The following is a 50760-nucleotide window of genomic DNA, read 5'->3' as shown; positions in this document are numbered from 1 at the left end:
TCTCTCAGACACGCCTTTAATCCCATCACTCAGGTAGCAGAGGTCGGGAAATCTCTTGAGTTCAAGGCCAGCCTGGTCTACTTACTTAGTGAGTTCAAGCCACACAATACTACTAGTGTTGTCAAGAAAAAGAGAGAGAGAGAGGGAGAGGGAGAGAGAGAAGAAAGGAAAAAGGGAAAAAGGGAAATCCTCTTTTGTGGCTCTTTGGGGCTGGTTAGTCAGTGTCCACCACTGTTGCCTGTGCTGCAGAAGAAAATTAGAATTAGTCTTTCTATCAGTGTATACGCACATCTTACCTTCCCTTACTACCTCCTTAGGTTCCTATTTGTCTTCCTGTAGCTGATTTACATTAGAGTCGTGTCATGTGGATCATTTTGCAGAGCCTTTCATCCCTCAGCCATGTGCCGGTCCGCAGTCCTGGCACGCATAACTGCCTCCTGGAGCTGTAATCGCTAGCCTCTCTCTTCTTTCGACAGGGTTAAGTTAGAAGACAGAGGACTCCCTAAGAGTCTCATAAGCAATGGGGATGACTCCCACTTTCCACTCAGAAAAGCAAAGAAGCGGACTTTGAAGTTGGTGGAGGATGAAGAAACGGACCTGGGTTATAAGTGCTCAAAGAAGCAGTGGAAAAAGCAAGAGGACAGCAGCCACAATGACAAGGCCTTGGACCTGGAGACAAAGCCTGTTCAGGATGAAGTGGGGAGGAAAAGCAAGAGAAAAAGCAAAGTGACGGGCACCCCGGAAGAGGAGGAGGAAGAGGCCAGAAAGAAGTCGCCAAAAAGAAAGGAGAAATGTGAACCTAAGAAGCAGACCAAGGCCTCCAAGTCTCCCAAAACACAGGCGCCCAAGGAGTGGAACTGTGGCTCCCCCAAGGGCTCCCCCAAAGGCTCTCCCAGAAGCAGCCTCACTAAAACCCGGAGGAAAAGCAGCGCAGGGCCAAAAAGGAGCTCAGGCTACCTGTCAGACTCCGATTCCTCTCCAGAGTCGGTCAGCGATGGCCACTGCAGTGTCACGGTGCAGGGGCCCACCTTTTCAGAGAAACTCTCGGCTGAACTGTTGAAAGATGGACCTGCTACAAAAACTGCAACCGCCAGCAGACAGGCCGCAAAGCCCGGCTTTCCCTTCAGCTCCGGCAAGAGCAAGGCCACCAGAACCTCGTCATCCAGTTCAGACTCGAGTTCAGAGTCTGAAGACCAGTTTGTGGTGTCCAAGAACATCTCTGAGGGCGCTTCGGACTTGTTAAAGACAGCTGGCCTCTTTGCAGGGCAAGGGTGTCCAGGGCTCACATTTCAGACGCCGGGTGTCACGGGATGGAAGCCTTCTGACTCAAGCAGAGGCAGACAAGCTTCTGGTCCTCCTTCCAGTGTACCCGTCCCCACCAGTTTGGGAAGAGGCTGGGGACGAGGAGAGGACATCTTGTTTGGGAAGGGACTGAGGGGCCGGGGTGTACGGGGCCGAGGTCGAGGCCGCGGGCATGCTGTCTCCTGTATCTTAAATAGAAGTTCTGAGAGTCAGAAGCAGAAGCAGTTAAATGACATCCTAACAAACTCATCCACCGTGATCCAGGTAAGTATTTACTGTGTGTGAGTTGGCCTCCTGTGTTCCCTGTGGAGTGCATCTCAGCTCTGTGGCATGGCACGGGTTCCACTTTTCTCTCCAGTAACGAAGTCACATGACTGTTTTCCAGAATCCTGTAGAGACACACAAGAAGGACTATAGTCTATTGCCACTGTTGGCAGCTGCCCCTCAAGTTGGCGAAAAGATTGCGTTTAAGGTATATGTTAAGACAGCACCAGCTCTAACAAAGGCAAGATTCCCATCCCCCACATATACACAAAGCTTACTTGGTGAGTCTTGCTAAATAATGGTCTCCAGAAACTGTCTGCCAATGTCAGAAGTTATGGTGGGGCCTCAGGTGGGTGGGAGTGTGCACCTCTGCATGGCCCCTGTTCCTGGGGTAGGAGGGAGCAGCCCCAGGAGGGTGAGGGTCTCACGGGCAGTGTGGACCTGTAGGATATGTCTTCTTTTTTAGCTTCTGGAGCTCACATCGGACTACTCTCCGGATGTCTCTGACTACAAGGTAAGGCTGTCTCTATGAACATCATAAAGTCGGCTGGTTCTGCGGGGTGCACCTGTTGTCCAAGTTATACAGGAGGCTGAGGCAGGAAATGGTTTGAGCCCAGGAGGTCACAGCTAGGCTGGGCAATATAGTGAGCCTGTATCTCTTGAAAAACAGAGAAGATTAAACTGTCATCATGTCAGAAACTTGTCCAGTTTAGCAGCACCCTCCTTTAATCCTGGCACCCAGGAGGCTGAGGCAGGAGAATTTTAAATCTGAAGTGAACTGGGCTTACATAGAGAGATCTGTTTCAAATGTTTTTAAATAGATGGAGTATGGGACTGGAGACATGGCTCAGTGGTTAAGAGCACTGGCTGCTCTTCCAAAGGTCCTGAGTTCAATTCCCAGCAACCACATCATGGCTCACAACCATCTAATTGGATCTGATATCCTCTTCTGGTGTGCAGGCATATATGCAAATAGAGTACTCATATATAAAAAAATAATAAATCTTTTTTAAAAAATGAAGTGTTGGTATATTTGAATAATACTTGCATGGATAATATAGGCACTTTTGGTAAATAATGTCATAAAAGAGGATGAGAGTCCTGTGGACGTTTGCGAGGGTCACTGTGAAGTCTCCCAGTCTTCTGTGGCTGACACCTGAGAAGAAAACAGGGTGAGAATGATGAGCTCACCTGGAGCACAGGGGCTGTTGTGCTGCTGAGGGCCAAACTCAGGGCCTGTCTCAAAACTAAATACATAGCCACATAAAGACAAGATAAATAAGTAAATAAAAAGCCCCTCTGGCCTGTGCCCAGAGAACCAGAGTAGCTGGAAAAGTGGCTTAGCATGAAGAAGTGCTTGCATGCTTTTTTTAAGAAAGGACTAGCGTTAGCCGGGCGGTGATGGCCGCCTTTATAATCCCAGCATTCAGGAGGCAGAGGCAGACGGATCTCTGTGAGTTGGAGGCCAGTGCAGTCTACAAGTCAGGTTCCAGGTCAGCCAGGGCTTTTACACAAAGTAAACTTGTCTTACAAAGCAACAACAAAAAGCTCATTGGTTAGCCTCATTATGTGGCCCCACAGCTGTCTCACCATTGCCACCCATCTGGGCAGGGCAATGGGTCTTCTTTTTAAGTTTTTGTTTGCTTTTTGAGACAGGGTTTCCTTGTGTAGCCCTGACTGTCTTGGAACTTGCTCTGTAGACCAGACTAGCTTTGAATTAGAACTCAGAGATTTGTCTGCCTCTGCCTCCCAAATGCAGGGATTAAAGGTAGCACCACCATGCCCAGTTTAAGTTTTTTTTTAATGAGTTATTTATTTTTATTTTATGTGCACTTGTGTTTGATATATTTCCATCAATGCAAAAGTCCAGATCAGACCAGATTAAAAGCAGATAAATGCAGGTTTATTGGGTGTAGCTCTCAGATGAGGTCACAGGACCGGAGAAGTCATGTACCTGAACTAAGGTAGGGAGGTTTTATAGGTGAGGGTTAATGGCATGCCAGCCAGGTGCTGGGATAGTACCCAGTTATGGTCAGAAAACAAGCCCCCAGGAGGGCACTTGGGTGGGTTGGTCATGTCAGATCGCATCATCTACCAGAAATGGGGAATTGGGCTTTTGTCACCATTCCTTTGTTGAGAAGTTTCTCAGTGCCTGGGAGGTGGGGTGGGGTGGGGTGCTGGGTAAGTAGGGCGGACCGGGTTTCCTAGCAACGTGCCTTCCTGTCCCTGCGGGGCCTGGGCTATACCTATGGCTTAGCGTGACCCCCCGCAGTGCTAGGAACCCAAGCACCACTGTTTCTGTGTCGCTCTCCCAATGAAAGCTGTGATGCTGGTCCTCGCTTGAACACATTGCTTTAGCCTGCCTTCCTCCTTTCACCCCATCAATTTTGGGGACCTGTTATAACTGTTTTCCTTTTGTCAACTGCTGTATGTATCCATCAGTCATGACTAACGTTTATCTATTTTACCTTTAACGATACTTCAGTATATTCAGGTAGAATTGCTTCTTTCTATTCCCCTACATGTTGATTTGTTGAGATAAGTTTATATTACAAAAAAGTAATTTTACCGTCTACTTACTTAGTGTCCTTTAGTACGTTACAGTGCTTTACATGGAGATTTTTGACTTGGTCTTTTATTTTTGGAAGGAAGGAAAAATTCTAAGCCACGACCCAGAGACCCAGCAAGTGGAAATAGAAGTCCTCTCCTCCTTACCAGGTGCGTCTTTAGAAGCAGGTGTGGTGCGTTAGCCTCCATCCCACAGTGCCTTCTGAGCAGTCTTACACCTAGAGCTGGGCCTCCCTTGGCCTCTACTCGCCTGGCCCCAGGATAAGTACCATTCTCTGATCTCCACCACCTGTCAGCACACTGTAGCCCTGGGAACCTGTGCACCTTTTCCTTGGGTGCAGACTTTGGGCTTCTTGTTTTTTGTTTGTTTGTTTGATTGGTTGGGTTTTGTTGTTGTTTGTTTGTTTGTTTGTTTGTTTCTCTGTGTAACAGCCCTAGCTGTCCTGGAACTAGCTCTTGTAGACCAGGCTGGCCTCGAGCTCACAGAAATCCACCTGCCTCTGCTTCCCAAGTGCTGGGATTAGAGGCGTGCGCCACCACCGCCCGGCTGGCTGGTTGTTCTTATCACTGTTATACACTTTGACCGGAGATTATAAGTATTGGTGAATGTGAATTGCAAGAACAGTTACTTTTGGAAACCTAAACTGAATGCTTAGTTAGGGAGGTTACAGAAAAACTGCAATCCAACTGTTTGCATACATCAGCTATAAAAGATCAAAAGGAAACTCAGCAATGGTGCACGCCTCTAATCCCAGCCCTTGGGAGGCAGAGGCAGATGGATCTCCGTGAATTTGAGCCAGCCTCATCTACAAAGTAAGTTCCAGGACAGCCAGAGCTACACAGAGAAACCATGTCTCAAAAACAACAACAAAAGAGAGAGAGAGAGAGAGAGAGAGAGAGAGAGAGAGAGAGAGAGAGAGAGAGAGAGAGAGAGAGAGAGAGAGAGAGAGGAAAAGACAAGAAAAGAAAAAAAGAAAAGAAAAGAAACTTGTCAGAGCTGAGCTGCTGTGTGGTACTAGGAGCTCAGGGGATCTGAGCTTTGAGGGAGCATGCCTGTCCACAAGGCACAGAATGACGTGTGGAAGCTGCAGGAGGCAAGTATCCACCCACACACAAAGAGGTGGACGCTTTAGTTTTCTCTGCCTGCTCTTCTAGATTCGAGTACACGTTATGTGTTTCATAGTTTGTTTTTTTTTAATTTCTTTATACAGTAAAGATGTTTAAAGTTTGGGGGTTTTGTTGTTGTGTTTGTTTTAATTTCAGTTTTTTGGGTTTTGTTTTTGGAGAATTTCATGCATGAGACTGTATTCACATCATTTTTACCCCTCTTCCACTCCCTCTAACTTCTCCTGTGTCCTGTCCCCCCACTCCCAGTTTTTTTTTAAACATGTATTGTGTGTGTGTGTGTGTGTGTTTAGGCATGCACTAGTCAAGACAACTTGCAAGAGTTAATTCTTTCTGTCCACCACGTGGGTCCTGGGGACCACACTCAAGCCCTGGGCTTGTGCAGCAAGCACTTTTGTTTGCCGAGCTCTTTCGCTGCTCCTCCTCCCCGTGTTTTGGCTGGAGTCTCGTAGATCCTTATGTAGAACTTGCTCTGTAGCCAGTGATGACCTTGAACTTCTGAGTCTCCTCCTGAGTGCTAGGATTACAGATGACCACAACCATATCTGGTTTTATGGGGTGCTGGGAATTGAATTCCAGGCTTTATGCATGCTAGATAAAAACAGTGCCAACTGAGCTGCATCCCTGGTGAGATTTTCAATGTTTTTGATGAATTTTTTTTGTTGTTGTTGTTTTGTTTTTTGTTTTCTGAGACAAGATTTCTCTATGTAACATTTCTGTCTGTCCTGGAACTCGCTCTGTAGACCAGGCTGGCCTCAAATTCTGTTTGTATGGTTTTAGCTTGTATGATCATTTTTCTGATCCCATATTATTGTGCAAAGCTGAAACCTGCTCATGTTTCCGAGTTTAGGCATACATGATTTTTTGAAAACATCAACATCCCATACCTTCCCTTGTTAAACAAAGATTATCTTTGGGGATTATTTAGTGGTTGCACATTTTGTATTGGGTGTACTCAGTGGGTTTTTCAAACCTGTGTCATTCTGATGAAGGGACAATTATCTCTGTTAAATGATAAGAAAATTCTGTTGCTGGCACAGGCCGTGTCTTATATAGCAGTATACCACTTTCCTGTATGTCCCCAGCCTTCACACCAGTTTCCCAGTGATTGGAAATCCTCGTGGGGAACATTTTAACCACGGAGATTTGACTTACTGTCCCTCGTGGGGAACATTTTGACCGCGGAGATATGACTTACTGTCCCTCGCGGGGAACATTTTAACCATGGAGATATAACTTACTGTCCCTCGTGGGGAACATTTTGACCGCGGAGATATGACTTCCTGCCCTTCTGCCCTCTGGTTTCAGCTGTGAAAGAGCCTGGGAAGTTCGATCTGGTCTATCACAATGAAAACGGGACGGAGGTGGTGGAGTATGCCGTGACACAGGAGAGGCGGGTAGGCCAGCTGCTCTGATGGGGGAGGGGCGGAGTATGAAAGGTGACATTACAGCTTCCTGAACTGCTTGTGGTAAAACCCTGGAGCATCAGGGCTCTGGGGCATTTAATCTTCCTGTGGAAGAGCAAACAAGTGACAAGTTCCAAAACAAGGTGCTACCACGGACCTCCCAGAGCCCACGTGACAACACACACACCTTGTATAAAAGTGTAGTGCTTACTGAAAATTCCACTTGTGTAGATTCCCATAGGAAAGAGGCATATGTCAGACTTTCTATTACCAAATACCCTGAGAGCCAGTGCTGTAGCTTCAGCTTAACCACGTGACCAGACTCAGCTCAAGAAGAAATATGAACTCAGAAACCTCTGTCATTACAAGTTGTTACTATCCCTCAGGTTCCCCAGTCCTGACCTAAGTGGCATAGATAGCATAAAGAATGACATAACATGGTGATTCTGTCCTCTGATACTCTGTTTTAATGTTTAAATTACACTTATTTATTGTGTGTGCATATGCCACCACATGCATGTGGAGGTCAGAAGGCAACTTTCAATTGTCTGTTCTTGCCTTCCACCATGTGGATCCTGGGGATTGAACTCAGGATGTCAGGCTTGGCAGCAGGCACCTTTACCTACTGAGCCATCTTGCCAGCCCTCACGTACGGGAGAGAGCACATGGTCTGTGTGTTTTCCTCTGTTCAGAGCTAGCAGTCAGTTGCTGGCAGTAGCTTCTTGGCAGCTTGATTATAGTTAAGAATGCCTCCTCTCTGTACTCATATTTGAAATGTTTTGCTTATTTTGCCATTATATATATTTCATTGCTGAAAATTCTTGTTTTGTCTGAACTCTAAGCCTGTAGAGACCCAACCAGACTGTGTTTTAAGATAGAAGAGCCTCTTAGGATATCTTCCTAGAAACACATTCTTAGGGTTTGTGAAAGTATCATCTCCTATACTTTTTTGTTTGGTTATTCTTTTTTGTTTGTTTGTTTGTTTGTTTGGAGACAGAGTTTCTTTGTAGCTTTCGAGCCTGTCCTGAAACTTGCTCTGTAGACCATGCTGGCCTCAAATCACAGAGACCCGCCTGTCTCTGTCTCCCAAGTGCTGGGATTAAAGGCATGTGCCACCACTGTCCAGCTTTATCTCCTACACTTCTATGTTTGCAATATTTTTTTAATAATTTTTGTTGAAATATGTTCCTAGAAAAATTACAAGCAGAAAACCTGTAGTTTTTCTTTTTTGACACTAGATGGCTCTCATCACTCACTCTTACCCAGTGCTTGGGGCATCTCTTGGTAAATTGTGTGATAGTTCCTGTCTTAGGCAGACTAGGGTAAGTTAACTGGAGAGTGGCCCAGAAAGGCGATCAGCCACCTAGTGCTGGCCATTAGGCCCCATCTAGCCCTCAGAGCCACCTGTCTGTTGTTGAAGGCCAGCCTCACCAAAAATGCCCTTTTCCAGAGTGGAGGTGTGGGAATTTAGAACTATAGGAAAGAATATGAAGATGCGAACAAAAATAATAAAACACAGAAACATGTAGGATAGGATCGGGAGGGAATTTTTCAGTGAGTACTGAAAATTCACCCGTGTTTAATTCCCAACTGGTTAATATATCCCTGACCTCAAAAGGTAGGAGTGAAACAAAAGACTGCATTAATATACAAATTGAAACTCACGGGCTACATTCGTTGCTCATTACCTAGACTCCTGCCCTAGACACTCTAGGCAAACCATTTCCTGGGTGGAATCCCAAGTTATTTCCATAAATGGAACTAGAACCTAGTTGGATCCTTAGACTTTTGTTTTATGTAAGGAACCAACTACTTCCCTATTTCAGCACAAGGGCTGGCAGCTAGCCACACTTGTGGACAGTAGTCTTGAGAGAGCAGAACCCTGATTTACATATAGGTGGGATCTTTGCTTGAGTTAGAAGCACAACAACCTCGAATGAACTGAAAACAAGTCCCAAACTCTCTGACCTTTGGGCCTCCACAGTCTATAGGGCAAATCCTTTTGTTTTGTTTTGTTGTTTTTTGTTTTTTGAGATAGGGTTTCTCTGTAGCTTTGGAGCCTGTCTGTCCTGGAACTAGCTCTTGTAGGCCAAGGTGGCCTCAAACTCATAGAGATCCACCTGTCTCTGCCTCCCAAGAGCTGGGATTAAAGGCGTGCACCACCACCACCTGGCTAAGGCAAATCCTTCTGATACCTCGTAGCAGCCTTCTCATCTCCCAGACTCGACTCTAAACCAAAGGCTGAAATATGTTTAATGTAAAACTTAGCTGCATTTCGAGTAACTAAACTCAATTTACTAGTATTGAAATTATTCTTATTATTCAACCATTCTGCACAGAAATTTATTTAACTAACCTCCCATTTATAGCTGCAGATTTCTGTGAGGTCAAAATGAGTTAGTTAAATGGGTGTTTGTGCTTTTCCACAGATCACTGTGCTCTGGAAAGAATTGATTGATCCAAGACTGATTATTGACTCCTCAAGTAGTATCTCAAGTAAATAGAGTGTCTCCACATAACCTCTGACCTCGTCGCCTCGCATTCCATAAGACTTGTCTGTGACCGTGACCATAGCCTGAAGTTTCAAAAAGAAGATTAACTATCATTTGGACTTTCTGTTATCTTCACTTTACCATACTAGAAAAAGAATCTACCTCACCATTTAGAGTAACATGGGTGTTCGTTCGTAGACCTTTTTTCCCTCGGCTAAATTCAGTAGCGCCATTGAAAACGTGAAAACATGCCCTGTGGACAGACCAATATGGCAGTGTGCTTGCTCTCTTCCACCTCTGGCTCACCAGTAGCAATCGTCAGTAGTTTACAGTACACATGCAAGATCGTGCTGTGCATCTTGTGTTTGTTTTTCTTTAGGGTCACATTTGAAATACTAAGGCATGTTTCTTGACCTAATTTTTTCACATGTGAGTCGCTCTGTAAGCGCAGGGTGTCTCACACATTCCGAGCATTTTATGCTCATCATTCTCAAGACCTGGGGGAGGTGGGTTCAGTGCAGAGGATGAGTTAAGGAACCTTTCACACTTTTCCAACGGTAAAATACAGGATCCCCAGGGCCCTGTGCGGAAAGCAGTGGCAAGACAACCGCGTTGTATTGTCTGGACGAGAGCAGGCCTCCTACTGCCAGAGGCTGGCCATGAACCTCAGACCAGGGGGCAGGTGGCTTTGCCACAGGATGCCAGGAGCCTGGCTCAGCATGCTGAAGCGAGGATCTTGAACAGAAATTTCCTTTTCTGTTATCACTCAGCAAAGCTAAAGGCTGAATAAAAACTGTGGGAAATTGCTGGGCGGTGGTGGCGCACGCCTTTAATTCCAGCACTTGGGAGGCAGAGGCAGGTGGATCTCTGTGAGTTCGAGGCCAGCCCACAGAGCAAGTCCCAGGACAGGCTCTTAAAAGCTACAGAGAAACCCTGTCTTGAAAAAACAAAACAAAAACCTGTGAAAATTGCTTTCTTTTAACAAAAACTTCGATCCCTCCTTCAGCTTTGCAGATTTTTAAATAAAATCATATTGAACTCAATTTCCAGGCTGAGTTAGCATGTTTGAGTCCTTCAAGTAGTCTTCTTGGTTTATAATCATTTTCATAACATGGCAGTTTACTTTGCACCTGGGACAAAGACAAGAAGTTTATAAGTTCAGGGATAGCCTGGGCTACATAGCGAGATAGTGTCTCAAAAAGAGTTATCATCATTTGCTTTTTGACTCAAGTCTGTTGTCAGAAGTGTGGCTTAGCCGAGTTCCATATGATCTGGAAGCTGTTGGATCCGTGAAGATGCTGTTCATTTAATCTGCATAATAGAGAATGTCAAAGTGTGTGTTTGCAGATGTGTGAGTTTTATTCTAGAAGGGCAGCTCAGCCCTAAGTGGGGGGCATCGGCTCTGGGGCTCTGCATAGCACACTGTCTTTCCAGGACTTGGAAACAGATTGAGATAAGTAGTAGTGGCTGGGCCCAGAAGTGGTGACCACAGGTGTGTTCAGCGTGTGAATTGCCCTGCTCTCTATACTGGTAAATAGAGTGCACAGAAAGATGATAAAATCCGTTTAGGGTTCATAAGCTGCCTTCTGGAAAACACAAGAGTTTAGAAAAAAGCACTCGGGAGGCAGAGGCAGATGGATCTCTGTGAGTTCGAGGCCAGCCTGATCTACAAGAACTAGTTCCAGGACAGGCTCCAAAGTTAGAGAAACCCTGTCTCGAAAACCTAAAAAAAACAAAAAAACAAAACAAAACAAAAAAAACAACCAAACAAAAAAAAAACCCAAACTTTTGCTTTATTTGTATATACACAGCCATGTGTAGGTCCCCTGTAAAGTGTTGGTGTGTTTCTTTATAAAGGGCTGGAAAAACACATACTGCTTTAGAGACCTGCGCCAATTCTTACCATGTGTCCAGTGCCTTGAGCACCAACTGATCCCCCACACAAACACACAATTTAAATCTTTAACATACATGCAAAATAAATCTTTAAAAAATAAAAAATAATTTTTGACACAGGGTCTAGCTATGTAGCCCCAGCTGGCCTGGAACTCTTGCTTTGTAGACCAAACTGGCCTCAAATTCACAAAGATCTGCTTGCCTCTGCCTCCTAAACTCTGAGATTAAAGATGTGAGCCATCATGCCTGACTGAAAATGAAATCTTTCAAAAATCAAAATAAGGTGGAAAGGAATAGGATAGTGGAGACCTCTGGCTTTTTTTTTTTTTTTTGTCCCCCCTCTTTTTTGACTTTTGAGACAGGGTTTTTCTGTGTAGTTTTGGAGCCTGTCCTAGAACTCACTTTGTAGACCAGGCTTCAGGCTGGCCTCGAACTCAGAGATCCACCTGCCTCTGGGAGAGCAACCAGTGCTCTTAACTACTGAGCCATATCACCAGCTCCTGATTTTTTTTAAATAGGGATGGATGATTGTTTCCATGTATGCTGTGCATTGTGTGCATGTGCTGTACCCACAGAGGCCTGAAGAGGACGCTGTATCTCTTGGGACTGGAGTTACAGGCAGTTGTGAGCTGCCATGCGGGTGCTGGGAATTGAACTCCAAGTTCACTGCAAGAGCAACATGTGCGCTTAACCTCTGAGTTAACGCTCTAGCTCCAAATTCTGAATATTGTTACAGCACCTGGAGTGTAGTGGCGGTGGGAGGAATTTGGAAATAACCAAAAATAGTCCTTTTAGAATAAATCAGTTTTAATAAAACTCCAAAGCTCCAGGGAAGCAGAGAGTCAAACGGGAAAAAACAGGGCCGTCTATCCCCAACCCGGTTCTTTTTAAAGGTACCTTTCTCCCCTGGAGCAGCCACGCCCCTGAAAGCAGGGATTGGCCAGCTGCCCCAACATCTCCCCCTTTTGTCTAAAGAAGGCAGATTCAGAAACCAAATACAACTATATACAATGGGAATAGATCATATAAAATTACAAGAAGCAAACAATATTAGGCGAGGAACATATAACAGAAATTTTACTAAGCATTCTACTTCAGGAAGTCTAAATAATGTAGAAGGTAGCTACAATTATCTAATCTTCAACCCCATCAAAGATCTGAGAAGGGAAGTAATATTACTAAAGCAACCAGGAAGCACAAACGAGAAACTTCCAAAATGTGCAACAGATGACAGAGACAACTGACTACCTGGGCAATCACACAAAGTTTCGTTAGCAATGTTGAGGCAACCAACTTTGGCTAAGGCCTGATATAACCTGACATACCATTTTTCAATGGCAAGGAACCTTTAGTAGAACTATCCTATCCTGTCTTGGCAAGATAAGACAATTCTGTTTTATCCATTTATGGATATTTTGTATCTTAGTCAGTAGTGGAGGTATGGGCTTTTCTTTGCCCAAAGGCCAGTTCTGCCAAGAAGACAAACTCCCAGTGGAGTGTCTTTGGTGCTCAACGTTCTCTCGGGAGTAGAGCATTGTTGCCAGGAGTGATTGTGTCTCATAAGTACAAAACTCTAGGTTAGCTTAAAGGCCATGTTCTACAGCTCTTCAAAGAGGTCGAAGATTATGCTATCTATACTAAATATAATCTGTGTCTAAAAAACATGATTATCCTAAATATAAATATGACATATAATTCTCAACACTTATCTAACTGTATGACTAATAGAATAGACAACTGTGCAATAAATGAAGACAATGATTTCCAAATGTAAACAGGGTCATTACATAAATAGTATCCGAGGTAGAAATGTACATTGCAATATGGTAAACAGTGTCATTACATAAATGATATCAGAGGTACATTGCAATATGGTAAACAATGTCATTACATAAATGATATCAGAGGTACATTGCAATATGGTAAACAATGTCATTACATAAATGATATCAGAGGTAGAGATGTACATTGCAATATGGTATATATCTCAATATAACAATTGTTTCAAATAGAGGTAGGATCATACTCTCATACAGTGTTCAATATATCAATATACAAGAATCAGCACCAATATAGTTTTCAAAAAATAACTCACAAAAATCATTTATTCCTTCAGACCAGTTAATCCCTCCCTTTTTTTGAATAAATATATACATATACATAGTTTATACCCCTGAGTCCATATAATACCTCCCTCAACCCCTCAACCCTATACCAGCCACCAATTAGTGTCCCTAAACCTGAGGGTAAACTTTGTTGGGAGAGGGGGCGTCGTCATCTAAGATTGCTTCCAGCTGACATAGGGGCGACTTTTCCTCTCAGGGGGTCCTGTGAAAAAAAATGATGGTAAAATACCCAGGGTAACATTTCATCTAGGAAGAATGTGTCTAGCCTCTGAGTATTTTGAGGAGATCCGGCCACAATGTTGTCAAAAATGTGCACTATTCAAAAGTCTTTTGTGCATTTGGTACCAAAAAAAGCAGGCCAAATTTTAGCGCTATAAAAACATGACGTCATAATAACCAGTTGGAGTTGATGTTGCGGGGCCCCGTCTTCATCCTGGAAACTGCAAAGATTTTACTGAAGAAAAAATTTGTTTGTTACAGGAAAGATAAGCATTATCTACAGAGACATATACAGACATATACGTGTATATATTCAATGAGAGGTGCATTAAAGACAGACACAGATATGAGGGAAGGCAAAGAAGACAAATATATTAGTATCATTATTAACATTATTATTATTATTATTCTGTCCCATAACATGACTCCTGACCTGAGACAGAAACTCTGAGAAATCTTTTATAAACAAGCTTGGAATTGGAGAGGGACTGGGCCAGAGTCCAACTCCAAGAAACCAGCTCTAAATATTTATAAAGAAATGCATATTGACACACATTCAAAAAATTGTTTTTCATACTCACGGAGCTTACCCAATGTTAATGCTGATCCTTGATGGGTTGCAACCGGTTTCCATCCATCAGTATTCAAGATATCCAGGGTCCCTCAGATCCTTTGAAGGTGAGTGTCTTCCTGTAGAGATAAGAAAAGAACCCTGCCCCCAAACTATAGGTCTCTTACCATCAGTATGTTCACCATCCTTGTGCATGAATTGTTATTTTTCTTTTCCAAGGGGCTTCTCCTCTTCAAACCGAACCTTTATTAACTTTGATGGTATCCACGATTTTTCTTCTCCTGTGGAGACAAGAGCAAAACCCCTTCCCCAACGCAGCACATCCCCTGGCTTCCACTGTGAGGTCAGCACATCCTTGAAATAAACTGGTTGATTTAATTCAGCAGACTTTTCCATTATCCAATGTCTTTCTGCAGCCGTTGTCCCCTTCTCATTAGCGTTGAGAAAATTCAAGGTTAGTAAAGCATTATGTAATCTATTTCTGGGGGTATTTTCCACCCCCTTTTGTTTGTTTAACATATCCTTTATAGTTCTATTTGATCTTTCAATGACTGCTTGACCTTAGGATTGTAGGGTATACCTGTAACATGCTTAATGTTGTAATAAGCATCCTTGGACAGAATTTTCATGGCATGAATTGTGCCATCTTGTATTGAAATTCTGTCCAGTAATCTTTCATAGCCCTTTGATAAAATCTTGTTAATACATTCAATGGTTCGGATCTTCTCAGATAATGTTTCAATTCTTACAGACAGGGATTGCAATTTATGATTCAAATCAGCTGTTCCTGCCTCCATATCCTGCACCTTCTTCTCAAATGATAAAACCATCTCAGAGAAAGATCTGTTATTCCTTTCCTCACGAAATTCAAACTTTTCCTCGAGAACTTCAAACCGTTTACAAATCTCCTGCATATTTTTCTCAATTGACAAAGCCATCTCAGAGGAGGATCTACTATTCTTTTCCTCGAGAGCTGCAAACTTCTCTTCAGACTGTTTATTGGTGTGGCGGAAGTTGTTTCCCAAACCAGTCATGTCCTTCTTTAATTTTTTAACTTCTGCCTGTAAGGACTCTATCAATTTTCTATTTTCCAACCACGTTGTAATGAAAAAAATAAAAATAAAGAAGATACCAAGCCCTGTAGATATCCAGCCAAAGGAAACCACATCTGCATCGCTCCAAAATTCAGTCATCGTGTAATTAAACAAACTATAAAATCCTTTAACAATGATATTATCAGACATTTTCAATCCGAATATTTAATTTCAATCGAAAGAAAAATTACCTGTAATGACCGTTGTCTGCCAGTAGATGGCGCAGTGCACCTAGATCCACGTGGCCGGGGAAATAAAAAATGGCGTCCGGGATCGCGGCAAAGCGAGCGGCGGCTTTTGATGGTGCACAGGGATACGAATCGGGGCCGCGGCGATGGGAATTGCGCTTAAGTGGGCGCTTTCTACAATCTATGAAACGGGCGGGGGGGGGGGGCCCGGGGCTCTCCTGTGACAGACAGAGCTGGAGCGGCTGGGCAGCGGCGGGGTCCGGAGCTCTGGACTGGCACGCGGTGATACCGCGGGGCAGGGCTCTGAACGGGCTTGGAGAAATCAGAGGAGCTGCGTTCTCAGCCTAAGCAAGCGCAGGCAAACAGCTCCTGAGCGGAGCAGAGCGGCAGGCCAGGCGGGCAGCAGCGGAGGAGGCCACGGTGTTCGGCCGCGGGAGGTCTCCGTATGGAGGCGTGGGAATAAAAAGGGGTGCGTGGCCCGGCTCAATCCGCTGAATTAAAATTAAGCCGGGTCAGCCCGCCTGCGAATCGCGAGTAGAAATCTGCCGACCGCCGCAGACTGTGGGCTAAGAGTGGTCCCTGGAGGCTACTGCCCCCGGGGTTCTAAGGAAAAAAAAGGGGGGGAGCCCCACGTGGAGGGCGCCAAGTGTAGCGGGGGTCGGAGGAATTTGGAAATAACCAAAAATAGTCCTTTTAGAATAAATCAGTTTTAATAAAAGGAGAGAGTGGGATACACTTACAAAGCCAAAGCTCCAGCGAAGCAGAGAGTCAAACGGGGAAAAAACAGGGCCGTCTATCCCCAACCCGGTTCTTTTTAAAGGTACCTTTCTCCTCCCCCACCCCACCCCCCCAAAGCAGGGATTGGCCAGCTGCCCCAACACTGGAGAGGTTGAATTCACAGAGCTGGAGAGATGGATGGCTCAGCTTTTAAGAGCATTTATAACTCCAGTTCCAGGGAACCCGATGCCATCTTCTGACCTGCATGGGCACAGAGTATACATGTGGCACTCATACATGCAGGCGGAACAATCATATGCATAAAATAAACCTAAAAATTTTTTAAAAGAAATTCACAATTCAAAGCTTTAAATGGAGAAAGTTCCAGACCAAGATATTTTCCATCAAACATTGACGAAGCACAAGCTCTTTCAGAATAAAGGGCATTCTCAAGTCACCCTTATGAAAATAGCACCTATGACTTAGCTGGCACTGCTTAACGTGTCTAATGTGGTCCTAGACTCCCATGTGTTAAAGGTTTGCATCCACAAGTGGTGCTGCTGAGAGGCGGGAACTTTTGAAGGCCTGCTGTCACTGAGGGAGGGTGCTCTATCCTGACAGGCTCTCTGACTGCCAGGCGTTCCTGACACAATGTGCTTCTACACCACAGATTCAAAGCAAAGGGACCAACTGATCATGAAGTAGAACCCCAAACGAAGGAGTTGAGGTTCACCCTTTCCTGTTATTCTGTTATCTCTTGCGTTTCATCACCATGATGAGATGCTAACCCCACATCTGTAAAAATATTAGCAAATCCCGACTGTGGTTGTAGTTCAATCTAGTGCTTGCCTAAAACATATAGAGCCCTAGGTTACATCCACAGCCCTCATAAACTGGGCGTGGTGATACATGCCTATAATTAGTACTTTTGAGGTGGAGGCAGGAGGATCAGGTATTCAAGGAGAGAGAGTAGGAAGGAGAAGGAGGAAGGAAGAAGAAAAGGAAGGAGGGGGAGAAAGAAGAGAGAGAGAAAAAGAAAGAAAGGATGGAAGAAAGAAAGAAAAAAGAAAGAAAGAAAGAAAAAAGGAAAAGAAAGAAAGAGAAAAAAAAGGGCCTGCAAGATGGTCCATTGGGTATATTTGATGCGGCCACGCCTGACAGCCTGAGTTCTGTCCATGGGATCCACATGGTCAAAGAGGAGAACCTTCTCCCTCAAGTTGTTCTTTGACCTTTGCACGCATGCTGTGGTCTGCTCATGCTGTAACAAGGACACACTCTTGTGAGCATACACACACACGCACACACACACATGTTAAAAATTTAAAGACAAGGGGCTGGAGAGATGGCTCAGTGGTTAAGAGCATTGCCTGCTCTTCCAAAGGTCCTGAGTTCAATTCCCAGCAACCACATGGAGGCTCACAACCATCTGTAATGAGGTCTGCTGCCCTCTTCTGGCTAAATGTATACATAATAAATAAATAAATATTTAAAAAAATTTAAAGACAAAGATTAGCAAATCAAACCCAGCAATATATATATAAAACGATAATACTTCACGCCTTTTGGTTGATCAATTCAATTTGTACGACTCGTCCCACTCACCGGGTAAGGTAGAAAAGGCAGCCCTGTGTTGGCCAAGCAAATGAGAGTTCCTCAATCAAAACATCACAGTTTGGGGATAAAACAAGAGCTTGGTTAGAACTCTTTACTCTTATTTTTTTGGTTAGGAATAACTTTGGTAGAAGCAGGAAGAATTGGAGGCCAGCCTGGGCTACACAATGAGAGTTTCTTTTTCAAAATCTGGGGAGGGTGGGAGTTTGTTTTTAAATGTTTTGGGGACATGGACATGACGGCACATTTAAGCAAAAACTAAGCTTAGAGACCTAAGATTCAGGGACCTCCCTCTCCCCCATTCAGAGCTCAGTCTGTTCTGTGCCTATTTCACAATAGGTCTTTGTCATCTTTGCCATTTAGACACCTCTGGCTGCCCCCCACCACCACCTTTCATCATGTTAACTTCACATTCTAGCACTAAGTGACATCCCCAGCCTCTCAATGCCCTTCACAAGGGTTCGAGGATTCAAAGGTGCATGTTCAAACCACACCTGACGTTTCATGAGGACTGCACTGGTGGGAATAACGAAGTTGTATTTGCAGGCGAATGAGGCTTCTTCACCTACTTTCCCCAACCTCCAGATACAGAGCAGGGATCCTAACATGGTTGCTAGGCATTACCTGGATGGGGCCATATAGTTCCCTCTTGACCAACTGGGTCCCATTTGACTTTGGAACATTGCCGGACTGAAGATACCAGTTATGATGATAAACAAACACACCCTATCAGCCAGGAGCAGTCCCTGGCCTGCCATTAGCCCTTTGTAAAGGTTAGCAGTTAGTTCATGGTCCTTATCACAGCCTACATCTGATGTGTTTACACACATATGTCATCTGTACTAAAAGGTTCAGGAGCTATTCCGGCTCTCCCAGCTTCACGGATAAGAAATCCATGCCCTCAAAATGAGCTGGCTTCTCGGGACACACCTCTTCACTGCTAACTGTATCAGAAGGCAGAACTGGTTGGCCCCTACCCTTGCAGCTCTCGCTCTGTGGCATGCACGCCTGTTGTGGAGGTCTCTGTGATTCTCTCCTCCTTGGAATTTGGTCAACATGGAGCATGGCTCTCCCAGTGATCTTCATGGTTCCATCAGCCTTTCCCAACCACGAGCCTTGAAAGAGAATGCCACATTCTGCCATGAATCACCACACTCCTCCACCCCTGAAAATTAGGTCAGGGGTGGATTTTTCTAGTGTTTGTTTCCTGGAAGCTGCTTTGCACCTCCCTCGGGAGGAAGCGTTTTGTAGTAGGAAATATTTGCCTTCTGGAAGCAGATAGGCCCCATGCCAGCGCCCATTGTCTTAGCTGTATTGCTAGGTTCTCTAAGCCTGATCGTTTTCTCTGTAACGTGGGATGATTTTATCTCCTTTGAAGGTTGTAAAGGGGTCTCAGCATCTCACCCCAGCATCCTTTTGTCTTCTTTTTCAGTGCAGACAACGACCACCAAAATATGGATGAGAATAGATGGGACGATGGGTCCTGGGGAAGTAGAAGCCTGTGTGTGTAAATTAGGGGAACCAGCACTTAGAACGTTGAGTTCAGCAGTCCCAAGCTCGAATCCCAGCTCTGTTTGTGACAGCGTCTTGACCTTCACCAGTCAAAATGGATGTGGGACACCGACTCCTAGGGCTTTGTAAGGATTTTTCCAATAATATACTCAGTTTGTCTGGCACACAGGAAGTGCCTCATAAACAGGGGCTGTTAGATACTGTGGGATATTTACCTTGTCAGCATGGCTGCCGAGCCTTGTCATCCAAGGTAAACTCTCGTAATTCCTCCAAAAACTTCTCCTTGCCACCATCGAATTTCCCAAAGGACACTTGTAGCCTCCTGTCCACCCAGCCACATGTTCTGCACTCCGCCCAGAATGGGGGACCCACAGAACTAAAAACAAATACTACAATATTTGAATGATTTTGAGGAAAAAAAGTTTGAAGCTCCAGTATTGGGTGTGCACACATAAGAGAGAAGACATTTGTTAGATTTGGGAGTCCTCGAATTCCCGGTCAGTCAAAACTGCTATTTTTTTTCAGTACTGAAAATTGAACTTGGAGCTTCACACATGGTAGGCAAGGGACGCTATCACTAAACTATATCCCTATATCCCCTATTACTTAAAAAAGGGGGGGGGTAGGTCTTGCTGTGTAGCCAAGGCTGGCCATGAACTTTAGAACTTCCTCTACTCCCTAGAGAGAGTTCCAGAATTATAGGTGTGCCCTACCCTGCCCAGTTTGGAAACACTGTAACCAATCTGGAAGACGTGAAGAGATGTAAAGACACCCTTGTATCTCTCAATCTATCAAATTATTGAGACAATGGACCCCAAAGAAATTGGAGTTTCCTCGGAATCTCATTGGGAGAAACCTGAGAGAGGACTTGTCTCCTGGAAAGAGATTTCAAACCGCTTGTCAGGTCAGCTTTCGGAGACTGAAGCCCAGACAAGTGATGGTCAGTGGGCTGGACCAGGCGTGAACTGGAGCTGCTTAGAAGTGCATGTTTTTGCCTTCTCTTTTACTTTTGATCTCATTTCAGAACCTGGAAGGTGGACTTGAGGAGTTTGTTGGGTCACTTTGTGGCCTCAGTGATTAAATCCTTTTCTGCCGTTCTCTTTTAATTTGGCGCTTTTACTTGTCTTGAGGACCGGTGACTGGAGCTAAGACACAGGGCGTGATACCAACTTTTGTGATAATAGTATTTTTAAAAAAGGTCGTGTACCCTCATGTGGCTCCCACCTTTAGGGCTTGTGCGGTGACAGTCAGAGCCCAGGACTGGGGAAGTGGGAAAGGGAGTGGCTGGGGGGCGCGGAGAAAGGAAAGAGAGGAAAGGGCAGTCACTTACTTTCCATATAATTGTGTTTTGTTGTTTTTGTTTTCCTTAAATTATCATGTGTTTGGTGTGTGTGCGTGGGTGGGGAGGCCGGTGGATAATTTTGTGGAGTCTTTTTTTAAAAATTTTTACTGTTTCTCTACATTTCTCTGCTCCCCTCCCTGCTTCTCCTCTCCCTTTCAACCCTCTCCCAAGGTCCCCATGCTCCCAATTTGCTTAGGAGATCTTGTCTTTTTCCACTTCCCGTGTAGATTAGATCTATGTATGTCTCTCTTAGGGTCCTCCTTGTTGTCTAGGTTCTCAGGGATTATGATTTGTGGGCTGGTTTTCTTTGCTTTATTGCATTGCTGGTGGGAATGCAAGCTGGTACAGCCCCTTTGGATGTCAGTGTGGCAATTTCTCAGAAAATTAGGAAACAACCTTCCTCAAGACCCAGTAATACCAATTTTGGGTATATATCCAAAGGATGCTCAATCGTGCCACAAGAACATGTGCTCAACTATGTTCATAGCAGCTTTGTTTGTTATAGCCAGAACCTGGAAACCTAAATTCCCCTCGACCGAAGAATGGATAAGGAAAATGTGGTACATTTACACAATGGAGTACTACACAGCAGAAAAAATAACGACATCTTGAATTTTGCAGGCAAATGGATGGAGCTAGAAAATATCATTTTGAAGGAGGTAATCCAGACCCAGAAAGACAATTTTGTGGGGTCTTAACCAGGGTTAAGTAACTGAATTTAGGCCCCGCGGCCTCATACTGAAAGTTCTCCCGCCCAGACATCTCCTCAACCCTGCTTTAGATGTTGAGACAGTCACTCACTCTGTAACCTAGGCTGGCATCGAAATCGCGGCAATCCTCCTGCCTCAGCTTTCCAAGTGATGGAATAACAGGCATGAGTCATTGTGTTCTGCGTCTACGGTATTTTGTTCTGCCTTGCTTTGCTTTTAATGAGGACAATAAGTCCCGTCTTGTTTTGGAGGGGCGGCTGGGACACCCAGAGCACGGACGAATATTCGTTCTCCGAAGTGGTGCTGCACTCCGGGAGGACACGGGCCCCGACTAGGAGGGTAGGAATACCCCAATTCCTGCGACAGTTCATCAGCTGAGTGACCCTGAAACGGCACCTGGTGGTCGCGCTGAGGCTGCTCGGGCCTCTGGGAGCCGTCAGGACTCTGCCTGTCGCCCCACCTTTAGCTCTCAGCACCAGCCCTGAGGCCTCAGACACGCCCCCTCCTCCCAGGACCCACGTGACTTCCTGAAAGCCCAGGGCGCCGCCCCTCCTGTCCAGTTTCGATTCCTTAGCTGCTTTCTGAGCACCGCGCGGTGGTGTCTGCGGCTGTCCCTGCGCGTCCCGTCGGGTGCCCCCAGGAGCGCCATGGCCGAGCTGGTTCCTCTGGCCGAGGAGCTGTCGTGCTCCATCTGCCTGGAGCCCTTCAAGGAGCCCGTCACCACCCCCTGCGGCCACAACTTCTGTAGGTCGTGCCTGGATGAGACGTGGGTCGTCCAGGGCCCGCCGTACCGATGCCCGCAGTGCCGCACCGTGTACCAGGTGCGCCCGCAGCTGCGCAAGAACACGGTGCTGTGCGCAGTGGTGGAGCAGTTCCTGCAAGCCGATCAGGCACGGACGCCGGTGGACGACTGGACGCCCCCTGCGCGCTCCGCCACTTCCAGCTCAGCCACTCAGGTGGCCTGTGACCACTGCCTGAAGGAGTTCGCGGTGAAGACGTGCCTCGTGTGCATGGCCTCTTTCTGCCAGGAGCACTTGAGACCGCACTTCGACAGTCCCGCCTTCCTGGACCACCCCTTGCAGCCACCCGTCCGTGACCTGCTGCGCCGCAAATGTCCCCAGCACAACCGCCTTCGGGAATTGTTTTGCCCCGAGCATCGCGAATGCATCTGCCATATCTGCCTGGTAGAGCACAAGACCTGTTCCCCTACACCCTTAAGCCAGGCCAGCGCCGACCTGGAGGTAGGGAATGGCTGGTGCGGGTATAGAGGACGTCCCGGGCCAGCTAAATTGTGGCGAGGGTCCATCCCGGGTATCTAGTACAGTGGGTTACCAGAGGAGATAGGCTTTACTGGGCGAGAGATCCACCCCTTCACACAACCTCGTGGCCCCCAGGCTCCTAAGGCCACTGTGTGTAAATTGGGCAGTAGAGGGCCAGCCCCACTGGCAAATCAGAGAGCCAGGAGGTTATATAGCCTTCCCAGTCCTCTCGTGTCTATTTTCCGTAGCAGACATCTGAAGGCACAGATAGGGGTGCCTGCCCCCAAGCCTGCGATTCTCTAATGGAGTTTAGTAGTTTTGAATATTGACTGTGAACCCTGGGGGTTACCTTCCTCCACCCACCCTCCACACCCCACACCCCAGATCCTGGCAGCATGTAAGAACTGTGTGCTAGTTCCTTCCACAGCTCAGGAAAACAATCCCAGGGAGATTAGCATCGCAGTGCTAAGGCAGTAATTGTCCAAAGAATCAGAGCTGGGAACCAAGCTGCCCAGACTCAAGGTTCCGGTTCCTCGTTCCCCTGTAGACCACCAGACTGGTATCCACGTCTGTTGAGTCCAGAAGCGTGAGCATTCTTGGAGGCTGTAAGCAGAAGCCTGTGTTGATCCGGGCAGTTCTAACGGACAGGGAGTGTGGGCAGAGCCCCAGGAACCCCTGCATGTGACCTGTTGAGCTGTAGTGTAGCCCGTCTTTTTTTTTTTTTTTTTTTTTTTTTTTTTTTTGAGACAGGGTCTCACTATTCCTTAGTCCTGTCTGCCCTGAAACTCACTCTGTAGACCAGGCTGGCTCCAAACTCAGAAATCCCTCCTGCCTCTGCTTCCCAAATGCTGGGGCTACAGGCATATCCTACCATGCCCGGCTAGTGTAGTCATTCTTGCTGTGTGAAACTGAGCAGGGATTTAGCCTCTGGACCTAGGTCCACCTTGATAAAGACAGGAGGGGAGGGGGATCAGAGTTCCTGAGGGCCTTCCAGGATTGCGATGATTTTAGAGACTTTAGATTTAGAGGCTCCTCTCTTCGCCCCGTGGACTCAGCAGAAGCTGCCCCTCTGCCACATTTGTCAGAGTGTGATCTGATCTCATTTCACTAAATGTCTGAGAAGCTGAGACCTGTCCCAGTGTCGTGAAAGGAATCGTAAGCCTGGGTGAGGTTGGCAGGTTTTGCAGTGGTGCCAGGAATGGGATCCCAGCTCTGCTCCCCGTTTACAGCAGCTTTTCCCTGACCTTGCCTGGGGCTTAGCCAGGTTCCTCTAGGCGTTTTCCCTTTGAATCGTGGCAGTTGGACCTAAAGGTACCTCTTTTGAGTTCACCTCCTCGGTACCCGCCCTCCCTGCCCATGTGTGTATGGACATCCCCGTGTGGGTATGGACACCTTCAATTCTATCTGTTCTAGAAGAAAGTATGCCTAGCCTTTGGAGCCTGGGGGTTCTGCTTTGCCCCACAGAGCTAGCTGTTTGGCTTAAGGCAAGTCACTGCCGATCTCTGGGTAGGTTGGGCCTCCTGGGAAGTACTTCGGAGGCAGAATTCAGTATCGGAAGGCCTGGTGCTCATGAGTCTCCTCCCGTATTCGATGCCAAGATCTGGGTTCAAACCTGACTCCGCTCGTAGCTTTCAGATGCAAAATGCTAAAATGGGGGACTTGGTAGCGCTAGTCTCAGGTTATAGTGAACATGGGGTGCAGCGGGCATGGTTCCTCGTGTCTGTAATTTCAGCACGTGGGAGGCGTAAGCAGGGAGATCATCGTGAGTTCGAGGTCAGCTCCAGGGTGAGACTGTCTCAAAACAACAAACAACTGTTGAGATTGCTTAGCTGGTGAAGGAACTTGTCACCAAAGCTATGACAAAGAGTTTGACCCCAGGGACCTATATAGTAGAAAGAGAACCAACTCCAGCAAATTGTCCTTTGACTTGACATCCATATGCCCGTGATCACGCATGTGTGTGGACACACACACACACATACATAAATACAATAAGAATTGAGGGGAAAAAACAATAAAAATAAGAGAGACAGTAGATGAGGCAGCCTATGAAAAAACAATTTTGTGCAAAATCTCCATATTAGTTGCTACCATTTTGTTACTGGGCCTGTGTAGATGAGGCACCCCATGCTCTGGGAAAGCCACAGACAGGACACACTGTCCTAGTGGTCTCTGTCTCAGTCCAGAGGACTTGCCAGTGATCCTTGCAGTAACCTGGCTCCCAAGGAGGGCGCTTTTAGAAGCACCTATTCACCAGGGCAGGAGGGCCTGCCTAGCTCTGTTCTCTTTCAGCCTTTTTGTCTAGAGCTGGAGCGAGCGGCCATTCCCGCTGTCTTTTTAATCCTGGTAGCAGGATTCCCCTGCCAACGTTATACCCATGTCTTTTTTGACCCAGCTGCTACTCTTAGTATTTCAATGCCAGCCCCTGACAAGCAAGCACTGCTGTCTTGAGTATCTTGGTTGCTAGTTTGGGGGTACAGACTCAGGATTCCATTCTTTCCCATGTGGAGGACCCAGGTCCTTGGTCTGTAACAAGCTCCCCCAAACTTCAAAGTGTTTTTTTTATCCTTAGTCAGTGGTCTGTTATCGCCCCCTAAATCCTTGAGTTGCTTCTCTTTGGTGTGGAGTGGGGTGGAAGGAACCATTATCTGGTTTGATTAATAGTGGGTAACCCTTTCAGCAGGGAGGGCTCCCAGGGCAGTTCTGGAAGTGAGCCAGTTGCTAGTGTTCTCAAGTGTCTTCCAGCTTGGGGGAGGCAGGATCTGCCTGGGTTTGTCCTTTAACCCAAATCTATTTCAGCCACTGTTGGAGGCCTGGACTGTGTCACCGAGGCTGAGTATCCCTGACCTGGGCTTTCTGGCTAGAGTTTGCGCAGCCTTGATCTTTGTATCTGGCCCTCACATGTGACAGTGGCTGGTTGAGCCTCCAGGTCAGGTTCCGCTCCAAGGGACTCTGATGGAATAGAGGAAGCAGGAAAGTAGATGAGAGGGCGAGAGTGTGTTGAGCTAGTTGGTTAGGGGAAGAAAATGTTTGTTTCTTTTCCTAGAAATTCCTAGCATACACAGTTTATATAGTCTACACATTTAGTACCAGAACTTTAGCTCCACCAGTTCCTAATAGTGTGGCCTTGGGTTCCTTCGCTGGGTTCCGTTCTCCTGGAAACTCCATTGCTTTGTTAGCTCTCCAGCGTCTTGTAGCGGACCTTTCCTTTGACATTTTGTCTGCTTTCATGTGGTAGGGTGAGTGACCTCACCCGCCACCACAGAAGCAGCTGTTCCAGATCATTCTGTCTCTGTGAGCATGGCCGCTCACCATTATTCCCCTTGCTTGGATTTCATGAGCTGTAAAATGCGAACGAAGTGTGTTGGAATAGAAGCCGACATTTAGTATGGCCTTAGGTTGATCAGGCCGTGCTCTCAACATGAATCTTGCATTGGTTCGTCTTCCTGATAGCCCATGTAGGCAGACACAGTAGTATCTGTTCAGGGCCAAGGAAATAAGCTGGAGACACATAGCTGGGAACCGGCGGGATGGTTGGTGAGGATGGCCCCCAGCGTGGGGGGCTTGGAGGCTAAAGAGGGGATCTCTCACCCTGTGTGTTTCCTCTACAGAACAAACTGAGGCATAAACTGTCCATCATGCACAGTCACATCAGCGGGGCAACCAGAGCACTGGACGATGTGAGAGCCAAGCAGCAGAGTGTGCGCGTGAGTGACTCCCCCACTGCGGCCTGGAAATGCCAGAACACCGTCCACCCTTCAGGGAGGACAGACACAGCTTGGACGTGGCTGGGAGTGTAGCTCTACCGGTGGAGGAAGCTTGTGTAGCTTCCTCGAAGCCTTGCACCACCACAGGTGCAGGAGGATCAGAGGTTCAAGGTCATCTCTGGTTACTTAGTGAGGTCCAGACCAGCCTGGGTGTCTGAGACCTTGTCTTTTGTTTTGGTTTTGTATCTGAGACAGGGTCTTACTACGTAGCCCTGGCTATCTCGGAACTCACTATGTGGGCTAGTCTGCCCTCGAACTCACAGAGATCTGTCTGCCTCTGCCTCCTGATTACTGGAATTAGAGGTGTGCACCCTCATTCTCAGCAAGAAACTCTGTCTTTAAAAAAAAAAAAAAAACAAGAAGCCCCAGGTGGTGGTGGTGGTTGTGCACTCGGGAGGGAGAGGCAGGCAGATCTCTGTGAGTTTGAGGCCAGACTGATCTACAGGGCGAGTTCCAAGACAGCCAAGGCTACACAGAGAAACTCTGTCTCGACAAAAAACAAACAAAAAGTTTGGCATTCAAAAAGCTGCATGTCCAAGAAATGGTCTTTTAAACACAAATTGAAAACTGTCTGTAAGTCCAGCCTTGGGAGAATTATTAAAAATTAAGAATAAGGGGCCTACTCGGGAGGCAGAGGCAGGCGGATCTCTGTGAGTTCGAGACCAGCCTGGTCTACAAGAGCTAGTTCCAGGACAGGCTCCAAAGCCACAGAGAAACCCTGTCTCGAAAAACCAAAAAAAAAAAAAAAAAAAAAGAAAAGAAAAGAATAAGGGGCCTAGAACGATGGCTTAATTCATAAAGGTGATTGTTGTGTAAGCCTGACACCCAAAGATCAATCCTTGGAATCCAAGCCAAGGTGGAAGGAGAGACCTGACACCACAGAGTTGACCTCTGACCTCCAAACTCATGCTGTGGTACACACCTCCACCCCAATAGCAAATAAAAACTAAGGACAAATAAATAGGCCAGGCATGGTGGTGCTTGCCTTTAATTCCAGCACACAGGAGCTAGAGACAGTCGGATCTCAGTGAGCTCTAGGCTAGCCAGGACTCTGCAGTGAGATCTAATCTTAGAAAAAGAGGAAAAAGAAGAAAAAGAAAGGAATATGTCTGGGGAGACTCCTGTCCTCCTCTTTCAGCTTCAAGAACTTCTGGTCTTCCTTGTCTTGTGGCTGCGTCAATCTTTCCTCCCTGTGCCTTTTCTTCCATTTATAATAAGGACTCAAGGCTCACCTGGTAGCTCAAGATGATCTCTTAATTTAAGTACATTTGCAAAGATCCTTGTTCTAACTGAGGCTATATTCACAGACTCTAGGATGTGGGTGGATATTTTGGCTGTCTGACATTAACTCACAGGATATACAGGAAAAAAAACACCAAGAAAGAAGTGTCATAGGCTCACAGCGGACATGTTGCCATGTTAAATCAGTGGCGGATTTATTATCCATTTCCCATTTTAAACAAATATTAAACTAGCCAGGCATGGTGGCACGTGCCTTTAATCCCAGTGCTTGGGAGGCAGAGGCAGGTCTCTGTGAGTTCAAGGTCAGCCTGGTCTACAAAGCAAGTTCCTGGACAGCCAGGGCTGCTACACAGACAAACCCTGTCTTGAAATTAGTTTATGTGTATGGGTGTTTTTTTTTGCCTGTTTATATGTGTGTGCCACATGTATGCCTAGTGTCTGTGGAGCCGAGAAGAGTGTGTCAGATCCCCTGGGGCTGGAGTTACAGCCATTATGAGCCGCCATATGGCTGCTGAGAACCAAACTGGGTCCTCTGAAAGAGCAGGCAATGTTCTTAACCATGGAGCCACCTCTCCAATGCCCAGTTATCTTTAGCGTGAAAGAAAGGAGCTGGATTTTGGAGGATACCGTTGCTGAGCTGCAGCATTTGTACCTTTGTTAAAATCCCGGGTGCCAATACCAGCTCTATCACCGACTGGCCCATCTGACTTCAGTTGTGTTGGTGGAGATGCAACTTTCAACTTCCCACTGCCATAGCGGAACCACAACTCCTCTGAGGAGTCTGTGAGACCTACGGGGAGGGGGGGGGGGGGGGTAGAATTATGAGCATTGGTTGGAGGGCAGGCTAACCTCCTAGGATGAGGATACCACCAAGTGCAGGGACTCCAACAAGGTAGTTCGTTTTGTTTGGTTTAACAGTCGAAGCCCACACCAGAGTAACCCTTGACCTGTAGCGTAGCTTTGCTCCACACAAACATCGTACTGTTCTGCTACTCCACAGCGTGATGCTCTCATGTCTTTGATTGAAGATGGATTTTTCTCTCTTTCTTTCTTTCTTTCTTTCTTTCTTCCTTCCTTCCTTCCTTCCTTCCTTCCTTCCTTTCTTTCCTTTTCTTTTCTTTTTCTTTTCTTTTAGAAAAGCCAAAGACTATTATAGAAACTGGCTGCCAAGGCGGAAGGTCTTGAAGAACGAAGAGGTTGGCAGATCCAGGCTTTCACAGACTGTAACGTGTATTAAGGATTTATTGGCAGAAGGGTTTGTTGTTAGGTAGTGACAAGACAATAGTGTCTCTGTGCCCCAAGGTAAGAGGAAGGGATTTATGCCCATGGCAGACTGGAATGTACTTAGCTTTTCTATAATAGTAGTAATAATAATAATAATTGTAAACGGACATTTCCTGTCCTAATCACCCACTCCCAAATAACAGACTTAGAGGCTGAATATTGCCTATAAATGCTCAGTCGATAGTTCAGGCTTGTTACTAGCTAACTTTTACATTTAAATTAACCTATTACTCTATGTACTGCCATGTGGCTCATGGCTTTAGCTGTCCTCTAGCATGTCTTGCTTCATGGGTAACTGGCTGGTGTCCTGACCCCACCCTCCTTCTTCCCATCATTCTCAATTTGTTTTTCCTGCCTAACTTCCTGCCCAGCTGCTGGCCTGTCAACTTTTATTAACCCATGAGAGTAAGACATATTCATAGTGTAGAAAAGGATTGTTCCACAGCAAATAATAATAATAATAATAATAATAATAATAATAATAATAATAAACTATTAACATATCCTGTAGGGTTTGGGATTTGTGTTAGGGTCATCTGGAAGTTATGACCAAGATGGCAAAAATTCATGTCAAGCTGGGTCCTTACTCTGGGTCACCCTTACCTGCTTGCTCTAGCGTGGGAAAAGGGGAACAAGATGGAAGATACCAGCAACAAGCAATTTCCTTTTAAGCAACCATTACTGTGTTACAACATACCACTTCTAGCCTTGCCACAATGGAAGGAATTTAGCTACCTTGACCAAACCTAGTTTCAGGGTAGCCTGGGAAACGTTGTGTACCCGCTTGACACTCCTGGGGTGTTCCTTACAAAGAGCATAGGAGGAAATGAGCACGGAAGGATGCTGGTGTTTACAAGAGGAGGTGGAGCAAAGGGCTGGGTTCAGAGTGGAGGGTCAGTGAAATGGCTCAGTGAGGAAAGGTGCTTGTTGCGCAAGCCTGACAACCTGAGTTTGGTCCCCAAGGCCAGTGGAAAAGGAGAACCAGCTCCTGAAAGTTGTTCTCTGACCTCCCGGGGACGTATGCACACAACAACAACAAAATAATAATTAATAATTATGCCGGGCGTGGTGGCGCACACCTTTAATCCCAGCACTCGGGAGGCAGAGGCAGGCGGATCTCTGTGAGTTCGAGACCAGCCTAGTCTATAAGAGCTAGTTCCAGGACTGGCTCCAAAGCCACAGAGAAGCCCTGTATCGAAAAACCAAAAAAAAAAAAATAATGATTAATGTAACAGTTTTTAAAAAGTTGAGTTCCACTCTTTGGGTGTACAATGTATATTTTTATTTGTTATGTTTGATTCTGAACTATTACAGTTACCCAAGAAGTTTGTTCAAAAATACGACTGTTGGAGCAACACTGTCTACCAGAATCATTCCAGGCACCTCTGATTTTTTTTTTTTTTTGAGATAGGGTTTCTCTGTATAATAGCCTTAGCTGTCCTGAAACTTGCTTTGTAAACCATGCTGGTCTTGAACTCATAGAGATCCCACCTGCCTTTGCCTCCCAAGTTCTGGGTCTAAAAGCATGTACCACCATCACCTGGTGGTATCAGGTTTTTGACATCTAGTGTCTACTCATGAGTCATGACACATTTCCTCTTGGCACATTTCAAAAGCTCAGAAGCCACATGTAACACTCAAAAGGAGAGTTCGAGGGAATGACCATCTTTAGGAACTTTTTGTAATTGTTTCATGCCTTCTTTTAAACATTTACTAGGAACTGCCTCTGCCTTAAGAAATTAATATCCCAGCCTGGTAGTGGTGGCGCACACCTTTGATCTCAGCACTTGGGAGGCAGAGACAGGTGGATCTCTGAATTTAAGGCTAGCTTGGTCTACATAGTAAGTTCCAGGACAGTCAGGGCTATGCAGACAAACCTGTCTCGAAAAATAAAAAATTAAAAAAAGTTAATATCTGCAGTGTATTTTCACACCTGCTTCTACCTTATATTTATACCCTAATCAGTTTCAAGGGATGACCACCATCTTGGATTGTTCATTCATTCCCCTGTGTTTATGTATTTATGCATGTCTGTATGCATGTGCCTTCCTTAATAACAAATACCACCATTTTGTTAATGTCTGAGCTTTGTGTGAAAAGAATCATACTGCTTCTATGTTTTTCCCTGGTGGAGATGGGTCCACACGGACCTCTCGTTTATTGTTTAATGTTCCGTCCTATGATCAGTTCTCAGTCTTTGCGTCGTCTCTCCTATATTCAGGTTCCCCACCCCCAGATAGTCTTACTCTGTAGCCCAGACACAAACACCTGATCTCAGGCGACCCTCCTGCCTCAGTCCCCAGAAGAACTGGGACGATAAACATGCCACTGTGTCCTGCTCACTTTTGCTGTGTCAAACAGTGTTGCTTGTGAACAGTTGTCTCCCCTCCTCCCCCACCTCAATCTGGAGATGAGGGTCACACGCAGCCCAAGTAGGACTCAAGTAGGCCACACAGCCAAGGATGACCTTGAACTCCTGGTCTTTCTGTGTCAGCCTCCCAAACGCTGGGATTACGGTTGTGAGTCACCACACCTGGATTTGCTTGTTAACACTTGCTTTGTTTTGTTTTGCTCTTTGAGACTGGGTTTCTTTGTGAAGCCCTGGTCATCCTGAAACTCACTCTGTAGACCAGGCTGGCCTCAAACTCGGAGATTCACCTGCCTCTGCCTCCCAGAGTGCTGGGATCAAAGGCGTGCGCTATTACCACCCAGCGCTTGTGAACATCCTTATATGTGCTTCCGGGGCAGGTGATTAAGAGTATTGTCCTAGGAATTGGGATTGCTGGGTCCTGGTGGATGGGATATTGCCAAGTACCATGAAGGGTCATGCAGTTCCTGGTGCTTGCTCCCCTCTTGCCGACACCCAGGGGTGCAGCCTTAGCATTTCCACCGGTCTGACAGGAGCCCCTTCACCTTGGCCTTGTAGGACTCTATGAGTAGGAAGCTGGAACAATTGAGACAAGAATATGTGGAGATGAAGGCCGTCATTGATTCGGCAGAGACCGGCTCCACACGCAGGCTGAAGGAGGAGGAGAAGAGGGTCTCTGGAAAGTTGGACACCATCTACCAGGTCCTGGTCAAGAAGAAGAATGAGATGCAGGGCCTGAAGGCAGAGGTTGAGCTCACCCTGGCCAAAGGGGATGAGTTTGAGTTTCTGGAGGTGAGTCGGGCAGAGGCTGCTGCCGTGCATGTTAGCTTTCCAGAGCTGATAGCTGTCTGGACCTCATGGAGCTGGGGCTGGAAGTGTCTCGGAGACACGCTCTGTTTCTGCACTCTGCAGCGGCTCCCCTGAACTGAGGGGCTTTAGAGAACTGCTGACTATTATCTCATTGGTCCCTTGGCTCAGCATCTGGGCGTGGCTTCCCCATTGTTGGCGTGGCATCAGCAGTCCAGCTTCAGGCTAGGCTGTATTGATTTTGGAGCACAGGGTTGTTTTCCAAGTGCACCTGGCTGCTGTCGGAATTTGAGTTCCTTGGGGCTGTAGGTCAAGTGTACACTTTCTTGCTGGCTGTCTGCTGAGGCTTTCTTTCGACTTGGCAGCTTGTGCTTCCCTTTAGGAAGGCCCGAGTTCCTCTAGGAAGGTCTTTTACCCAATTAAGTATCCTGGCCCACGCAGAATAATCGCCCTTTTGATTAATTCTTTCAGTTTATTTGATGTCTTCATTGTCCCTGTGGTGTGTCTCCTCTGTTCCTTGTAAGTTTGTTGGGGCAGTAGCATCTTTTCCCATCTGCCCTGTACTCAAGGAGATGGATATGGAGAGTATGTGTGTAAGAGGAGACTCTTGGGACCATCTTAGTCCTCCCTCATGTGGTCCCTGAAAATGTCTTTCTGAAGCACTGTCTTCCTGCTCTGTCTGGCCCAATGCTTCTTAGCGTGGTCCATGAGTGAGGTCCTTGCTGTCCGGACAGGCTCTGCACTCTCCATTCCTGCTGAGTGTAAACACCACGCTGGCCTCCTCTGCCCAGTGGATTATGTCCTTTTTCCAGGGTCCATCCTCTTGGGTCCCAGTGTTACACATTATTAGTGCTGCAGCGTAATGTCCCACTCCGTCACAGCACTACTGATGTCATTTCAGATGTCCTTGTTTTTGTATATCCTTTGGCTATAAGCCACATCTTGTCACTACCCCTTTCTCCCTCACTTAGTGCAGAACCCAGATCTGTGATCTACCTGGTTTGGTCCCCCAAGGACCCAGATTCCCTGCTCAGTACAGGAGTGATGGAACTTCCTCTCTGTGTGATACCTGCTGGTGCCCTGTTGAAGGATTCCTCCTGCCCCTGGGAGCTCATTCCTGTGTCTAAGAACTGGAAAGGATTCAAAGTCCTTGTCTGAGTCCCCTTCATTCCAAAGGACTCAAGTTAGTGAGATAACTTAAGTTCAGTGACATTCCCATCCTGACCCCCATCCCATAGAAGATGTCCTAGATCAAGCTTGTATGCCATCAGACGTTCCTGACCATCTGATTAGGGCTTTATTGGGTTGGAGTGTCCTGTATCTCTTGGGAAGAAGGGAGGAGTGCCAGAGACTCTCGTTGGCATAGTTTCTGTGCAAGTCACTTGCTATGTGACCTCTTTACCTGCTTTGTAAGACAAGTGACCTCTGAGGTCCTTCTGGCTCCAGTTGTTTGTTTTTATTTTATTTTTATTGTATGAGTGCTCTGTCTGCATCAGATCCCATTATAGATGGTTGTGAGCCACCGTGTGGTTACTGGGAATTGAACTCAGAACCTCTAGAAGAGCAGTTGGTGTTCTTAACCACTGAGCCATCTCTCCAGCCTCCATCTCCAGTTCTTAAGAAAACACTTCAATTGCTGGTGACCTCGGGCTTGTGATTGAAGCAGACAGGGGCTCATTGCTGCCATAGGAAACATCTTGTGGGATTGATGAGGATGGAGCCCAGGCCCTGACTTCCCTTGAATGGCCTGTCCTTAACACCTTGACTTGTTCCAGAAAGCTGCAAAGTTGCAAGAAATGTCAACGAAACCAGTCTACATCCCCAAGATTGACCTAGACCACGAGTTGATAAAGGTGGTCTACCAGGGCGTGGTGGACCTCAAGAATGACCTGAAGCGCTCCATCAAGCAGCTCCAGGAGAGGGCTGAAGAGTCCATTGGCCCAGGTAATAACAGTGACCCAACACACTGGGACTTGAATTTCAGGGGTCTTGAAACTGCGTTCTCCATTGGATGTGACTCTGCTTTGTCCTGACGTCACAGCCATCCTTCCAAAAAGAGCTTTAAGGCTTGGTGGTCTGATGGACTCTGGAGACCAACTTGGATGGGTTTCGAGTGACCCTGGATAGCCAGCGTGTTTGGTGGACAGGGACGGATGGCTAGCTCCAGGATCGGAGAAACCTCAAGTTCCCCCTTGGCACACCTTGCCCTTTGTTCACTCCACGGCTCAGCCACCATGGCGTTTTGTTGCTTTACACATGCCCACCCCGCTGCCACCACTCCGTTCTGGGAACCCATCCCAGTGTGTGCCAGGCAAGCCCTTCGCCACCGACCTGTATACCCAGTCCTTGGTTGTTTGAAGCAAGAATCTCTCCATTGGCCCAGAACGTCTGCCACCCCCCAAGTCCTAGGATTACAGGTGTATACACCACACCTAGCCATCAATTTTTTTTTTCTCTTCTGCCTCTGCCCCCGAGCCCTGTGCAGACACCACCTGCCTGCTGTCTGAGACTATCCCCTGTGCTCCGTGACCATGCGAGCTTCCTCCAAGGCCCCCCTGCATCTGCTGCTATCGCCAGGAAGGATTTTTCAAGATGTAGACGTCACCTTGTTTTCCTCCTTACCCCTTTGGGGGCTTTCCATTGTCCTAAAGTGACAGACCAGACCTTGACCGTCAAGACAGATCAGGAACTGTCCCCCAAGCCCTCACACCCTCTCTACAGCCTATCTCTCAGTGCCATGCTTCCTGCCGCAGGACCTTAGTATTTATCCTCCCGACACACTTGGCTGGGGGCATCACCGTTCTTCACCAGCTAATTCCTTTCTGCTGTTTCAGTGCATTGTTTGGCTTTGCTGTACGGACAACTGAACCTGCCTTCATGCACTAGACAAGTGCTATCTCTACCCATGGCCATTTTGAACATTTTTATTTTGAGGCAAGATCTTTTTTTTGAAACAGGGTCTCTCTCTCTCTCTCTCTCTCTCTCTCTCTCTCTCTCTCTCTCTCCCTCTCCCTCTCCCTCTCCCTCTCCCTCTCCCTCTCCCCCTTTCCCCCCCTCCCCCCCTCTCTCGTGGCTCTGCCTGTCTTGAAACTTTCTATGTAGACCAAGCTGACCTAGAACTCACAGAAATCCCCCTGCCTCTGCCTTCCAAATTCTGGGATTAAAGGTGTGTGCCACCATACCTGGCATTGAGGAAGGATCTTTTAAGTTGCCTAGGCTGGCCTTGAGTTTGCAATCCTCCTGCCTCAGGCTCCTAAGTAACTGGGGTTAAAGGAATTTACCATTAGGCGTTTTCGTTTTGTTAGGCATCTGTGTTTGTTTCCTGTAGCTGTGATCGAAAATCTGGACAAGAGCAACTTAAGAGAGAAAGGGTTTATTTTAGCTCCCAGCCCACGTCACAGTCCATGGGGCAGGATGTCAAGGCCGCAGAGTGTGAAGCAGCTGGTCACATGACATTTGCAGTCAGAAGAGCAACGAATTGTTTGCACGTTAGTGCTCACCTTGATTCCTCCATTTGAAACAGTCCAGCATCCCAGTCAGGGCGGGTCTTCCCACCTCAGCTAACGCAATCTTGATAACCCTCAGCAGGCGTGCTCAAAGGGCCGCCTCCCAGTTGATTCCAGATTCTGCCAAGCTGCTGATGTAACATTCGCCCCCACATTGGGCTTCCTTCTCACTGTGTGGAAATCACTGAGCCATTACATTTCTCTGCCAGGTTCCAGTACCAACATTCTCGCTCCTTTAAAAAGAAAACACATGTATTTATTTTGTCTGTACGCATATTGAATGTGTATGCATTTTGTATGTGTATGTATGTGGACGTGTGCACTATGACACGGGCGCTGAGATCAGAGGACAGTTCTCTCCTTCCACTGTGTGGGTCCCAGGGATGGAACTCAGGTTTGGTGGCAAGCTCCTTTACCCACAGAGCCACCCTGCCAGCTCCATTTCCACTCCTTAGAGCAGGATTCATTTCCTCTGGGATCGGTTTACATGGGCGCCATTTTCTTGCATCTGGCGATTCCAGTCCAGCTCTCTCAGAGGAAGGTTGGAGCTGTGTTCTGTTGTTAAAAAGCTGTCCTGTGGTGTTGAGCATAGAGCCTGACTCGCTTGTAAAATCCCTGTTGAATAGTAGGTGATGGCCTTGAATTTCACGTGGCCAGCCCAGTGTCCTTGCAGAAGGGCTTCTGAAACAGGGACAATGAGGCACCTTTGTGGAAGGTTCTAGAAGTACTTCATATGGGGTAAATCTGTGAGTGACTAGCCTGCTGAAGGAGGGAAGAAAGAGCCAGTGGGCAAAAAACTGACATTGGCCTAGTCTCCACTCCACCTTCAGGGGTCCCATCAGCCATCAAGGTGGAATCTTTGATGGATGGCCAAAGACACCAAATCTCAGAGAAGTCCCGGAATTGGGTGCTGCGGAAGAGACTTCGCCCCAGTAGCCTTTTAAGCCGAAGAGAGAAGGAACAACCAAATTGGCCCTCTTAGCATTTAATTTCTGTCTCTTGCAACTAACTGGCTGGTCAGTGGGCGAGCTGTGTGTCTGTGTGAATGTTCTGCCCACACAGCCTTGACAAACTCAGCTCTGGGAGTTGGTGGGGAGGAGCCACATACAGCCATCCTCTTTTCTCTGTCACAGGTGACGTGGGAGGTCATGGTACAGAGTCCACATCTAAGCCTACACGCCCTGGGAAGAAGCCCCAACGTAAGTAGCCTCCTCTCATCTCTCTGGTGTCAGTGTGACCGTGGCTGGCAGGTGAGACCATTCCATCGGCCACTGCGGCTTCTAGACGGTCACAACCCATCCCAAGTCTTTACTGGGGCCTCAGCTGGAGAAACGTTCTGCGGCAGGCCCCATAGAACAGGTGGTACAGGGCCAGGCGTGCACTCCACTGGGGCAGGGAATGTGACTTTTCCGTCCACACTGGCTGTGTGGGATAGCGAAGTCACCAAAAGCTGTCATGTGTTTGAGTGTGCTCTCTACCCAGCCGGCTTTAATGCACAGTGTGGTTGCACTGTTTCTCCATCTTTTCTTTTTAAATCTTTCCTGTCTTTCAGTGTGTGTGGGTATGTGTGTTCAAGTTTGTGTGTGGGAGTGTGGACACGTCATGCATATGTGAAAGTCAGAATTCAGCGTTGGGTGTCAGTCAGTACCTTCCACCTTGTTTGAGACAGGGTCTCTTGTTTGCCAGGGCCTAAGCCAGGCTTACTGGCCTGAACACTTCCGGGATCCCCCCATGTCCATCTTGCTGTAAGAATGCCGGGATTTCAGATGCACGCTACCCCATCGAGCCCTGTCTGGGGTCTGAAGATCTGAACTCAGGTCCTCATGCCTGTGTGGCCAGTGCTTTCCCTGCTGAGCCCATCTCATCTCCCCAGCCTCATGTTTCTCACTAGTTCCCCCTAGTGACCTCTCCCACTGAGCCAAAGAAAATGCTTTCCTAATTGTCCCCACCAGTGAAAATTTGATTCTACACACGTACAGTATATTGGTTCATTTGTAAAAAGAGCAAACAGTAAGCAGGGCATGATGGTGCACACCTTTAATCCCAGCATCTGTGAGCTCGAGGCCTGTCTGGTCTACATAGTGAGTGCTGGGACAGCCAGGGCTCTGTAGAGAGACCCTGTCTCAAAAAAGGAAGAAAAAGAAAGACAGGAAGGAAGAAAAATAGAAGGAAAGAAAGAAAAGACAGAGCACTGTTTGTTTGTTTCTTTTTTAAAAATATTTATTTATTATGCATACAATATTCTGTCTGTGTGAATGCCTGCAGGCCAGAAAAGGGCACCAAACCCTATTACAGATGGTTGTGAGCCACCATGTGGTTGCTGGGAATTGAACTCAGGACCTCTGGTAGAGCAGGCAATGCTCTTGACCTCTGAGCCATCTCTCCAGCCCCTGTTTGTTTGTTTCAAGACAGAGTGTCTCTATAGTCCTGGCTGTTCTGGAACTCGCTTTGTAGGCCAGGATGACCTTGAACTCACAGAGATCTGCCTGCCTCTGCCTTCCAAGTGCTGGGATTAAAGGCGTGCGCCGCCACCACCTGACAAAAGAACACTTTTTCCACCCCATACTTCAAGCATTAGATTTTACCCCTGTTCCCCTCCCCTCATCAGGGATGGCGTCACTGTCAATGGGAATGTGGATGTGGGGCTGGGGAAGAATAGGATGGACCTAGTCTAGTATGGTCCCTCACCTTGGAAAATAATAACAATTGACCCGTGGAATGAAGACAAGCAAGGTTCCTGTGGAACACACTGCTTGTGAGAACTCTTTACAACCCTCAAACAAGCAAGCTGGGACTGTTTCCCCAGGGTCAGTGTGAGAAGGCATGGAGGTGCCCTGCTGTTAGTGGTGTCAGGGGGTGCAAGAGGAACGTGGGTGTGCTTTACTACCCGCTGCTTGTTTATGTGTGAGTTGTCTTCCGCAAACCACTGCTGAACCTCGGTCTCTCTGTGGACCAGAACACCTGGCGACTGAGCGTGCTCGGAAGAACCCTAGGGAAGGCAGGTGTTTTTTTAAGCACTGTGGTAATACTTAACCAAGACTATTTTTTTCCTGACTTCCTCTTTTTTTACTTGCTTTCTTTTGGTAGTAAAATGCATAGACTCTAAATGTACAGTTAAATTCATGTTTGACAAATGGGTCCCATTTTACCATTCCCCAAATCAACATAAATACTTCCTAGAAAATTCCCATCTCCTCCTAGTCAGTCTATACCCCATGACCCTGGTGGGGTTCCTGTCCTTGTAGATGTGTGTTGCCAGCCACCCCCTTCTATTTGAAGTTAGGCCAGCCTTCCTTAGCTTACATGTGGCAAGTGTGCGCTGATGAATGTTACTATGGTCTTTTATGTATGGCAATGTGCTTTAAAATTTCTTAATCCTAAAATCTGTCTTTCTTTCTTTCTTTTAGAGGATAAGAAGGCCAAGAAAACCCGTAAGTTGTGCATTTGTTTATCTTTTTCTCATGACTTGTTTGGGCATAGAGCTAACATTGAGAGCAACAGATGACCTGCTTTAACAAAGGCTCTGCAATGGCCCCGTCCTTCCAAATGTATGCTGTGAAGGCAGGCAGACCTGAGCAGGGAAAGGAGGCCCAGCGTAAATGAGTAAGACAGATAAAGAGCCTTATCTGGACTCACTTGTGTGGCCCTGACTGGTCAGACGGTTGGTGGAAGTTGGCAGCCACCTTAGGAGGGAGGAGAGGTCATCCAGCCCTGTGTGGTACTGCTGTTTCACGTCTGTCTTCCCTCACCTCTCAGCTGCTACTGGCCCCACTCCCAACTCTCCCTCATCCAACAAGCCCACCTTTGGAGCTCCCGGGCAGTCAATGGATTTTAAAACAACTATCCCTGATGGTGAGTTGTGCCCAAGCACCAAGGAGGTATCTGCCATTTGTCCTGAGTTTGTCTTGAATACCACTCTCTGTTTCCTCTTCTAGCCACACCCAAAGTCAACATCCCACAGCCAAACTTGACTGCGCTCAAAGCCAAGATACTAGAAAACTTCTTAGCCAAGTCTAGAGCCGAGCTACTGGAGTGTGAGTAGCTTGGCTAGATGGATGGATGGATGCAAGAGTGGGTGGGCATCCGGATGCGTGCATAAGTGGGTAGATGGATGGTTGGGCAGGTAGATGGGTAGGTGGGTGGATGAACAGACAGAGGAGTGGGTGGTCCAAGCACCAGCGAGCGGCTAGTTGAATGGGTTGATAGATGATGCGTGTATTTGAGTGGGTGTTTGGAGGGATGGATGGTCAGTTGGATGGATGGGTGGGTGGGTAGCTGGATAGGTGTGTGTATGAGTGGGTAGGTGGGGAAGATGGATGGTTAAATGAATGGGTGAATGGGTGGGTGATGTGTGAGTAGATGGATGGGTAAGTGGATCTGTGGGTGGGCAGTTAAATAGGTGGACGGGTAAAATAACTATGGATAGAGAAAGCTTTAAAAGTGAAAGTGCTTTGGGCCTCCTGCCATTGATTCCCTGGGGGATGTTTTCTCAGATGCCGTTAAAGTCATCTTCGACTACAATACTGCCCACAACAAGGTGACGCTGACAGACAACTATACCACCGCGTCTGTGGCCGAGGGTCTTCAGCAGTACCACTCCCATCCTCAGAGGTTCACCTACTGTTCTCAGGTCCTGGGGCTGCACTGCTATAAGAAAGGCATTCACTACTGGGAGGTGGAGCTGCAGAAGAACAACTTCTGTGGCGTAGGCATCTGCTACGGCAGCATGGAGCGGCAGGGCCCCGAGAGCCGGCTGGGCCGGAACGCCAACTCGTGGTGCGTGGAATGGTTCAATAACAAGATCTCGGCCTGGCACAACAACGTGGAGAAAACTCTGCCCTCCACCAAGGCCACGCGGGTCGGTGTACTTCTCAACTGTGACCACGGCTTTGTCATTTTCTTTGCTGTCACTGAAAAGGTCTACCTGATGTATAAGTACAAGGTGGACTTTACTGAAGCCCTGTACCCAGCCTTCTGGGTCTTCTCTGCGGGCACCAAGCTTTCTATTTGCTCCTCCAAGTAGGCAAGCCGCTAGGCCAGCCTCAGACACTTGGACTTGCCGAGGAACATCCAAGACTGGTAAAAACACCGTAGAAGGTATTCTCCTAGGAGAGCTTCTGAGTCCCCAACAGATAGGACATTTGGTGGGGACTTGGGGAAAAGGCTGAGAGAATAAAACTGGGAGATTTGGCTCAGAAAGGGGTGGGGTGATTGTTTCATGGATGGGGAAGCCTATCTACCTCCCAATGCCTCTTAGGACAGGATGACCCCCCCCCCTTCCAGTGTTCTGGGAAATCTCTCAGGCTGCTAGCCACTTGGGCAGAGCTTCAGAGAGAATCGTTAGTGCTCCTATTGTCTTTTCTTTTTTTTTCGAGACAGGGTTTCTCTGTAGCTTTGGAGCCTGTCCTGGAACTAGCTCTTGTAGACCAGGCTGGTCTTGAACTCACAGAGTGCTGGGATTAAAGGCGTACGCCACCACTGCCTGGCAACTCCTGTTGTTTTGCAGAAAGTCTGTAGCCACATTTTCTTTCAGGTGATGGATGTCCACTCTTTGGGATAGCCTTCAGACCTTCGTGTTTTGATTATGCTCTAGATTAAAAAAAGCCAGGTGTAGTGGTCTAGGCCTCTAGTTCCAGCACTTGGGAAGCAGAGACAGGTGGATCTTTACGAATTTCGAGACCAGCTTAGTCTACATAGGGAGTTTCAGGACAGCTGAAGCTACATAGTGCAACCCTGTCTCAAAAAACAAACAAACCAAACAAAAAACAAGCAAACATTCAGTTTTTGGGATCAGCGTGTATATTATCTCTTTGGCACTAGGTATTGAATCTCGGACCTTCATATGCTCTACTTCTGAGCCTAATCCCTACTCTGAGTTTCCATATATCTCTTCCTCCCGGGAATCTTTTGTAGATAAGGCTTCAAACTCTGATCTGAATCAGCTTGTGTCAATGAACCCTGATCTGGTTGAGATGGAATCTCTCCCTCTCCAAGGGCATCTCACCAGGGACATGTTGAATGTGGCCCCTTCCTCCAGATTGTAGATACTGGGCTGTGGCTGTACATTGTCACCCTTTGTTAAGTGACCAGCCACACCTCATTCCCATACCCTACCATCATGCAGATGGGCTGCATGTGGTTGCATCAGGAGCCATGCAGGATCACCCACTGAGGTGACTCAGTGGCCTGAAGGACCTGTGGGAGACAGACATTTTTCTGTTTTTCCCTTAGCCACAGACTGCAGGCCCAGTGCTGAGTCCAAGACCCATTACCTAACTTGGACCATTCTGCTGTCTTCTTCATGTGAGCCAATTCCAGATGCTCATACAGACCAAACTATAGGTTAGGAAGACCTTTCAGGATAAGAAAAAAAAAAAAAAACAAACCAAGGAGGGTCCAGCCAGTGGCTGTTTTCTCTGCGGTTTTTCATGCAATGAAAATAGCCCAGGCCACTAAAGGGCAGGGATGGATGACTGGAATCTTCCCCTATCTCCTTCTGTACTGACGTCAAATCCAGAACCTGTGAGGATTTGGCCTCTTGTGACAGGAGTCTAGCTCTCTTTCCTATGTGGGGAGCTCCCTCTTGTAAGCCTTCCTATGAAGAGAGGTCACTATGGGGGAAGGTAGGGCCCCTAGACCTTTCATATGGATGGATACTTGAGAACATAGCACATCTCAGATCTAGTAATGGAATTCCAGGGCTCTCAGCATTGGCATTCCTGACAGATGTGTGACCTGTGTCCTCTCCCGGAGGAATGTTCTGTTCCCTGGGAGCGTCTTTGCAGAGACCATGTCCCTGTAGATGATATGTGGCCTTTGTGGCCTTTGAAAAGTTGTTTTTTTTTTTCCTTTGCTACACAAATTCTTGGTGATTCTTCTCTGAATTTGAAGATGTCCAAACGCATCTTTGCTGATCTTCTGAAACAAAGCCTGTTTGCAACCAAGTCAGACTTGGGAAACATCTAGGTTTAGAGAAGTAGAATGCCAAGGTTCACTGAGGGGTCCTGCTTGGGCTCTTCAGCAGAAATGAGACCAGCAGTCAAGACTCACATCCAGGCAGTGTGCAGCTCAGGCCTGGATGACATGTGTCCCTCTGTTTATGAGAGTCAAGCAGGCCACCAAAGCCCAGAGATGTTTGAGGTGCTTTGGAGTTGTAAGTGGAGGAGTGTGCCCTTGCTGTCTGGTACCTTTCTGTTTGCAATGGTAAGACCTCACCTTCACCGCAGCCGTTTCTGTAATCCTGTACCACAGGGTCCTGGAATGGGCAGAAGCTGTGTGTTCATCTCACCCCTCCTTGTGCAGAATCAGGCAGGTGGGAAGGTGGAGGATGGATGGCTCTGGTCACCGCTCTTGTCATTCCAGCATGGTAGAGATGCCTAACATGGATGACAGGAAAACCCCAGGGTCCTGTAGACATACAGAACTTGCCAGAAACATTGATGTAAAATCCTAGCTGGGTGCTGTCTCGGTCACTTCCAGCATGATAAACAAAAGGTCAAGTCTTTGTATTATTCAGGACTGGCTGACTAGTCTTTTTAATTACTTGGAGATTGATTTTCAATCTGTTACTAATATCGATGTTATCTTTTACACCATTTACCTCTCTATTGATTTTAGTAAATTACTAATGTTTTAGCTGATGACTTCTTGAACGTAGTGTTTTAGAGGCGACTCATTACCAAGATAATCATCATAAACAGGGCAAGGCTGGCCGTTCCTCACTCTGAATGCAGTGTGGTAGAATTCTGTGTCCCCTGGGGATTGAGGTGTGGGGGGAAGAAACTGTCCCCTACTCTGAAATCCACTGATGAGGTACCCACCCCCTGAAAGCTACTGCCCAGCGCCTCTGGGTGCTCAGGCTCCACTCCAGATCCCTTGAAGCCTACCATAGTGTAGCGATGATTGCAGGGAACTTTGGGGAAATATTACTCAGAGAGAGGGTGTGGGGGTTTCGCTTCAAGATAGTGCCAAGGTGGAACATTGTTGGAAAGTAAGCCCCATTTGAGTAACCAACAAGGAGAGATGGGAACCTGGGGCTTGTTTTCTTATTCTTTCTACTGATGTTGCACAGGCTTGAACATTTCTATCGTGAAAAGTTAAATAGTGAAATGGAAAACAGGCCAGACCAGAGATGGACCCCGTTCCTGATCTTTGCTACAGAGGAATGGGTGTCTCAGGAAATGCTGGCTATTAACGCATTTGGCTGGCCTTTGTCCCTGGTTTGGGGGCATGCGTGGGGGGTGTTAAGTCCTTGGAATTTCCTGAGAGGATGGACTGTCATTGTTATTTGCCTGCCTGGTGGGAGATGACCAAGGGTGGCAGCTGGCCAATATAAAGACCAGTTTGGTGATTGATTAGAGGGCAGAGGCATTGAGCTCGAAGGCCCCCTCTAGGGGAGAAGAGACAACTGGGGATTGAGGTGAGTCTGAGACCTCTGGGAATCCTGCCGGTAAATGATGGTTCAAATCCAGCCCTGGTGGAGACTAGTGCATCTTCTCTGCAGATGGGCACACACACGGCTGTGCTTCCTTCAGGCTGATGCACTCTTGTCCTAGGGTGGCCGGGCAAGGAAGCTCTGTGCTCCAGACCCTTCCAGACCTTGCCCTGTTTGTGATTCTATGTTACTCCTTTTGATTCTTTTCATTTTAATAAAATTAAAATCATAAATACAGTACTGTCCTGCCTTCTGTGAATTCTAGCAAATGGCAAACGGTAGGCAGGTCACAGCCACTCCCAGGATTTACGGTTAGTCAGCATTGTGTGGAGCCCGAGGCCACCAAAGTGATGCTGGTGTCTGAGGCCAGGCACCACAGTGGGGGACTGTGTCCCTTAACTTGGGGTGCCACATCTAACTAACTTGGTGGCTGGCATGGCCACTGTGTGCAGGACTGCAGTTGCTACTGGGACAGAGGTGATGGGACCTGCAAGCTTTGAGTAAGTCCTGCTGGGCAGCCTGTCACACACAACACACATTCTTTTTTGTTGTTGTTTCTCGACAGGGTTTCTCTGTGTAACAGTCCTGATTGTCCTGGAACTCGCTTTGTAGACCAGGCTGGCCTCAAACTCACAAAAATCCACCTGCCTCTGCCTCCCAAGTGCTGGGATTAAAGGGATGTGCCAACACCGCCCTGCTAAAACACACACACACACACACACACACACACACACACACACACACGTCCTTTTAACAAACTACCTCATCTTCGGAGATGCCACTTTGTCGTCATTCAGATAAAAGTCAGAATGGCAATTCAGTCAAGGCAAGCCATGCGTGTGAGTGTGGGAATGTGCCCTGTGAGTGCAGGTGCCCCCTTGAAGTCTAGAAGAGGTCTGGGGTGACTATGAGCCCCACTAACCAGGTGCAGGGGAGAGGAGGCAGAAGCCCAACCACCGAGCTAGCTCTAACAGAGTTTCATTTAACCCAGGCTTGATTCACTGTGAAGCCCAGAGTGACCTTAAATTCCTGATCCTCCTGCTTCCACCTCCCAAACGCTGGGAACAATTTGAAAGTTTGTGGTGGTCTAGTGGAGAGACTCCTGGCCGAGATTGTGTTGTGGTGGAAATCAGCGTATGTGAAAATGAATTTAGCCTTAACTACATCTGGGAACATGGGCGAGGGTGTGAGACAGCCAAGCTGATAAGAGGAAGGACAGGCTTTGGGGGAAAAACAAGGCTGGTTTTGGCAGCTCCGGCGGCCTGGGGAAGCCCCACAACATGAGCAAGGCACTTTCACCATGTGTCCCATCCTCCCCTAAGACCTGGAATTGCGACAGATGGAACTGGGTGTAAAAACACCTTCTAAGAAAGCCCCCACCTACTCCAGGAAGACCATTCCAGAGGGGGGGGGGTTGAGAAAACCAAGGAAGTTACAGCCACTTCCTGGGACCTATGTCCGCTGATGGTCGGAATGGCCCTTGGGGGTGAAGCATCCTGGCAGCCACAGATAGGCTGCTCCTGCTATACTAGGACTCAGCATTTTTACATCATTTACATTGTGGTTTTGGTACCCATTCCCTTCTGTAGACATCACGGGAAGAAACATCCTCGAAGGGGAGACCTGGTTCACTATCATTTCAGAGAGTAAAGGACCGCCATGAGTATGCCACCTACCTCATGAATATTCAAAAACAGCTTCTTTAAAGAGTGGGCAGACTGGCTCAGAGGGTAAAGGTCCTTGCTTTCAAACCTAAATGGCCTGAGGTAGGACAGAACTGCTTCCCACAAGTCCGTCCTCTGACTTCTACGTGTGCACCCACACATAAGCTGAAGAAATAAATGTCGAAAACGTCTTTGCCATCCTCAACACCGAGCCGCTTCCGCGTCTTTGGACAGCTCACTCCAGTCTGTCTTTGGACTTATTCCTTTAGCTTAGCTTTGTGTCACACAGTTCACAGGTTGAGAGAGCTTGCTGCTCTTGCAGAGAACCAGAGTTCAGTTGCAGCACCCACATGGGCTCACAACCACCGTATCTCCAGTTCTAGGGATCCAAGGGTCTTCTGGCCTCCTTGGGCCTGTGTAAACACATGGTGCACATACACACACTCAGGCACCCACACATACACATTAAAAAAAAAATCAATCAATCTTGGGACTGGAGAGATGGCTCAGTGGTGAGGAGCACTTGACTGCTCTTCCAGAGGTCCTGAGTTCAGTTCCCAGTAACGACATGGTGGCTCACAACCATCTGTAATGGGATCAGATTCCTTTTGGTGTGCATGAAGACAGACCGACCACACATATAAATAAATACATGAATAAAGAAGTCTTTAAAAAAATCTTAGGAAGAGGATAAAAAACTTTTAAGCACAGACGTTAGTTGGGGAAAGGTGCCTTGAAAGAACCAGTACACACCCAAGACATGGGTGTGAGCTTCTCAGGAGAGACCTGGGCTTACTGTCAACAATAGCCAAGTGTCTGTTTTTGGTGGCTTCAGAAGTTAGATTGTTCAAAGTGTTTCAAAGGAACCTATTATTTCTAGTAAATCAGAGCATGGGATAATCCTGAAGTGCGCTGGGCAGGATTACAACAGAGATAAGACAAAATAGTAAGTCACAGCAAGGGAAGAGTCCTTACTGTGGGTGTCACAGGGATTGTAAACGAAGCTTATAATCTTATTTACGAGGGTCTAAGGAAGTTAGAGGGCAACTTTTCGGTTCAAAGCATGCTGGGGTCTGGGGGTGGTGGCACTGGCCTTTAATCCTAACTCTTGGGAGACCAAGGCAGGCAGATCTCTATGAGTTCGAGGCCAGCCTGGTTTAAAGAGCAGATTCCAGGTCAGCCATGGCTACACAGAAAAACCTTGTCTCAAAAAAAAAAAAAAAATCACCAGGCAGTGGTGGTACACGCCTTTATTCCTAGCACTCAGGAGGCAGAGGCAGGCGGATCTCTGTGAGTTCAAAGCCAGCCGGGTCTACAAAAGCTAATTCCAGGACAGACTCCAAAGCTACAGAGAAACCCTGTCTTGGAAAAAACAACAACAAAACAAAACAAAAACAAAGAAACAAGTACTGGGAGGGCCAGTGAGACGGATCAGTGGGTAACAGTACTTGCTGCTGAACTGGCTGACCTCATTTAGGTCCCTGGTACCCACATGGCTGGAGAGAACCGACTTCTGCAGGTTGTCTTCTGACTTCCATGCGTGTACCCGCACTCATATGTACACACCCACAGCCTTGACTGCCTAGCAAGAGCTATCAACAAGAAGGTAGGTGGGAGGGGAGAGTGGGGAGAGGAGGGACAGGAGATGGGAGAAGGGGAGGGAAAAGGAAGAGAGGGAGAGAGAGCTCACGTGCAGGCAGACCAGGAAAGCAAGGGTGGGTGTGGCTCATTCAGCAGAGTGTCTGCCAAGCTGGTAAGAGGACTTGGATTCAGTCACTAGAACTAACCCTGACATGATGGTGCTTATATTCCAGGCTCAGGTGGTGGAGGAAATACAGTATCATCCATGGCTACATAGTGAATTAGAGGCCAGCCCAGGCAACTTAAACCTTAAACCCTGCCTCAAAAAACAAAACGAAGCAAAACAGACAAACAAAATAGTATTTGATCTCAAGCTTAATTTTTAAAAAATCTGGTTTGTAGTTACACATCAGGCCTCTCTTCTCAGTACAAAGCATGCAGACAGACCCCACACATACATGCAAACGCACAATACACAGACACACACACCGTATTAGGGGTCAACGAAAAGTTGCTATAGGAGTCATTGATGATATCCATGTAGCCCATAAAAGTATATTTAATTTTACAAAAGAAACTTCTCCTTTTTTTTAAAGATGGGCTTGTGACTGTACAGTGGTGGCGCATGCCTTTAATACCAGTACTTGGGAGGCAGAGGCAGGTGGATCTCTATGAGTTCAAGGCCAGCCTGGTCTACAGAGTGAGTTCCAGAATAGCCAGGGCTACAGAGAAAAACCCTTTCTTGAAAAAAATTTTAAAATTAAAATAAATAAATAAATAAATAAACATGGGCTTGCAATGCACTGTGTTATAGCCTCAAACTCACTGTCTTCCTGCTTCCCAAGTGCTGGGACGGCTGGTAATGATGGAATGATAGGTGCACGTTATTTGCGGTGGTTTGAAAGATTAGACAGATTAGGATGTGTGGCATTGTTGGACTTTGATGTTTCAAAAACCCACACCAGCTAGGCCCAGTCTCTCTCTCTCTCTCTCTCTCTCTCTCTCTCTCTCTCTCTCTCTCTCTCTCTCTCTCTCTCCTTGCTGATCATGATCACACTCCCTATGCTCCCTGCCATGATGATAATGGAAGCCTCTGACACTCTACGCAAGCCCCCAATTAAAAGCTTTCTTTTATAAGAATTGCCATGGTCACCGTGTCTCTTCACAGCCGTAGAACACTGTCTAAGATACCACTCCACTAGGCTAGCAAAACTTTACTGGCAAAGTTCCAAGACAACTCAGGGCACCCACCTTTAATCCCAGCACTCAGGAGGCAGAAACAAGTGGATCTCTGAGAGTTCAAGGCTAGCCTGGTCTACAGAGTGAGTTCCTGGACAGCCAAGGCTCACAGTGAAACCTTGTCCCGAGAAACAAAACAAAACAACAACAAAAACACAGAAACTAAGTTCATAAGATACAAAATTAATCAACGATTCTTTAACAGAAGAAAGACCAATCTCTTTGGGCAGCTCACAAAAGCCTGTAACCCCAGCTCTAAAGAATCTGAAGCCCTTGTCTGGCTTCTCAGGGTACCTGCACGGACCCACACATAGCTGCATAGACACAGATGTATGAGCGTATGCACATAAATTAAAAATCCCTCTAAGTTTTTTTTTTTCAAGACAGGGTTTCTCTGTAGCTTTGGAGCCTGTCCTGGAACTAGCTCTTGTAGACCAGGCTGGCCTAGAACTCACAGAGATCCGCCGGTGTCTGCCTCTCGAGTGCTGGGATTAAAGGCATGCGCCACCAATGCCCAGGTTTGTTTGTTAAAAAAATAATTCATTTATTTTATGTACATCAGCGTTTTGCCTACATGTGTGAGGATGTCAGATCTTGGGGTTACAATTATGAGTTGCCACATGGGTGCTGGGAATTGAACTCAGGTCCTCTGCAAGAGCAGTCAGTGCTCTTAACCACTGAGCCATTTCTCCAACACTAATTTTTAAAAAAAAATAAAATAAAAGGTTGACAGCAATTTCTGTTGTGGTTTCCTCTTGGGGAATAAACACACACTCCTAAATTTACTAAAGAAGTAGAACGTGCCAGCTGTGCAGTCTTGCAGGGAGTAACACTCCAAGAAATGTAAACAGAGAGGTTGGGCTGGTCTGGGATGGCTGTGACTGCTGAGTAACTTCGAACTTTGTCCTATGAACCCAGCAGCACCTGCTGGGTGGGCCAGTTTCTAGTTCCCAATTTCTTTCCCGTTTCGAGTGACTCATGCGGAGTCTGACTGCTTACTAGGCCTCGAGGCAGATTTCTTTTTTTTTTCTTTTTTTTTTTTTTTTTATTTTGGTTTTTCGAGACAGGGTTTCTCTGCAGCTTTTTTAGAGCCTGTCCTGGAACTAGCTCTTGTAGACCAGGCTGGCCTCGAACTCACAGAGATCCGCCTGCCTCTGCCTCCCGAGTGCTGGGATTAAAGGCGTGCGCCACCACCGCCCGGCTCGAGGCAGATTTCTTAAAGACACACTCTAGCCGTGCAGGGTGGTGACACCTCATCTGTCACTTGTCTGGAAGGCAGCCAACCAACCAATCAGTAGGTCTGGATAGCACTGCTAGGAGCCAGCAGTCTATACTGGGGGGAAAAGGGGGAATTTTAGGAGTGAGAGCTCCCAGCCTCTGGAGACTAAAAGTGGGTCAGAGGTCACGGCTAGGGTCCATTTCGCTGCTGTCTCGTCCCCGTCGTTCCCCCCTGCATCACCCCCGACCCTGGCTATATTGGTGTTTGAAACTAGGGGCTTGAGCATACTCCAACTGTGAATGACATCCCCAGGGATGTTTTATTTTTTGAAGCACAGTCTCACTGATTTTTTTTTTTAGGCAGGCCTTGAACTCAGTCCGTAGCCCAGGCAGGCCTTGAACTCAGTCCATAGCCCAGGCAGGCCTTAAACTTGTCAACTTCCTCCCTCAGCTTCCAGAACAGCAGACACGACAGGCCTATGTCACCAGACCTGATTCTTCGTTTTATATTTTGTATTTCTCCCTTCCCATCAGGTAACTCCTTCTTTCTACTGCTAATGATGGCTGTTGTGTGCTGAGTAAGAATGGACCCCATGGGCTCATATATTTGAGTGCTTAATTATCCGGAAGTGGCGCCGCCGTTTGAAAGGGTTAGAAAGGTTAGGAGCTGTGTCCTGGCTGGAGGAGGTGTGTCAATGGGGGTGGGCTTTGAGATTTCAAAAAAGCCCACACTGCTACTATTAGGCTCCCTCCCTCTCCCTTTCTCTCTCTCCTTCTCCCTTTTCCTTCCCTCCTCCCTCTCTCCCTCCCTCCCTCCCTCCCCCCCTCTGTTCTCAGGTCAGGATACAGCTCTCAGCTACTGTTCCAATGCCATGCTTGGTGCCATGTTTGCTTCCATGCTTTCTGTCACAATGATAACGCACTGACCCTGTGAAACTGTAAGGAAGCCCCCAATTAAATGCTCTCTTTCATAAAGGGTCCCATGGTTATGGTGTCTCTTCACAGCCAGAGAACAGGGACTAAGACAATGACCCTGTCTTCCTTCTTAAAGGAACACCACTCAGAGGAAATCCCAGCTCCCACAGCTCACGGTCAGCTGCTCTCTTTAGAACAGCTGTTTCTCCATGTCACGTGTGTCCTGCCTGCCAGGCCCAGCCTTTGTGGGTCCCTGCTGTGAATTCTGCCTTTGCCGCTCCTCACACAAGGCTCACAAAAAAGTCAGAAGGGTGACTTTCTCATCTAGGAAGT

At 47.1% G+C, this 50760-nt stretch overlaps 2 protein-coding genes across 2 annotated transcripts in view; both read left to right on the top strand.

Moving 5' to 3' along the window:
- Nucleotides 1-10278, top strand: part of Coil (coilin) — a 13069-nt gene extending 2791 nt beyond the window's left edge. Inside the window, exons 2-7 of the mRNA XM_038326519.1 lie at nucleotides 477-1566; nucleotides 1688-1774; nucleotides 2033-2080; nucleotides 4215-4284; nucleotides 6568-6656; nucleotides 9095-10278. Of these exons, the coding sequence (XP_038182447.1) occupies nucleotides 477-1566; nucleotides 1688-1774; nucleotides 2033-2080; nucleotides 4215-4284; nucleotides 6568-6656; nucleotides 9095-9169 (1459 nt within the window). The 3' untranslated portion in view covers nucleotides 9170-10278. The remainder of the gene's footprint in view (nucleotides 1-476; nucleotides 1567-1687; nucleotides 1775-2032; nucleotides 2081-4214; nucleotides 4285-6567; nucleotides 6657-9094) is intronic.
- An 11440-nt stretch (nucleotides 10279-21718) lies between these two features.
- On the top strand, nucleotides 21719-44047 carry Trim25 (tripartite motif containing 25). The gene is made up of 9 exons (XM_038325965.1): nucleotides 21719-22384; nucleotides 26014-26109; nucleotides 31622-31855; nucleotides 33646-33814; nucleotides 36510-36575; nucleotides 38784-38807; nucleotides 39133-39228; nucleotides 39312-39410; nucleotides 39870-44047. The coding sequence occupies exons 1-9, from the start codon at nucleotides 21791-21793 to the stop codon at nucleotides 40397-40399; spliced, it is 1908 nt and encodes a 635-aa protein (XP_038181893.1). The 5' UTR covers nucleotides 21719-21790; the 3' UTR covers nucleotides 40400-44047.
- Nucleotides 44048-50760: the final 6713 nt, after the last annotated feature.

The sequence above is a fragment of the Arvicola amphibius genome, chromosome 4, assembly GCF_903992535.2.
Source record: "Arvicola amphibius chromosome 4, mArvAmp1.2, whole genome shotgun sequence".
In the NCBI taxonomy this organism is placed as follows: domain Eukaryota; kingdom Metazoa; phylum Chordata; class Mammalia; order Rodentia; family Cricetidae; genus Arvicola; species Arvicola amphibius.
The sequence above is the reverse complement of the archived record's forward strand: the minus strand, read 5'-3'. Positions and strand labels throughout refer to the sequence as shown.

Excerpts from the sequence above, each read along its gene's own strand:
- Trim25 (XM_038325965.1), top strand. The coding sequence starts at position 21,791 with ATGGCCGAGCTGGTTCCTCTGGCCGAGGAGCTGTCGTGCTCCATCTGC. Across the intron at positions 31,856-33,645 it reads ATGAGTTTGAGTTTCTGGAG|AAAGCTGCAAAGTTGCAAGA; the intron begins GTGAGTCGGGCA and ends GACTTGTTCCAG. Across the intron at positions 36,576-38,783 it reads CCCTGGGAAGAAGCCCCAAC|AGGATAAGAAGGCCAAGAAA; the intron begins GTAAGTAGCCTC and ends TCTTTCTTTTAG.